Below are 72089 nucleotides of genomic sequence, written 5' to 3' on the forward strand. Positions count from 1 at the left end.
CTAAAGCTACCAGCACGACTATGTTTATTATTGCAGCATTATTTACCATAGCTAAGATATGGAACCAACCCAGATGCCTCTCAGTAGAGGAATGGATCAAGAAAATGTAGTATATATACACAATGGAATTCTATGCCTCCATCAGAAAGAATGACATTACTCCATTTGTTAGGAAAGGGAAAGGCTTGGAAAAAATTATATTCAGTGTACTTGTTAGATTGGTAGTTAAATAAATGATATTATTGTTAATATGAATTTTAATGCAATTTCAGGGAACTCTCCTGTCTCTGACCTCGTAACACTTGTATTTTGGGATCTGTCTCTGGACATCTAGGATTTAGCAGGACTCAAAATAAACCAAGATCTTGCCCATGTAGTTGTAATTCCTTTGTGTGGTATTCTCACAGTTATAAAAAAAATAAAATAAGCAGAGAGTATTTGAATTCTACTATTAAGGTTTAATGATAGATCTCTAATGATCTTTTTCTTAAGTGTGTTGGAGAAACCAAAGCAGAAATTAACTTGGACTTTTGTGGTGGATGTAAATGTCTTAACTACCATTTCTGGTAGTAGGTACCATTAAATTTCAATTAGCCATCACAGGCTCAAGCCTGTAATCCTAGTTACTCAGGAGGCTGAGATCTGAGGATCGTTATTCAAAGCCAGCTCGGATAAGAAAATCCATGGGACTTGAACTCCAGTTGACTGCCAAAAAGACTAGAAGTGGAGATGTGTCTCAAGTGGTAGAGTGCTAGCCTTGAGGGACAAAGCCCAGGTTCTGAGTTCAAGCCTAGATACACCAATTAACAAATTCAGAGGTTCCACTGTGAGTGCTATATTCTTTTAGAGACTGAAGTATTTTTTTTTTTCGCATAGTCTTTCAAACATCAGCATCTCTAATGGAGAATCATTCTAGATCCTTCTTTTCCACTTGAATAATTGTTATTCTCCAGGAGTAGAGTGGCCAAGAGGCTTGCAGATCAAGAGCTCAGACATTAAATTGGCTAAAAAGAGATCAAATTAAAATGTATTCCTTGGTTGCAAATACCACATTTTTGGTTTGTGTTTGCTAGCTCTGGCACTTGAACTGAGGACCTGGGTGCTGTTCCTGAGCTTTTGTGTCCAAGACTATTGCTCTACCACTTGAATCACAACTCTACTTCGGGCTTATTTGTGGTTAATTGGAGATAAAAGTCTCACAGACATTCTGGACCTGGGTGGGTTCAAACTAGAACACTGAGTAGACAGGATTACAGGTATATGCCACCAGCATCTGGCTCAAATACCACCTATAATGTTAAAAGTCAAGGATATCTGTTAACATCTATCTCTGACAGATGTACAATGTTTTACTCCTCACTGAATGAATGTTCCTTTGAACAGTATTGCATCAAATGGAGTGGACTCAAGTTAGGTCTTGAACACCAACAATCTGGTTTGTTGGAAGTGGCCTTGTTTATCTACACCTTTGTTTTATCATTGGAATACAAAATAGGTACTGGTAACTTACTAGCATTTGCTTATGTGCCTTAAACAACTTTGGATTTAGTAAGTACTCTGTGTGTGTGTGTATGTGTGTGTGTGTGTGTGTGTGTGTGTGTGTGTGTGTGGTATGTGCTGGGTACTGGGGCTTGAACTTATGGCTTTTGCATTCTTGCTTGGCTGATTTTTCCTACAGTAAGTAGTTTTTCTCAACAGATTTAAATTAACTTAAGTTATCAAGAAATGCTGACATGCTGCTTTAGAATATTATTCTCATTTAGTCTTGAATTCCTGACAATGTCACAAGCTTGGTAAAGAAGAAAAATATACTGTTCGAATCAAAGATGACATATATCATATTGATAAACAAAAGCAAAAACAGACAATTGTCATATTTATTAGTATTTTAGTGAAAATAGTAGGATGGGATATTGTTCATTTTAGTATTTTTAATTTTCATGTGCCAGTACTGGGGCTAGAACGCATGGCCTGAGCACTATCTCTTAACTTTTGCATTCAAGGCTGATACTCTACCACTTGTGCCATAGCTCCAATTCTGTTTTTGCTGGTTTATTGGAGATGAGTCTCACAGAGTTTTCAGGCTGGGCTGGATTTTAACCACAATCCTCAGATATCAATATTCCTAGTAGCCAGGATTACAGGTGTTTGACCATGTTATTATATTTTTTAACTCTGTACATGCTTAAAATTAGACTCAAAGACTATGGATGGAAGAACTTAAAGCCATGAATTGATGGGAAGAAATAAAGTAGGTTGTTATATGCAAGGAAGAAAAATGGAGGAAAGAGGAAACAAAATTGATAAAAATCCTGTGCTGGATAGCACAAAGACAAATTTTCCTACTTCAATATTTTATAATAAGCAGGTTCCTGAAGCCATGAATATAATTATCTTGGCTGGAATTCCTGTGCTAGAGTAAACAGAAATTTGAGCACATCAACATATTATTTAATCAAACAGAGTGGGTGGCAGTGTGAAGGCGAAATTAAAATGTTCACTAAGATAATGTGAAACTGGCACTGGTGGCTCACACCTGTCATCCTAACTACTCAGGAGGCTGAGGTATGAGGAACCTAGTTTGAAGCCAGCTCAGGCAGGAAAGGCCAAGAGACTCTATCCCTAATTAACCAGCGAAAAGCCAGACGTGTATATGTAGCTCAAGTGATGGAGCACTAGTTGGATCAAAAAAGCCAAGCAAAAGCATGAGGCCCTAAGTTCAAGCTTGAGTACTGGTAACAACAACAACAACAAAAGACAATGTGTGAAAAGCTTCAATAGGGATAGAGTAAAGAAAGACAAGCACTCATATATACATAAGTATATACATATACACACAGATATGTATATATACATATATGCAAAATTGTTTTTTTGAGCACCAACTTAATCAGAAGAAAATGAAACAAAAATAAGCTTAGGAAAATGAAATTATATTACCGAAGAAAATATACACATTTGCATCAATCTGTTGAATTTTAACAATTTTTTGTGTATGCCACTACTGGGGCTTGAACTCCAGGCCTAAGCATTCTCCCTTAGCTTAGTGCTCAAGGCTAGCACTCTGCCACTTGAGCCACAGCTCCATTTTCAGATTTTTGCTGATTAATTGGAGATAAAAGTCTCATGGACTTTCCTACCTGGTCTAGTTTTGAACCTTGATCTGCAGATCTCAGCCTGCTGAATAGCTGGGATTAGAAGTCTGAATCACTGGTGTCCAGGTGAGTCTTCTTGCTAAGTTGGAGCTTGGGGTCATTGGAAATAGCATTAAGACCTTGGCGCAGGAAGAAGCCAGGATGAGGAGTCCCTGTGTCTCTACATGCCAGAAATAAGGGCACAGCTATCTGGGGGAAATCAGGAAGGCAAGTTAGCAAGCTAAGTGCTACCAGTACAAAGTTAGGAAGTACCAAAAGAAAATAAATATACTGTACTCCAAATTCAGAGCTTCTTATTCTTGCTTGGCTTTTTCACTGAAGGCTGATGCTCTACCAATTGAACCACAGCTCTACTTCCCTTTTTCATTTTTTGCTGGTTCACTGGAGATAGGAATTTCACAGACTTTCTAGCCTTGGCTGGCTTTGAACAAGAGTCCTCAGACCTTAGCCTCCTGAGTAGTTAGTATTACAAGTATGAGAACTTGGTAGTTTTCTTTTCTTTTCCTTCCTTCCTTCCTTCCTTCTTTCTTCTTTCTCCTTCCTTCCTTCCTTCCCTCTCCTTCCTTCCTTCCTTCCCTCTCCTTCCTTCCTTCCTTCCCTCTCTCCCTCCCTTCCTCCTTCCCTTCTTTCTTTCTTTCTTCCCTCCCTCCTTCCTTCCTTCCTTCCTTCCCCTTCCTTCCTTCCCCTTCCTCCCTCCCTCCCTTCCCCTCTCTCTTGCTTGCTTGCTTGCTTTTACCTATATCTTTTTAATATATTGCTCTTTCTGTCTCTCTCTGTCTCTCTGTCTCTGTCTCTCTCTTTATCCCTGTCATGAGGCTTGAACTCAGGGCCTGGGCACAGCCCCAAGCTCATTTCCTCAAGCTAGTGCTCTACCACTTTGAGCCAGATAGCCACTTCAGTGATTAATTGAACATAAGATCTTATGGACTTTCTTGCCTGAGCTGGATTTGAACCACGATCCTCAGATCTCAACCCTCTGAGTAGCTAGGATTACAGTTGCTAGCCACTGGTGCCAGTTTTCTCTCTAATTTTTTATTTCACTTTTCAAGCTTTCATAATGAACTAAGTTGTGTCATTCTCCTTTCTTTTAAAAAATTCTAAACATTTCTGTCCCTTGCAATATCTAATGATATCATTCTTTTCCACAATAATTGAACTATATTCTTGCACAAGAATGGTTCCTTATTTTTAACTCTTACACAAATAAATTTTGTTTGTCTAACCCCTTCCTATAGCATATAGGAACACTAGTTCCTTTCCCATAGTTATGACCAGTTGTACGAATAATGTATTCTATTACATATAGAATATGTACAATGCCAGATATATATCTGGCATTGCAATTAATGGTACTTGGTATTGAATTGGGGACTTTGTTATACCCAAGCCAGTGGTGAGAAATGACACATAAACCGTGCCACAACCCAAACCTGCCAAGTCAGACAGAATAATTCCATGGAAAGTTGTTAGATAACTGAAACTTCAAACCAGAAATGACAACAAATTTCAGATGAGCAAAGTTCAGTACAAAGAGCACACAAATTATACAAATGAAAGGCAATTAGAGGCATCAAAAAGTAAGTGATATTATAACAAAGGCTCTGCATGATAGTAAGGGGATGGAACCTCACACACTGAGATCAACCAGGAGAATGATGATAAGAACATTTAATGAGAGAAAAGAAGGTATGTATAAACACTTCAGTGAAATCCAAGAGAAGATAAATAAATACCTAATTGAATCCAAAGGGAATATAAATGAATAACTAAATGAGCTGAAAAAAGGATACAAATGGGGGCTGGGAATGTGGCTTAGTGGTAGAGTGCTTGCCTAGCATGCATGAGGCCCTGGGTTCGATTCCTCAGCACTACATAAGTAGAAAAAGCTGGAAGTGGTGCTATGGCTCAAGTGGAAGAACACTAGTCTTGAGCTGAAGATCTGAGGGACAGCGCCCAGACCCAGAGTTCAAGCCCCACAACTGACAAAAAAAGGAGCAAATAAACCCATAAATAAATGCAAAGAAGATGCAAATTAAGAGCACAAGAAACAAGAAAGATATGACAAATAATTTTACTAAAGTTGGAATTATTGAAAAATCAAACTGAATTCCTGAATATGAAAACTCTACATGACAAATAAGAAAGTTGAGCTGGGCACTGAGCGTCATGCCTGTCATCCGAACTACTCAAGAGGCTGAGAACTGAGAATCACAGGACAGATGGCTGGCAGAGATTCTTATCTCCAATTAACCACCCAAAAGCTAGAAGTAGATGTGTGGTTCAAGGGGTAGAGCTCCAGCCTTTAGTGGAAAGCAAGATTTCAAGGCCCGAAGTTCAAGTTTCAGTACCATAGCAAGGGCTGGGAGAGACTGGGGGAACCCCTATTCCTGGGCTGCAAGGTCCCCACATAATCTCCTCTAGCTCTAGGTCCTAGAGTCTGAGCCTCAGGCCACAGTGGGAGTCTAAGGCCTCAGGGCACCCTCAGCACCCCCTCCCCCCAGCAGTCTCTGGCCCACTTCCTCCTGGACTATTTTTGAGCCTCAGATCCCCAGGCCAATACCCTGTTATGGAACCCCCTCATCTTCAAGCCCTCATGGTTCCAGACTGGAGTGCAAATACCCCAGGCCCCCCCTACCACCTGCTACCCACACAGCACCAGGTCCTGGGGGAGACCCAGCTGAGGCCCCCACTTCTGTACCCACCAGCTGTCTAGCCAAGGCCTGCAAAGCTTTTCCCGTGAGCTCTTCTCACAGTGACTAAAACAGAGAAATGTGAAGACCATGGATTTTGAGAAGTGAAGAACATGCCTAAGTGTTTAATGTGCAAATAATGTTTGTATGTTAATAGATGCAAACACATGTATTGGAAGACTACAATCTAAAAAACCACTGTAAGTCACAACATGGTCAGAAGTACAGAGAGTACAGAGCAGAATCAGTGCCATCCTCAGTGAACAAAGCAGGGTCTCGAGTGTCAGCAGGGGAGAGAACATCTTGGGCATGAACACTTCACAACAGACCACAAGTGTGGATAAGAGTTGCAACTCACGACTGAGACTGACTGAGTGTCATGGGTATTTGCATAAGGCCATGAGTTCACGATTGGCCTAAGGCTTTCCAGACCTCTGTGGCTGGCAGAGTCCCATCACATGACCTTTGCCACCACTGCACTTTTACCAGCCACTGAGGTATTTTACTTTAATGCATTTTTTACTGTTATTTTAAAGGTGATGTACAGGTGGGCTTACAGTCACATAAGTCCAGTAATGAGTCCATTTCTTTTTGGGCAATGTCCCCCCTTCCCTCACTCTCTCTCAGTTTTTCCTCCCATGCCCAACCACAAGCTGTAGAGTTTATTTTCCACAGTGTCCAGTGAATACCACGGCTGCGTTTGTTTCTCCTTTGTCCCTCCATTTCTATGTCCCTGCATGCCCTCCAAAAGACAGATACATGGACAAGAAAAAATAAAACAAAAACAGCAATGAGAAAAAACCTCTTGTTTCATTTTTCTGGAGTTCATTTGGATAAATATCATTTTGTATGATCAGAGGTGCATAGGCATAGTGCCTTTGTGTTCCTCTCCTAAGATATCCTCCTTTGGTCTTACTGTGTGTGATTGCCTAGAGATGTGTCTAATTTATCATGTCCTAGTGAATTGTGTTTTTTTTAAAACATCCAGTGTGTTTACTTACAGATTTATAGGCACATTCTAGCTCCCACAAATGAGGGTAACCACACAGCCTATGTTTCTTTGTACTAGTTTCTCTTCTTCATTTGATTTTTTTGTGAGAATCTTGAGGTGACTGAATAACTCTCCTTGGTGGCAGGATTTCCACTGGAATATGGCTTCCTTGTTGTGGATTGAGACAAACCAAGCATCCTCGTGCTAGGCAGGTTTCTTAAGTGCAGCTGCACAGGGTGGCAGTGACCTCAGAATCTGTCACTCTATGCGGTATCAGGTAGGGTCAGGTCATTAGGCAGTGAGACATGTCACGGATGCCTTTGACACAAATCTCTGTGCTTCAGCCATGCATCAGTTAACGTGACTTGAAACATGGCCCAGAATCTCCAAGACCTGCTTGTGTCAGAAATCCCCGTTGTTGAACTTGGGTCATTTCAGATCACACAAATGCCACGCCTTGGTCCTCCTGAACTCTGGCTACCACTGCAGGACTGTGCACAGATGGCACCTTGAATGTGTGGGTCCTATTCCTGCCACTGCAATGTATAATCGAGTTCTTTCCTCTGCTGTAGTTGCTTTCTGGACTTCCAGGACCACGCCTCTTACGTGAGCCAACACTGGCCTTTCTCCTTTGTCAGCCCATGTTCCACTGTGTGAACTCAGGCCCCAAATGGCAGCAGTAGGGTGCTGATTCTTGAGCACTGTTCTTTTGGAAGCCAGGAGGAAAAAAAAGAATTATGACACAGTAAGATTTTATCATTTTTAAGCACAGACAGAATGTTTATTTCCTGTTTAAATTAGTCTTCACTTACTATATTTTCACTTATTAGGAACAGAAAATATATCGTAACTTGTACATAGCAAAAGCAAATGGGTGCAATCATTCAAACATTAAAATTGTAATCAAATATGTACAACAGATAAATAAACGTATATCTCTAAGAGTTATCTTATACAAAAAAAGCTAGCATGAAAATGCACACATTTATTGCCCAAAGTCACAAGTTCACTTCCAATTCTACTGTGGACACCTCTTATAAGAGGTGTCCTCTTATGCTTTAAATTTAAATTCAAAATTGTATTCAGACTTATTTGCAATAACTAGTATATGTCTGAATGATGATTTTAAATATTCACATTTCTCTCCCCATTCAATGATAGATTTATCTCTTCTTTCAATCAGAATATTTTGGATGATTATTGAAGTAATTATTGGCTTGATAAGAAATGTACTCATTATCTTTCCCAAGTAATTGTAACCCCTCTATATGGTATTTTCACAATAGAAAAAGAAAAAGAAAAGTTAAGAAAAGAAAATCATTATTCATAGAATTATACAAATGCTTGAGGAAAAATTATGTCAATATCATTTTTTTGAATCTTAAATATAAGAAAGGTTCCAAATCTGGATATATCGTTAGAACATAAATATGTATCATTCTAAAAGCAATGCTGAAAGTGGTAAAATATTTTTCCCAGCATAAACACTATTTAATGAAAATAGTAAATATTTTCAAAGTAACCTAATTGCTATAGCAGTTCCAACTTCAGCTCCAACTACTTCAGTCAAAAATAAACAGATATTTAGGTGCAGAAAGCAACTGAGTTATGAGCTTTTTGGTGGGGAGTGGGGGAGTGCTGGTACTGGGGCTTGAACTTAGGGTCTCATATTCTCACTTAGCTGTTATATTCATGATGAAGCTCTGCCACTTGAGCTACACCTGGATAATCTGAGATAAGAGTCTCAAGGACTTTCCTGCCCAGGCTGGCTTTGAACCTCCCTCCTCAAATCTCAGCCTCCTGAGTAGCTGATAGTACAGGTATGAACATCAGCACCCAGCTTTTTAATTCATTCTTTAAGGATCAGATATTCCAATGATAAGAAACATTTTTAAATAAACAAGTCCTAGAATAAAGAATGAAGTGTATTTTCTAGAATATTGTACAAATATAAATTTCTTTTGCTCACTTGGCCAGTTTTTCCTCTCATCATCATTATGGGCACAAAGTCTTAGAATACAGCTAGACACAGCACCCCCCCCCCCCCAGGACAATTCAAGGGACCGCGTCTCTAAGGTGTCACGTAGTTACGAATGCTAGAAACTTGAGACAAATTTTGTGGAAGATAAATAACTAAAACATCAAGTGTTCACTTAACATGTTCCAAATGTTGTAAGGCAGAGTTTTAATCCTACCAATCTGGGTGGCAATTGCTCACCTGTCATCTCCCTTAACTATTCAGGAGGTTGACATGTGAGGATTTAGATTTGAAGCCAGCCTGAACAAGAAAGTCTGTGAAACTATCAAAATCCCAGAAGTGGAGGTGCGGCTCAACTGGTAGAGCACCAGTCTTGAGGGAAAAAGCTAAGAAGAGATAGTGGCTAGGCCCTGAGTTCAAGCCCTAGTACACAGAAACACACAGACACACATGAGTCTCAACTGGCCTCCTCCACACACACCATTTTTAATCTTTCCAAAGTTCTATGAGAAATCACAATGAGTGTCTTCATGTTGAGAATGAAGGAGTCTAGATACAGAATAATTCATGCTTCAGGCTGAGGAATTAAAAAGTAGCAGATCAAGGTTAGACTTAAGCATTACTTTGCATTGTCAACTATCTTTAAACCAACCAATAGAACCAATAACTCAGTGTGATTAATTTTATTTCAAGAAGCCAGAGAACTGTAAAATAACCTGCTCAAGGTTATTTAGAAGATTAAGTGTCAGTGCAAGGGTTTAAACCTGAGTCAGGTTGACTACAAAGCCACCTTCCTCCTGCTTTGCTGCTTTATATCAGAGTTGAGACCAAATTCCGTACCATACATTGGCATCTGGAACTTGGTAGAGTCTTGACATGTGGTCATGGGTCCTTTGAAGGTGCTGATTCAGTCACTGGAGTTGGGGAAAAGAAAAATCCACAGAAACTCACACGAAGCAGGAACTGATGGTTCACATCTGTAATCCCAGCTACTCAGGAAGCTGAGATCTGAGGTTTGTGGTTCAAAGTCAGCTCAGTTAGGAAAGTCCATGAGACTCTTATTTTCAATTAACCAGCAGAAAGCTAGAAGTAGAGCTGTGGCTCAAATGGTAGAGTACTAGCCTTAAGCTGAAGAGCTGAGGGACAGCTCCCAGGACCAGAGTTCAGGGTCCATGACCACCACCACCAACAACAAAGTCAAACTAGATATATCAATGGTAATAAAAAACGTATATAATATTAGAATCTTTAAGAACTAGTAATATAACTTATGTAACATAATAATATATAATATAAAATGTAATATTAGAGTTTCTAAGAATTACATGAATTTTAAGAAATACATTTGAATACATACATACAACTAGAATATTGTCACATAGAAACAGGCTTTTAATCAATTTACCATTATAGGATTAGCAACCAGCAGAAAAGCCAGAAGTGGAGCTGTGGCTCAAAAGGTAGAGCACCAGACATGAGGGAAAAAAATCTTAGGGACAGTGCACAGGCCCTAATACTAGCACACTCAAAAATAGCAGCAACAACAAAAACCAAAGAAAAAGCATAATGTGAATAATGTTATACATATACACTATATTAAAAGGTTATATACACTATTATTAAAATAGTTAAAAGGTTTTATATATATATGTATACTATTATTAAAATAAGGTTATGTATACTATATTATTTTAAAAAGTAGCCAAGTTTGGTAATGCATGTCTATAATCCCTGCACTCTGGACGCAGGAGGATTAAGAGATCAAGGCAGTCTGGGCTGTATTACAAGACCCTGTCACGAAAAGAAAACCCAAAAATAAAAGCACTAAAACTAAGCCAAAACCAAAACAAGATATCATTCTTCCATTATTATTATTATTATTATTATTATTATTCCTGAATGCTATTACATATAGAAGTCTGCTTCCTTTTTTTGCCAATCCTTGGGCTTGAACTCGGTCTGGACATTTTGTTTCTTTCCTTCTTTTAAATACATTTTTTGTAAAAATACTGTACAGAGGGGTTACAGTTTCAGAAGCAAGGTATTGAGTATTGTTACCTCCTCCTTTGATTTTCTTCTACCATCCCTTCCCTCCCCATCTCCCCAACTACACTCTCTCCCTCCCCCCTTCCCCGCCTAAATTGGAAACTTCATTTTTCAACATAGTGTTTTGTACATCTCATTGTTACAATGGGTCAATCTGCATACCTATTTAAGAATTTTGCTTTTTCCCTTCCCCTCCCCAAGCTAGAGAAGTGTATATATAAGATGCAGGGAACCACGTCAAGTACAGTGAAAATGGGTTATACCATGGGGGAGGAACATACAAAGAAACAAAAAAAATCACATGTTTCTTTGGGCCTGGCTTACTTCACTTAATATAATTTTTCCAAGTCTTTCCATTTCCTAACAAATGTGGCAATGTCATTCTTTCTGATGGAGGCATAGAATTCCATTGTGTATATATACCACATTTTCTTGATTCATTCATCTACTGAGGGGCATCTGGGTTGGTTCCATATCTTAGCTATGGTAAATAATGCTGCAATAATAAAAATAGTCGTGCCGGTAGCTTTAGTGTGGTCTTGTTTGTGAATATTTGTGTAAATGCCCCAAAGTGGGATGGCTGGGTCTTAGTGGAACACTATGTGGAGTCTTTTGAGGAATCTCCATATTGTTTTCCAAAGTGGTTGAACACTCCCACCAACAATGAAGTAAGGTTCCCTTCTGTCCTTATTTGCAATAACTAGTATATTTCTGAGTCAAGAGAAAAGGTCAGGTAAGTTGATGTTAGGGAAATGAACCCTAAAATATGTATTCAAATGTATTATTCTTACATGTGATTATCTCTAACACATTTACAAGATTATTTCTTTGTTGCTTTGTATGTCCCTCCCCCACAGTATAACCCCTGCTTTCACTGTATTTGATGCTGGTATAATTTGTGGAGGGGAAGGGAAAAAACAAATTGGTTAAATAGGGATACAGGTGGACCCATTGCAACAATGAGATGTATAAGTCGTTATGTCGAAAACGAGCTTTACAACTTTTGGAGGGGGAGAGGAGGATTGGGTGGGGGGGCGGGGGAAGGATGGGAAGGGATGGGGAGGGGAAACAAAGGAGGAGGCTACAATGCTTGATAAGAAAGGTACTCATTATCTCACCCATGTAATTGTAACCCCTCTGTACAGTATTTTTACAATAAAATAAAAAATGGAAAAAAAATCACATAGTACATTATAAATTCGTTAGGAACAATAGTAAGAAAGAAAGAAAAAACGTGTCCCTATCTTGCGGTTCATTTCGCTTAGACTCCACATACAGCTTCCCTATGACCTGGCAATCCCACTTTTGGGTATTTACCCAAATGATCACAAACAAGACCACTCTAATGCTACCAGCACAAATATGTTTATTGCAGCTAAGATATGGAACCAACCCGGATGCCCCTCAGTAGATGAATGGATCAAGAAAATGTGGTATAAATATATAATGAAATTCTATGCCTCAATCAGAAAGTTATGAAATGGAAACTCTTGGAAAAAACTATATTAAGTGAATTCAGCCAGGCCCAAAGAAACATAATAGGTCCCATGGTTTCCCTTATTTGCAATAACTAGTACATGTATAGGATAAGCAGAAAAGGTCAAAAGCTCTGTACATAGGACCAGATAAGATGATGTTAAGCAAAATGGACACTTTCTGAGCTTCTTTTGCTCAAGGTGATCACTCTATCACTTGAGCCACAGTGCCATTTTTGACTTTTTTGAGTAGTTAATTGGAGATAAGAGTCTCAAAGAGTTAACTGCCTAGACAGGCTGTAAATCATGATTCCCAGTTCTCAGCCTCCTGAGTAGCTAGGATTACAGGCATGAGTCATCTGCACCCAGCTGATTATTCCTTTAAAACGATACCTGAGAGAGTGTGGATACTCCATATGCACATGCAAGTTTTAGAATTGTTTAATTGGGAATGTGGAATGGGAATGGGAAGAAAAATTTTGGAATTATTAGAAATGTGTTTCTTCCAATGGATCTTTCTCCCCCCTCCTCTCCTCTTTCTCTCTTTCTCTCTCCCTCCCTCCCTCCCTTCCTTCCTCCTCCCTCTCTCTCATTCCTTCCTTCCCTCCTTCTTCCTTCCTTCCCTCCTTCCTTCATCCCTGCCTTCCTTTCTTTCTTTCTTCCTTCCTTCCTTCCTTCCTTCCTTCCTTCCTTTCTTTCTTTCTTTCTTTCTTTCTTTCTTTCTTTCTTTCTTTCTTTCTTTCTTTCTTTCTTTCTTTCTTTCTTTCTTTCTTTCTTTCTTTCTTTCTTCCTCTCTCTCTTTCTTTCTTCCTTTCTTTCTTTCGTTCTTTCTCTCTCTCTCTGTGCCTCTGCCTCTGTCTCTCTGTCCATCTCTCTCCTCTCTCTCTCTCTCTTTCTCTTTCTTTTTGCAAGTCCTGAGGCTTGAACTCAGGGTCTGAGCACTGCCCCTGAGCATCTTTTGCTCAAGGCTCTACCACGTGAGCCACAGTGTTACTTCCAGCTTTTTCTGTGTATGTGGTACTGAGCCATTGAACCGAGGGTTTCACGCATGCTAGGCAAGCACACTACCACTGAGCCACATTCCCAGCCCTCTTTGCTTTCTTTTTTTTTTGGGGGGGGGGGAGTGGACAGCCCTTTTTCACTTTTTCAAAAAGGCCACAGAGATGAAATGCTGGAAGTATTAGAGAAATTATTAGAGAAAATGCTGGGTAGAAAGAGTGCTCCAAATGGGAAGTGCTTTGATGAACCCCATGACCTTTCAGGGTTACTAAGGAAATTCTTGTAGCAGGTTTTTTTTTTGCTTCCCCGCCCCCCCCCATCAGTGAAATAGTCAGCAAATGAAGCAATGCATCTGAGCATGCTCAAGTGCTAGGAAAACAAATCTGCTGTTTAAAGGACTTCTCTAATAAGAAGCAGAAGACAGATGACAGAGCTGGGTTGTGTTCTGTTCCCTTGGGGGACATTCTTTGGTGATGAACTTTTCCAAGAGCCCAGGGCTGATAAACTTCTCACCTCAGGAGCTCCTGCCAAGCCTGTGGACATTAAAAACCAGACACAGAGCAGAGACCAGTCCCACTGGCTCAGCCAGGTCTACCCTCCTTTAGCGATGGGGAAGAGACTGCAGGGCAACAAATACAGATCCAGTGTGATTTAGGGACTTTTTAAACACCTTTAAGTCTAAAGAACTTGTGACTATTCCTGAAGAAATAACCCCAACTTCTTTCATGATATGAAATTACTATAATTTAAAAAACCGCACCATTTTCCCTACTGAGGAATCAATATTATTTCAATTAGTTTAAATATGTCTTTATTCTGGCAAAAAAAAAAAACCCTCAATGTCAATAAAATGTGACATGCTAGGTGGGAAAGTTGAAATATAGAAATAAAAATGTAAGTAAAACTACTACAGTCTGACTACAGGGTACATGAATGCAGGGCTTCCAAGATGTATTAATTTACCATTCCCTTGTAAGTCTCTACTCTACTAAAATTGCTGCCATCTGTTTTTATGGGTACAGTTAGTGCTAGAGTTTGGGTTTGGAGTCATTTAGTTTGCTTTTTTTTCTCCCACTACCCTCCTAGCTTTGCATATCAAGAAAATCCAATTAGGTTAATGTAGAGAGTTGCCTGTTTGAGAAAGTTTATGATGCTCAACCATTAAGGAGTATGTCTTATATGAGATTCATCTAACCACAGCCCAAGTTCTCTAAGCAACAAAAGAAAAGACTGATGAAATTCAAGGAAGATTCTGGAAGGATGACTCAATGGATTGTTAAAGCTACTAAGTGATTCACTATTGTAGTTAGGAAGTAACTCTTCCCTTCAAAGTTGATGGATACCATGGAACAAGTTCAGGTTTTATACAAACAAGAGGTTCTATTTGCTCTGGAATAAAAGATCTTATATCTCAAGTCCTAGAAAAGAATGGTGTGAAACATGCTCTCAGGAAAAACAACAACAAAAAAGACACCATGCTTCTGTTTAGCCATGCTGTGAATAAATTAAAGGTTTTATACCATTGGTAAAAAGAGTTTTAACCAAGTTGTTTATTTTAGAGACTGGAAATTTGATGATGCGGGAGGTGGAGAGCATGATGTGACTCATCCTGTCTGGCGTTTATTTCTTCCTCTGATTCTTTTTACTCTCTCTCCTACCCAGCATCTTATAAATTGAAAAAATTCTTATTTGTATTGCAGTGGTTCTTATTTTTTAATCTCTGTATAAAAATTTGAGCATCTTTCTTGCTTTGACCATTGAAAGAAATAAGAGTTCCATTTCTGTCTGCTTTGCTTAACTTTTCTTTTCGACTTTTGTGTAGGACTTTTGTTTGCAAGAGAGCTATAGCTTTGGGTCATTTTAACTACTTTATACCTACAAGTGATCCCTAGATACCTATGTATCTTAATGCTCAGACATTTACTTATAGTTTGATAGTTTTAAAATATTTAATTATGTTAAGGAGAGAAATATCAAGTACTAAATTTTTGTTTTTGCTTTAGTTTTTTTTAAATAGTAGCCAAAGTTAAATGTATTGAAAAGGGATGGGGGTAGAAAAGTAGTGTCATGGCTTGTTTATCTAGAAATATTATTTACATTAAACTCCCTTTCCTGTGAATAAAACAAGAAAAGAAAATGCAGGAGAGGTCAAGTTCAAAGTGAAGTTGGGTTGCTTTCATATTTGTCTTTTGTTTTTGTTATTATTTCTTAATTAGAGAAGTAACATAATTGCAGCAACACCTTGACAAGCGTTCCCTTAAGTCACACAATTCCTAAGACCCACGAACCTCTCTTCTTCCCTCTGCCCCACCAGTCCCTCCCTCTCTCCTCCTTCCTCCCTCTCTCTTTGTCTCTCCTGGTACAATGGCTTGGGTATAGACTCTTAGCTTTTTCACTCATGGCTGGCACTCTAACACTTGTATCACAGTTCTACTGCCTGTTTTTTGTGGGTAATTATCAAGAATGTCATAGACTTTGATGCCTGGGCTAACTTTGAACTTTGATTTTCACAATCTCAACCTCCTGAGTAGCTAGGATGATTGGCTTGAGTCACCAGGGTACAGCTAGATTTATATATTTATGTATTTATGTATGTATTTATTTATTGGAATTCCATACAATTTTATCTGAACCCTAGTTATGGAACTCAAATATTAGGATTGTGGTAAATTGGGTCTGAGGCAGTGCTTTCTCCCCTTATATCCACAGAATTTATGTCTGTATTATGCATTTTGAATATTTGATGTCTTGAATGCTAAGATGGTCGTTCCTATAGTTCTAAGATCTCGGTCTTCAGGCTCTGTCTCAGAATCCAGGCTACCATCTCTAGTTTAGGCTTTAGAATTTTATATAAATATAATTTTAATCAAGAATAGTTAATACTGTATCTTTTTCCATTTATTGTTTTATTTTTTGTGCTGGTGCTGTAGCACGAACTCAGAGTTTTATCACTCAAGCCTAGCACTCTATCACTTGAGGCACATCTTTACTTCCAAATATTTTGGTAGGGAATTAGAGATAAGAGTCTCATGGACTTTCCTAACAGGGATGGCTTTGAAGTGGGATCCTTGGATTTCAGTCTCTTGAGTAGCTAGGATTACAGGCATGAGTCACCGAGGCCTGGCCTTATTATTTATTTTTATTATGAGGGGACCTTTTTTTTAAAAAGTTACAAAAAAGTTTCAATTCAACATGGCTGTTCATTAGTTCAATGCATCTAGATCACCATCATCTAGTACTGTATTCTTTTGTCCTCAATTATTTAATTTGCAGAATATGACATTGCAAAGGAAAGTCTACTGAAACTGGACATGCAATTCATGGAGGCACTTCCTGTGGCTGAGATATAAATAGGAGAACATCTTTTGTGAACCACTGTGATAGCTTGCACACTTCAAAGCCACTTTCTTTGAGAAAGCTTGGTGATGAAAGTTCTAAACAAAACTGAGGCCAAACGGCCTGGGGCAAGCTGAATTAGGGAACAAGGATTTTAGGGGTTTCATTAAAAGTAAAATTGCAAGCTGGGCTCTGGTGGCTCATGCCTGTAATCCTAACTACTCAGGAGGCTGAGATCTGAAGATCACGGTTCAAAGCCAGCCTGGGCAGGAAAGACTGTAGGACTCTTATCTCCAATAAACCACCAGAAAACCAGAAGTGGCGCTGTAGCTCAAGTGGTAGAGTGCTCACCTTGAGCTGAAGAGCTGAAGGACAGCACCCAAGCCCAAAGTTCAAGCCCCACGACGGACAAAAAAAAAAAGTAAAATTGCAGTTTCAGTGCTTGCCCTAATGAAGGTGTTAAAGAAAGCTTAGCCATTATCACTATATTTTTATATTTTATTTATTGCTTCTGTTTTATATTATAGACATTTATATTTTGCTTTACATATAATCAGAGGCTTACTATTGTTCAATTTTTCATGATCGGCTCTAATGTCATATTGACAGGAATCATTTTATCTAAAGGAAAGGGAAGAGAATGCATGTCTTTTCTACCCCCACTCTGTCCTGCTGCCTGCCAGTCCTGGTGTGCGGTCCCTGAGCATTTTTCCTTCTTCTTATTTCTCTCCTCTCCTCTCCCCCTGCTCTCTCTTTCTTTTTGTTTCTTTCTTCCTTGCCAGTCCTGGGGCTTAATGCTGGACACTATCCCTGAGCTTCTTTTGCTCAAGGATAGTGCTCCACCACTTGAGCCACAGCGCCACTTCCAGCTTTTTCTGTGTATGTGGTGCTGAGGAATCAAACCCAGAGCTTCCTGCAGGCTAAGCGAGCACTCTACCACTTAAGCACCAGCTCCACTTCTGGATATTTAGTGGTTAATTGGACATAAGTTTCTCTGACTTGTCTGCCTAGGTGGACCTGTGATCCTCAGATCTCAGCCTTCTGAGTAGCAAGGATTACAAGCATGAGCCATAAGTACCCAGCTAACATAAAGAATTTAAACCATTAATTAATTATGAAGAACCAATCATAAGGTTATATCTATATGATAATAGTGCGACCGTGACACTTCCCTTCCCTTCCCTTCTTTATTTTCTCTTCATTTCCCCTCCTTTCTTTTCCCTTCTTCCTTTCCTTCCTCTCCCTGACTCTGATCTCCACAGTAAAACAACATGACCACCTAGTGCCTTCTCATACAAGCAGCATATTTACAGTGAACCACAGACTGCATCTTTCTAAAAGATTTATTTTAGCCAAGCATCCACGGTTCAACCCTGTAATCTTACTACTCAGGAAGCTGAGATCTAAGGATTAAGTTTCCAATGCCAGCCCTGGTGGGAAAAATCCATGAGACTCATATCCAACAAGCCACCAAAATGGTGAAAATAGATGTGTAACTTAAGTGATAGAGTGCCAGACTTGAGCACAAATCTAAGAACATGAAGCCCTGATTTCAAGCCCCAGTACTGGAACAAAAGTATCTTTCAGTTAAGACTGATTTATTTCTATATATATATATATATATATATATATATATATATATAATAGATTATTATATTTCTTTATAATTACAAAATATTTATAGTTTATTTTGCAGTATATTTATCATAGATTATATCTATATTATATTAAATATTATATCTGTAGTAATTATATTCTTATGTATCTATATTATATTATTAATTACATTATGGATTGTATCTATAATATCAATATTATATCTATATATGTCATAGGTTATATCTGTGATATATAATAGTATATAACATATACTATATATTATACATGATAAATAACACTATATAATCTATATCAGATTATATCTATAATATATAATTTATATCATAGCTTATATAAGGCATAAAATAATATAGATTTTATCTATGATATTTAATATATTATAGATTATCATAGATTATATCTATGATATATTATAGTATAATTGTGTATACATAGTATATACTATAATATATATAATATATAACATGAGAGAGCTTTTTTGCAAAGATAATACTTTTTGTTATTTAAAGCTTCAGTGTTTCAAAAAATCATGTGTTTCTTGGGGCTGGGAAGGTGGCTCAGTGGTAGAGTGCTTGCCTTGCTTGCCTGAGGCCCTAGGTTCGATTCTTCAGTACCACATAAGCAAAAAGAAAAAAAACCAGAAGTGGTGCTGTGGCTCAAGTGGTAGAGCGCTAGCCTTGAACTGAAGAGCTGAGGGACAGCGCCCAGGCCCAGAGTTCAGGCCCATTACCGGACCCCAAAAAAAAGAAAAATCATGTGCTTCTTTAACTACAGGCATATAGTAATAATAATAATATTTAATTTTGTAATGAAAACCTGGTGAGGTGAGAATTGGGAGTCAGGGGAATGCTTTACATTGTTCTTAGGAATGGAAGTTGCAACATCATTAAGTTCTAGAAACATGGTTCTCACTATTGGCCAAAGGGAAAATGCGTGTAAGATGTTCACTAAAAATATCTACAAGAATGTTTATAGAGCACTATTCAGAACAGCTAGGAATTAAGTACCACCCAAATATCAATTACATTACAATGGATGAGTAGAACAATTACATAAATGAATAGTACACTGCAATCAGATTATATAAACCACCAGAACACACAGCAATATAGGTGATCTCAGAAATTTAACTTTGAACAAAACAAGGGCTGATGATGTAGTGATGTTTATATATGACTAAAAAACTGACCAAGCTCTTTTATTGGGACCTTATGCCTATAATCCTACCAACTCAAGAGGCTGAGGTCTGAGGATGTGTGTGAAGCCAGTCTGGGAAGAAAAGTCCATGAAACTTTTTTTTCTGATTGTTTGCTTTTTTTCTGCGTAGTCCTGGGGCTTAAACTCTAGTCACTTCACATTTTTTTTCTGTGATTAATTGGAACTAAGGGTCTCACAGACTTTGCTGCCTGGGGCTGGTTTTGAACCATGAGCCTCAAAGCTTAGCCTCCTGAGTACCTACCATGTACTTGGCTCCGTAAAACTTATCTTAAGTACCATAAAAGTCAGAAATGGAGCTATGACATGGCAATCAATGAAAAAAACCAATAAAGAAGGAGAATTTTCTTACAATGAGAGGGTCAACTTTAGCCAGAAGCTGGTGGTTTATACCTGTAATCCTAGCTACTTAGGAGGCTGAGCTCAGGATGGCAGTTCAAAGCCTGGACAGTGTTAGGCCCTGAGTTCAAGCCACATGAATGACAAAAAGAAAGAAAGGAAGAAAGAAAGAAAGAAAGAAAAAGAAAGAAAGAAAGCGAAAGGAAGAAAGAAAGAAAGAAAGAAAGAGGTCAACTATAATAATATAATTATAATCTTTTCCAGTTGAATATGTTATGAAGGTGTTTAAATAGTTAATAACCATGTAAAGATGGGAGCACTATTCTAAGTAGAAATTGTTTACTTTTCTGTGTCTTAACCAGTTTGTGTTTTAAAGATCTACACCACTGACATAATCTACTGTGTGTCACAAGAAGTTATCTTACATGCAATTAACAAGGTTGAATGGTATAAAGGAGAGAAAATCATACTGCAATGAGAGTGGGTTCCTTAAGTATACACCACAACACTGGGCCTGGCTGGAAATGCCTTGGGTAGGAAAGTAAAGTGGTAAGTGATCACAGATGAAAGAGACCTTAGAAACTGACAAATTGGATGGATACCCTGTGCAAAACTACCTAAAGATTAAATAAGATGAAAATAAAACAATAAGAAAGGAATACCAACCATCCTTTTGGCAAGTGAGAATGCCAAGACTGAATAATATTAGGGTTATGTTTGCTAGTAAAACAATGGAGTTTCAAGTTTAGTTTCTTGTGATGCATTAATGTGAATATATTTCTGGACCTGGATTTTTTGTTTTGGCCCTATATAGAAGCACATATTTATTTAGAGAGGTATCAAATAAAACACTTAGGGTGATCAGAGCTTATTAGCAATACGCTCTCAAATGGACTCAGGAAAATTAAAACGTCTGCATCATTTCTATCAATTTTCTCAAATTGTTTAAAATAACCAATTTAAAAAAGATAATATATTGTAAGAAGCAAAATGAATATAATAAAGATCAACTGTGTGTGTGTGTGTATATATGTGTGGGGGTGTAGGGGGTGGGTGGGTGCGCACACGCGTGCGTGCATGCCTGGGGCTTGAACCTCAGAGGTCTAGGTGCTGTCCTTGAGCTTTCCACCCCATCTTAAGTCTACTGCACCATCACTTGAGCCTGAACTCCATTTCTGGCTTTTTGTTGATTAATTAGAGATGAGTCTCCTGGACTTTTCCCGCCTAAGCTATATATGAACTACAATTCTTAGATTTCAGCCTCCTAGTTAGAATTATAGGTGTGAACCACCTGCACCTAGCTAAAATCAATTATTTTAATTAAACTTGTGCTTTCCATTTGAAACTAATGTACAGCAAGTATATATATATATATATATATATATATTTCAGACAAATGAAATAAATAGCATCAGAAAATAGGAGAATGGGAGAACCAGCTGAACATTCAATAAGGGTCTAATATCCAGAAATGAAGGGTTTATGAAATTATAAGTCAAAGAATTAATAACCCAATAAATAAATGGGCAAAAGAACTAAATACAGATTTCTTAAGAAGAGAAGTAAAAAAGGTCAATAAACACATCAGGAAATGCTCAACATCTCTGGTCATGAAGTAAATGCAAATCAGAAAAAGTGAGACTCCATTTCACCCCAGTGAGAATGGTCATCATCAAAATTACAAATAACAAATGCTGGTGAGGATGCATTATTTGTGAGAATATAAACTGGTGTAGAAATTATGGAAGGCAGTTTAGGGATTTTGTTTTTTTGGGGGATCCAGTAGTGGGGCCTGAACTCTGGGCCTGGATGCTATCCCTCAGCTCTTCAGCTCAAGGCTAATGCTCTACCACTTGAGCCACAGCGCCACTTCCGGCTTTTTTCTTTTTGCTTATGTGGTGCTGAGGAATCGAACCCAGGGCCTCAGGCTTGTAAGGCAAGTGCTCTACCACTGAGCCACCTTCCCAGCCCCAGTTTAGGGATTCTTAAAATAACCAACATAGGATTATCCAGCCATACCATTCTTGGGAATCTATTCAAATGTTTACAAGTCATGATATGGTAAAGATATTTGCACACCCATGTTCATTGTTGCATTATTCACTGTAGCCAAGTTAGGAATCAGCCTAGATGCCTTCAAATGGATCAAGAAAATGTGGTATAGATCCACAATGGAATTTAACTCATCCATCAGGAAGAATATTATTGTATCATTTTAAGGAAATGGACGGACAAAATCATGTTAAGAGAAGTAGGTCTAGACCAGAGATACAAGGAACATGTTTTCTTTCACATATGGACGTTAGATTTAAAGTATACACATTTGTGAAAACACATACAGGGTCATAGGCATTTCTATACAAGCTGAATAATTACAGTATAGCATATACACGGGAGGATTGCAGTGGTGTAACTCTTTTGAGTAATTTTTACAATTTAAGAAAATAAATATCAGGAAGATGGAACATGTGTTGTTGGTGAGGAGTGGTGGCAGGATGAAGTCAAGGGAAAGGAGCAAAGGCATGGAGAAAGGAAGAGTGGATAAATACAATCATTATACTCAATGTACATATTTTAAAAGGAGCAAGGTAGATTGAGGTGATATATGAGATTGAAAGAAATGTGATCCCAGCAGTGGCAGAAGCTGGGCAATAAAAATTAAAATGCTTGCTACAGTAAATTTCAAATCTTGCCTGGTAATTAATGTCTGATAGGAAAATATAGCATATGCCTAGAGACTGAATTTACATTTCAATCTTCCATGCCTAACTAGTTAACATATGTGTGTCTGGGCATGTAAACACACGTGTGTGTGTGTGTGTGTGTGTGTGTGTGTGTGTGTGTGTGTGTGTGTGTGGTGTGCGTGCGCGCATGCTAGTACTGATGCTGAAATGGAGGCTCTGTGTACTATCCCTAAGCTCAAAGCCAGAGATCTACCAATTGCAGATTTTTCATGGTTAGTTGTACTTATGACTTTTACAGGAATTTTCTGGACAGTCTGGTTTCATACTCTGAGCCTAACATCTCAACCTCCTGAGGAGGTAGGATTATAGGTATGTGTAACCAGTGTGGAGCTTTAGTAGTCCTTGATATTGACTTATTGACCAAATTTGTTGTGCTTGTTGCTAGTTACCAAACCATAATCTAAATCCACATGGATCCAATGGATGATACTACTTTCCCCAGTTCCCTTTAGACAATTATTAACACACTATCACAGAAATCAGCTTTCACTGACATGAGCATGTGCCATAGGGAGGTCATATCTGGAAAAGATCCTCTGATTTAGAACAGAGAGAATCTGCATAGTCTAAGTGCTCATAGTGTGGACCAGCCCAGATGCCACAAGAGAGTATACATTGACCTTCTGCGTTGTCAGGCGTGGATGCTGAGGAGAGTACATTGGTGAAGCTGGTGGAGTGAGGGGTGAGTCTAAGGCCTAGCTTCCACTTAGATATGATAAGCCATTGCTACCATGTCTAGAGGACATAAAGGTCCACTCAATGGCCCAAAGATGTTAGATACTCCCAGGTATGGCTCTGCCACCAGCATAGGGTACATCTTGACTTTGCACTTGCTAGCTATAGTCCCAACAAGTCCTCATACATTCATATATGCAAGGAGAGCCTTTAGGCTGGATCTTCCCTTTCTTAGACAAAATGAATCCTTTGTTTTCTTCATCTTGGCTCCAAAGATTTCTTCCATTTCTCCCTCCCCTGTTGGTCTTCCTTCCAGCCCAAGGATGTCATTCCAGTCCCAGTGCTTCCACTTCAGCATGTATAGGTGTGTAGGGTTGCACAGTTAGAGCCTGGTAGTCCAGCCTCTAGTCTAGTCCTGGGGGTATGGGATCATATCCAGGCATCCACAGATTCCAGTAGGACTACCTGCTAAGTGGAAAGTGACAGTTTTCTATGGTGGCCAAGGGGGTACCCACCTAGCAACCAGCACAGGGCTGCGTAGCAGGTAATCATTCACAAGCAGCTTGAATTAGAGGACAATCTGGTTCAGGATGTCACAATATCAACACAGGAAGGTGAGGTATTGGTTCCTTTTTCTGGACACAACTTTTCCCTTTATGCTGTAAGAAAAACAATTCATCTTATAACTCTCTAGTATAAAAAAAAAAAAAGAAGAAGTACTTTCTTCCATATTATTCTCCATGCTTCCCAGGTAACCCTGGGGACTATAAGGTGATTGCCACCATGTAAGAACAGTGTTTAAGGGCTGCAAACTTAGACTTCTTCCATCATCGAGCTAGCCTCTCCTCTTCCCACATTCAGAAAGGATTCTACCCATGTCCGCTCTCATTGCTGAAGTTAGGCACACTTCATTTATAGGCAAAGTAAGAGTCGCTATCAAAACACAGTCTCCAAGGGTAGTTTGGAACATCCACATCCTAAATTGTCCTGAAATCTCCATAGTAGACATGTTTTTGCTGCTAACATTTTTGTGCCTGAGCTAGGGATTAAACTCAGGCCCTGAATGCTCCTGAGCTTTTTTTTTTTGTTCAGGGATTACAGCCTATCTCTTAAGTCACAGCTCCACATCCAGAATTCTGGTGGTTAATTTGAGATAGGAGTGTGGTGGACATTACTGCATAGGCTGGTTTCCAACTGTAGTCCGTATAGCCTAAGTAGCTAGGATTAGAGGCATAAGCTACCAGTGCCTGGCTGTTGCTACTGTTTTTATGTTACCCATAGTGAGGTCTCAAATAACAATTAACAACTGAGTCCACCATCACTTTTCTTGGTTTCCAAACCCTTGAGAGAGATGACCTCTAATGGAACTTCTTCCTCCATCCCATTTAAGTTTGAAGCTAACCTATTAAGGCCACAATTCTGACATAAGACCATTTCTCTCATGTGTTCCTAGCCTGCTGTCAGAATGGCTTCTCCCAGAACAAACCTATCCAGACTAGAGAAGCCTCCTGTGATATTGTTTGGGGACATTTATTCATACAATTCTAAGGATTCATGATTCCAGTCACAGAAAAAGTAAAAAAAAATCCAAAAGAAGGTGACATTATAATGAATCTTGATAAATAAATACCACCAGGGTATTGAGTACTGCCTCAAAAGATGGCATGAGAATTTCATCCTTTTGGTATGAGAACAGGGTTTGAAGTCTTTGGAGTTGCAAATTTCTAACACCTTTTGGTTCATGTGTTATGTATTACATAACTCTGATAATAGAAAGGGTGTTAGAGTGGAGTGTTTGTCATTATCTATTATATTGCACACACACACACACACACACACACACACACACACACACACACACACACACATCTTTCAGTTCCTTTGGTTATCAAAAGATATTCATTCTATTCCTTTATGTTCTTTGTATTTTCTCAGAAATTTCAGGTAAGTGTTCTTTAGAGCTGAGACTCTACATGATTTATATTGTTCTTGGCATCCTGAATAGCTTCCGGGTTTCAGAAAGGACCAAGTGGGCTCAGAAAGACCAGGGGTTGGAAGATGAGAGATGACAGGAGCTGTTATATGTTCATGTGTGCTGATATTTTCAGAGAAGGCGAATGAAGAACCAGCCCATTGCTGATAGGAAGTGCTGCCATCAGAGTTTTTTTTTTTTCTTTTACTCAATGGAAAAGTTGAGAAATCATCTCTCAAATGAGGGAAGTGTCTCATGAGTCAGCTAAATGTGGACAGGTGGTGGCCAGATTCAGAGGGTTTGTGATCTGGTGAGGTAATAAGACCTCTCTCTACACAGCATCTGAAATCACTACCTGTGAATTTAAATCCACTACAAAAGTCACGAGAGCCTCAGTCTCCAGCTCACCTGCTCAGCAAGCTGCAGTGAATGGAAACCCTTCAACTGTGAGAACAGTGCTCTGCCCCTAATAGCCCCACCTAGCCAACTCCTGCTACTTTCCTTAGCCCTGTCCCTCTCTGACTTGCCTAGCCAACAGGAGCCACTTTAATGAGGCTCTGTTCCCTTCCTTCCAGAATGCTTCATTTTTACCAGGGCTTCACTCCTCTCAATGTCCACCCCCTGTGTGACTTTAGCAAGGCTTCACTCTTTTTCCTATCTTGTAAAATTCAAGATGTACTCATATCATGCTACTCAACTGTTTTGTGGTTAATGTTAATTTCTTTCTTTTTCCCTTCTTTTTTTAAAATAAATATAATGTCATAACTCGTAGACACATTTGTTTACACCAAAATTGATGAGCTTCTCTGTGGTTTGAATTTAAAACCATTTCCTTTTTTTAACTTTGGCCTGTAGAGCCAGTTATCTCAGAGCTGCCTCAAAACAATTTACTTTGGACCTTCCTAGTCAGGCAGTAGGGTCATATCAGTTTGGTAGATTTTAGGCTCACATCACCACTACTGTTGATAAAAGTTTTTCCTTTTAACAAACAGCAAAATTAATAATTATGTCCTTTAACACAGGTTTACATTAGTTACATTAAATGAAAAAGCAAATAATTTTAGACCATGATAACAATTTTTATCCATTACAATGAAAGTACTTTAAACATGTTTACATACACACACACACTTTTGCACAAAAATTTTAAGGCATGATTTGTTTTTAAAAAATGAAAATCGGGCATAAGTTCTTCAGAATTCTAGTGGCAAAATACATTTTGCCCATTTTATGATCAAACCATGGGCTCAATGCTAGAAAAACAGGCAACACCAAACAAAGTAAAAGTCAAACCTTTAAAACAATTTTAATAATAAGACACACTATCATATTAATTGACCTTTAAGTACTTGTTAAAAGTGTGGGGTTGTATAAAAACCAACCACATGGCCAAGATGGCAAAAAACATGTCAGGATGGTAAGAAAACTTGGTGGAACATTAAGTAAGTAAGCAAAGAGGAAGCAGGCAAACAGGAAGCAGACAAATAGGAATCAGACAAATATATAAACAAAAAGGCAGACAGATCACACAGTAACACAATGTGGATGTACTTGAGGAGAGAGAGAAAGTTATAGATAACTGGAGTGAGGTGATATCTCAATGTTGTTTTGATTTGCATTTCTTTTATGGCTAGGGATGTTGAACATTTCTTCATGTGTCTATTGGCCATCCTTCTTTCTTCTTCAGAGAAGTTTCTCTTTAAGTCTTTCGCCCACTTATTTATTGGGCAGTTGTTTCTTTGAGGATTTGTTGTTGGGTGGTTTAATTTTTTGAGTTCCAAGTATATTTTAAATATGAGACCCTTGTCCGTTGTATGGCTAGTAAAGATCTTCTCCCAATCCGTGGGCTTTCTATTGATCTTGCTAGCTATGTCATTTGCCCTGAAGAAGCTCTGCAACTTTATGCAATCCCATTTGTCCAACCTTTCTTTGATTTGTTGTGTTTCCGGGTCTCTATTCAGAAAATTTCGGCCTGAGCCAAGGAGACCTAGGGTTTCTCCTATTCCATCCTGTAATGTTTTCAGAGTGTCTGCTTTGAGTTCAAGGTCTTTGATCCATTTGGAGTTGATTCTGGTGCAGGGTGATATATAAGGATCTAGCTTAAGTTTTCTACATGTAGTTAACCAATTTTGCCAGCACCATACTGAAGAGGTTGTCTTTCTTCCATTCTATTGTTTTAGCTCCCTTATCGAAGATTAGATGGCTATAGGTCTGTAGGTTCATTTCTGGGTTTTCAATTCTATTCCATTGTGGACACTGTTGATTGCATCCTTTGTTGCCTCCCGATTTGTGTTTTCCCACAATGAATGACCCTACTCTGATGTCATTTTCCAGTATGTCTTCTGGTCTTGTATCTACAAACCATCATATTGATTTGTACTCCTGTTATTGTAACAGTGAACTAAAGATACAAAATTATGCTCTGGTCACCTATCTACTTCCACTTTTGGATCTCTCTCCCTCAGCTTTTAGTAATGGTCTTGGGGCATATCCAAAACTTACTAGGTCCATAAAACCTGTACAACCTTAAAGCCCCTATATTTAGTTAGTTCTAAAGGAAATATGTGACATCCAATTTCCCTTTTTTCCTTTTTGTACTTTTTGGATTGTAAAAATACTGTACAGGTGTTACAGTTACATGAGTAAGGTGATGAGTACATTACCTATCGAGCACTCTTGCCTCTTCCAGGCAAATAAGATGAAAATTGAGAGCTTTGTAATATAAAAGCACACCAAAACTCTAGATATATATTTTTCTTCATATGAGTATTTAGAATTGTGTGAAGCTAGAGATATAACCTACTTGCAAGTTAATAATGAACTTGTCACATTTTCGTGTATGCTAGAAGATTTATGATACTCTTGGGTTAGAGGCAAAAAGGAGTTAATTTGTACAAAAATAGTGAAAGCCAGTGAGATATGTGTGGGTATGTGTGTGTATTTATATATTTGAAGTGAATCTCCCAGCCCTCAGTGCCACGGAGTGAAGTAAAGATAGCCATGTGAAACCTATACAAACAATAGGTTCTGACTTTGAGCAACCACAATCTATATAATGAGACCTAGGCATACCTGAACTTTACTCTGGAGGATGACAATAGCTTAGAAATAGCTTATGAAACTATTCTTGCAAATATACTATAGAATATAGAGCAGCTAGTGTTCACTTGAAGGTATATGAAAATACTTGAGACTGCCATGAAATTATTCTTTTTCTTTTGTTTCTTGAAGGTTCCTAGCTACCAAGACAGATACATATTTCTCCTAATAAGTACATAGCTCTCCTTAAAAATGAGGCTTGACACTTTGTTGAGAATACTTATTCTTTGTCTAGCTCTAAGCCTTAAGATGAAATAAGGATTTCAATCCTATCTAGAGTACAATTCAACAAAAGAATTAGATGGAGTTCAAATTTTACACATCTAGAAGTTTTTCTTTTAGAGACATTTCTTAATGCAGGTGTGGAAGAAATTAAGGAAAAAATAGGTCCACGAATATATTTTAAGAAGAAAGTCTAAGTATTTTAACAGTATTAAAGGATTACATTTCTGTTTTTTAGTGTGTAAATATCTATAGTATGTGCAAAGAACCAAAGTTCATTCCAGGGCCTATCATGGAATAGAATGTAGCAAATTTTGTATTGTTTGTATATTTATAGAATTCACCTGTCTCACTTCTCTCCCATTTTCATAAACAGAGCACCACTTTGACATAATGAAAAACAAACATTATATTTCTACCTCCTACAGGATTCTACACACTTTGCTGTCTGCTAAATATAGAAAAGATTCATGCACAATCCTCATCTTCAAGGAACAATTTTCAGTAACCCAAGTAGCTTCTGTATATCTCCTACCCCTTTCTTCCCAGCTGTCAGACTAGGTGAGTGATGACTGAATTCTATAAGACATAAAAGCTCAGATAATTCAGAGGCATGCAGTTAGTATCCAATAGAATCTTCTTCACTTGGATATATATTATCACCATCTTTGTGAGAACTTCAGCTGCCTTATTTGAAAACTGCACTGTCCAGTTAACAGAGTAGATGAATCTCATTATTTAAAACTTCATTTAACTGAAATTGGAAGGATTAATTTCTCAGACACTATTAATGTTTGAGATTCTGTAGCCACATATAGCCAGTGGCTAGTCTGTTAGACAACGCATATATAGAATATTTCCATTATCAAAGATGTTTCTGTTAAAACTGTTTTAGAGTGTGTTTCTGTTTGTTAAGAAACAGTCCATCTTCCTAAACTACATATGCTCCATAGCTGGTACTCAGATTGAAGATCAGACCAGAAATTCTAGAAACCCATCAAGTTAAGATATAGATATAAATTGTTCTACATAGGCACATTTATTTGTGAGGAGGAAGAGGATCAAACAGTCAACGTCAGCAGAATCAACTCTGTCAACTCTAGGAATGAATAGATGAAAAATTTAGCAATTCTTTGCAGCATTGCTTCTGATTGGAATTGGCTATGGTATTCTCAATGGTGATTTTGTTGGAAAGTATAAATGTGTAATTATCACAGTAGCTCACAGAAGAATTAGGATCTGTGCTTGTAAATGTCATTTGGTATTTACACATGACATTTTAATTTTGCCTGGTATCAGTACACCACAAATATCTTTATATGGTTTCTGAGGGTTTTTTTTTTTACATTTTTTATTGTGAAAATACCGTACAGAGGTTTTACAATTACATGAGCGAGGTAATGACTTCATTTCTTATCAAGCACTGTTGCCTCCTCCTTCGTTTCCCCTTATGATCCCTTCTCATCTCCCCCTTCCCCACCCCCATGCCTCCCCTTGCACCAAAGTTGTAAAGGTCGTTTTTCGACATAACGTCTTGTACTCATTGTTGCAATGAGTCCACTTGTAACCCTAATAAACAATTTTTCCCTTCCCCTCCACATACTATACCAACATCAAATACAGTGAAAACAGGTATTGTACCAGGGGAAGGGACATACAAATCAACAAAGGAATCATCTTAATTATGTTAGAAACAATAACAAGAAAGAAAAAGCATTTGAGTACTTATCTTGGGTTCATTTCACCTAACATCAACTTATCTGACCGTTTCTGCTTATCTGAGACATGTACTAGTTATTGCAAATAAGGGAAACCATGGGACCTATGTTTCTTTGGGCCTGGCTTACTTCACTTAATATAATTTTTTCCAAGTCTTTCCATTTTCTAACAAATGGGATAATGTCATTCAACCAACTCCAAATTTATCGAAGACCACGGAGTCAAAGCAGAAACCCTGAAAACATTACAGGACGGAATAGGAGATACCGTTGGTCTGAGTTGTTTTTTTTTCATTCATTTTGATTCTTCTTACAGAAGGCATTTTAAAAATTAGTGGGAAACTTAAGACTTTCTTGTGTTTTATAGTCCCATTATTACTCAGTAAGCTTAATAAAGAAAGAGAATCCATGAACTATGTGAACAAATTGTATCTCCAACCACCCTTTTGTTAATTACTGGAGCTAAGAGAACTGGCTCCCCAGAATCTGACCTTCAGAATTAAAGAATGAGGTGGGAATAAGACAAGGAAAGAGAGACATAGTAATTCACACTGGAGTTACTTTGCTGTCACAATGAACACCTGTTCTCAGACAATCTTTTTGATTCCCACAGTTAGCTTTTATTTGTGCCTTTTTATTAGTATGACAAAGATAACTGACTTTCCCAGATTTAGATTTGGAAATTTGTGGGACATATTCCTTTATTATGTAATCTTTCTTAAAATTGTGTATCATTACTTTGGCTCTTGGTCCCTTTTCCATCCTTGTTGCAAGTATGTATTTCTACAAATGGAGACTTTGGTTCATCATCATGATTAAATTATGAGGATTTGGGAGATTGTGTGATTTGCTATAGAAGTAAGGTATTATGATTAGGACCCTTTGGTCCATGTTTACATTTCTTTGTGGAATTTTTATTGGGGTCCTTATTCATGGACTCATGTGTAAGTAATTCTTCCAATATTCCAGTATAATCCCATAGAGTGGGACAATGCATTAGAAATTTAAAACATGCATATAATTCTTTTAAAATATACTTTTAAATATAATATCATAAATAAAATCTTTGTTTTGTTTTTTGTAATTTTAATATTATTGTCAAGGTTATGTACAGATGGATTACACTTACATAAGTAAAGCAGTTATAACATTTCTTGTGTAACTTGTTACACCCTCCCTCATTTCCTTCCTCTTTCGCTGGCTCTCTCAATCCCACAGCCCAAGTTGTACAGATCATTTCCAACGTATTGTCACTTTTGATTTCCATTAAGTAAATTTTTGTGCTGTTCCCATTCTGGATCTCCACAATGTGAACACTGGAACATCATGGTTATACTCCTCTGCCTTACAGATATATATATATATATATATATATATATATATATATATATATATATATATGCCTACAATTTGGGTTCATATATGTTTGCTTATTCATTTGTTTATTACAAAAACTGCAGTTTGAATTCAGGGCCTGCACATTGTTCTCTGCGTTTTTTCCACCTCAGTGCTAGCCCCAGTTCCACTTCTGGCATTTTGGTTGTTGAATGGACTTTCTCCAGGAGCTGGCTTTGAACCATGATCCTCAAATCTCACCCTTGTGAGTAGGTAGGATTACAGGTGTGAACCTACTTTATACTTTGACTTTTCATCTCATTGTATCATGCGTATATTTCCTACCCAATAACATCCTTAGAAATTTCATACTGTTCTAAGAGCATCACTTATAATGATTACATGGGAGTCCAGTGTTTATAAATTCCATAATTAATTGAACTGTTTTTATTAATGAAAATCTTTGTTGTCTCCAAAATATTATATGTATCATCAAAGTTCTTTTGGATTTTTCACTCTAGTATTCATTTTTTATAGACAAGTATCTGCTAGTTAGAAAGAACCAAATACAAACTTTCTTCTTACATAATGATCCATCTTAACTTGGCTCATCTAAGACAGTAAGTTACTCCTCCCTGTGAAGTTACTCTTTTTCCCAACATATGGTTCCAATTTTGTAACTTTTACCCACCTTACCCACTATAAACTTTGTCTGAAATGACTCTTGCTATCATCCAGTTTTTGTAAAAACCTTTTCCATGGTATTTCACTAATAGGAAGGCGTATTTAAATAATAGCAACTTAATGTCATCATTTCCACGGGTATCTGCATTTCAGCCTGGAACAGGATTTTATTTTAATGGAAGAATCAGAGCATCATTTGGAAGGCAGAGATTACCCTTATGAACAAATTTGATCTTTCATTGCTTATTTTTGTTTTGGAATTTGAAGGCTAAAGGCTACCAACTCATATATCCTCTGTTGTCACTGTATTTGATTCCCGTTCCCTGCATCTTGTATATACATTTTTCTAATTTGGGGAGGGGAAGGATAACAAAATGCTGAAACAAGGATAGTGGTTGACCAATTCTAACAATGAGATGTACAATACACTATGTTGAAAATGAACTTTACAACTTCAGGATAAGGAGAAGGAAGAGTTAGGGAAGTAAGGACAGAGAGGAATGTAGGAGGAAAACAAAGGATGGAGTAACAATGCTCAACGGGAAATGTACTCATTACCTTACTCATGTAACTGTAACCCCTCTATACAATATTTTACAATAAAAATATTTTAAAAAATTACCAGCTCATACTCCCACATTTTACGTGCTGTACACCTTAAATGCTTCATATGGCTGAAAAGGGGGAAACCAAAAAGACAGCAACTTTCAATATAGATTGTCTATTTTTGTAATACCAAGATGCCAAATGCAGTGCCAAGTGCACAGGTACCCAGAGTACAGTCATTAAGCTCTAGAATTCTGAGTTGTTTGCTTTGGCTAGAAATCTCTTAATTTTATTATAAACAATATGCAGAAATGTCCTGAAAATTATTCATGCAGAAAAACCTTTCCTACAAATGCAGGAAAATTTGACCTAGTCAAAAAGAGTAAAATAACACAAGAAGAATTCTATTCCTGTTTATATATAAGCAAGGATTCAACATGGATCTACTAATAGTCTGAAGAAGACAAACAATTATTTAAGTGAGTTGTTATTATAAATGTAATGATATATGAAATCTGCCTGGGGAGTTGAAAAAAATCCTTCCTGCACAGTGTCTTGATACATAGGAAGGGAGAAAACAAATATTCTGTAAAATGATGAAAAACTTAGGAAGTTCAGTATTCTCCAAATATTATGACCAAGGAATGTAAGGTACCAGGAGCAAGGTGAGTTGGAGAGTGAAATTGGAGAGATGGAAATGGCCATATAGCTTGGTGTTATGGCACTTTCTTAATATGCACAGGGCCCTGGGTTCAATCCCCAACAATAAAAATGAAGGAAGGAAGAGACTAAGAAAGATTTGTGAGGTAGGCCTAGCATCATCATAGAAGTTTTATTCTCTTCCTCTTTTTTTTTTTTTTTTTTTTGGTTGGTCACGGGGTTGAACTCTGGGCTTGGGGGCTATCCCTGTGCTCTTCAGCTCAAGGCGAGGGCTCTACGACTTCAGCCACAATGCCACTTCCGTTTTCTAGTGGTTTATTGGAGATAAGAATCTCATGAACTTTCCTGCTTGGGCTGGCTTTGAACGATGATCCTCAGATCTCAGCTTCCTGACGAGCTAGGATTACATGCTTGAGCCTCTGGTGCCTGTCTACAAGTTTTATTCTCTAGCTCAGGATTTCATACTGTTAATTACACATTATTACTGCATGAGAGATTTTAAAAGTACCGTTGCCCAATTCTCAGCTGTTTTATCTGAGTGGGAACAGATGTATCAACTTCAGCTGATATGACATGGGGGCACCAGTAAAGCACCCAGGATAAAGATACCATGGTAGCATATAAGAGTGTAGAACTTGAAAAAATTTCTGTGAGTAGAAAAATAAGTGCACATAGTATGTTAGCCTAAGTAGGATTATAGATCAATCTGAGTTTAAATGAACCAATATACCAGTTTTGCAACCTCTCTTTAAACCTCAGTTTCCTATTTTGGACGTGGAATCCCATGAGACTACAGTGCAAGAGTGTTCATAAAGTGTTTTCTGGCTATGCATTTTAAAATTTATTACAACTACCATTAGTTGATTTGTTTATATAGTGTAAATTTGCACTAGGTGCTGATGAGCAAAGTGGAAGACGATGAAGTGTCCTGTCTTAGGTCTCTCGGGTACTTGATGTCATTCCTTACACTCCAAAATTTGTGAAGTCAGAATTGGACAAAAGGGCACTTTTAAAACGTTTCTCTATGGAGCTTTAGCATTTTTCAATATCAGAAGGACTCTGGAAAGATGGAAAAATAAAATAGAGAAACTGGCGCTGGGAAGGTGGCTCAGAGGTAGAGTGCTTGCCTTGCAAGCATGAGGCCCTGGGTTCAATTCCTCAGCACCACATATTCAGAAAAAGCCGGATTTGGGGCCTAGGCTGAAGTGATAGAGCGTTGGTCTACAGCTGAAGAACTGGGGGACAGTGCCCTGGGCCAGATTTGAGGCCCCACAACCAAAAGAAAGAAAGGAAGAAAGAAAGGAAGAAAGAAAACAGAAAGAAAAGGACAACAGTCCTTTTCAGCTGGCTTACTGTCAGTCCTTTTGACGTATGATGACAAATTACCAGACACTGAATTGCTTATAAACAACAAATTTATTTCTCCATTCTGGAGCCTGTAGGTCCAAGATTACAATGCCAGCATAGTCAGGATTTTTTTATTTCTGAGTGAGGCCCTGTTTTAAAGTTCAGGAGTGAAATCTATTTGGTTTTGTTTATTTAAATCCAATTCATGAAGTTTTGCTTGCATGACTTAATTACCATCCATGTACACACAAAGGCCCACTTCTATAACATTACATTTGAGATAGAATTTCGATATGTGAAACTGGTTGAAGGGAGTATATAAATGTATTGTACATATACATTCTTTTCTTTTCCTATAAGATTGTGGATCTAAGAACAGTAAGATCCAGACATTGAATGATCTCAAAGCTGAATCTTTGCCATTCTATGATTCTGGAGTTTTATATTGATCTGGATTATTTAATTCTCTGCCTTCATTACAAGTTTATTTGGAGAATACATATGATAATTACACTAAGTGAGAAGTTCAGAGAATTAATTCATATTGTTTACTTTTAATTTTTTTGGTAAATACTTGGATTCAAATTCAAAGCCTGGCATTTGCCAAGCAGGCACCATACCACTTGATTCATGCCACATCCAGCAATTTTTGCTTCAATTATTTTTGAGATAGAACCTTGCATTTGTTTATTCCTAGGATACTTGGGTAGTGAACTTCCTAGTTGTATGTCCAACATAGGTAGGATGACAGCCACACATTGACACAACCAGCTTTTATTGTTTGAGAAGAAGGTCTCTTGTATGTCTTCCAGCTTGACCTTGAACAGTGACTATCCATATTTCCATTTTCAGAGTAGGTAGAATTATAGGTATAAACCACCTCATTTGGTTTGTCTTATTTATGTTTATGAAAGGTCTGAAAGTATGAGAAAATTCTCAAAAATTTACTAACCAGATTCTAGGTGATCCACTTATATTTATTCTGTCACAAACACAGTTTGTGATATTGCACATCAAGAATACAAATATGTATTGCTAATGCCAATTTAAAGAGTTGTGATGATCTAATTTCTATGTGTGGATTTGTTTCCTGGCAAAACATCCTGAGTACATAGGCCAAAAATTTAATAGTCCTATAAGCAAAAATTACTTCTAGTATGATCAACAGTTTGCAAATAAGGATTCCATGCCTGTAGAGGAGACAGGTCACAGGGCAATTCCCTGCTGTGACCCTAAAATAAATCTGCACTTTTCAAAATACCAGAATGGTGCATTTTGTCAAAATTATTATATGGGAACTTTCTTGACCTGATAAAGAGTACTGCATTAGAATGAAAATATTCCCAGTTGTTCTGAAGTCAGGCAATGATGTCTTCCATTTGTATTCAAACACCTAGCAGGCATTTTTGGTAATATAATGAAGAAAAATATAAAGTTCTTCACAAATAGCTTTTATTTTTATATATATAAAGGACTCTTAAACACACGAATAAGACAATAAATAACCCAAATAAGAAGATACAGAGAGAAGGCAAATAAGCACATCCAAATCCCATATATTACAAAAATGTTATAGAAATTCTTCTGAAATGTGTTCAGATAATGTTTTATGGAATGTAAGGAATGTAAATAATTTCACTATCTTGATTCTTCCAATAATAATTTTCAAAAATGCATAAAGAACTTCAGATTTCATGGAATTTTTATTTCATGTTCTGTGAATAACCCTTTACAAAAGTGAAAACACCAATATTTTTACCTGTTTACAGGAATAAAACAACACATGACAACTCTAAGAAACATGTCCAATGTCACCCACCTAGAACAAAAATTTTAAGTTTTAGTATAGACACGGGGTTTGCAAATCATGAATTGAATTTGAGCCATGGATTGTGGTTTCTGCTCAGTCTCAGTTGTCATTTACACATCAGCCTTCAGATACACACTAAGTCTCCTCTTGCCTCCATTTCTGTATTTTGAAAATGAAGACAACTTCCTCCTAACCCTAGATGATTAGATATGTAACACCATCAGATGAAACAGAACACACATTTGCATTGTTGAAATTTATCCAACAATTGTTGAATAGCTTCTATAAAAATCTATGAAACAATGGTCTTACAGCTTTCATCAAAATATCAACCATAATTTTACTGTCTAAAAATCTTGCTTAAAAGTGTATCTCAAATTCCACCCTCATTCTTCAAGGAAATAGAAGAGGCAATCCAAAAATTCATATGGAACAATAAAAGACCCCGAATAGCAAAAACGCTCCTCAACGGAAAGAACACTGCTGGAGGAATATCAATACCAAATTTCAAACTCTACTATAAAGCCATAGTAATCAAAACAGCTTGGTATTGGCATAAGAACAGACCTCAGGACCAATGGAATAGAATTGAAAACCCAGAAATGAACCTACAGACCTATAGCCATCTAATCTTCGATAAGGGAGCTAAAACAATAGAATGGAAGACAGACAGCCTCTTCAGTAAATGGTGCTGGCAAAACTGGTTAACTACATGTAGAAAACTAAAGCTAGATCATTATATATCACCCTGCACCAGAATCAACTCCAAATGGATCAAAGACCTTGAACTCAAAGCAGACACTCTGAAAACATTACAGGATGGAATAGGAGAAACCCTGGGTCTCCTTGGCTCAGGCCGAAATTTTCTGAATAGAGACCCGGAAACACAACAAATCAAAGAAAGGTTGGACAAATGGGATTGTATAAGGTTGCAGAGCTTCTGCAGGGCAAATGACATAGCTAGCAAGATCAATAGAAAGCCCACGGACTGGGAGAAGATCTTTACTAGCCATACAACGGACAAGGGTCTCATATCTAAAATATACTTGGAACTCAAAAAATTAAACCACCCAACAACAAATCCTCAAAGAAACAACAGCCCAATAAGTAAGTGGGAGAAAGACTTAAAGAGAAGCTTCTCTGAAGAAGAAAGAAGGATGGCCAATAGACACATGAAGAAATGTTCAACATCCCTAGCCATAAAAGAAATGCAAATCAAAACAACATTGAGATATCACCTCACTCCAGTTAGAACAGCAAAAATCAAGAACTCTAACAACAACAGATGCTGGAGGGGATGTGGACAGAAAGGAACCTTACTTCATTGTTGGTGGGAATGTAAACTTGTTCAACCACTTTGGAAAGCAGTATGGAGGTTCCTCAAAAGACTCCACATAGAGCTCCCCTATGACCCAGCAATCCCACTTTTGGGCATTTACCCTAATGTTTACAAAAAAGACCACACTAAAGCTACCAGCACAACTATGTTTATTGCAGCATTATTTACCATAGCTAAGATATGGAACCAACCCAGATGCCCCTCAGTAGATGAATGGATCAAGAAAATGTGGTATATATACACAATGGAATTCTATGCCTCCATCAGAAAGAATGACATTGCCCCATTTGTTAGGAAATGGAAAGGCTTGGAAAAAATTATATTAAGTGAAGTAAGCCAGGCCCAAAGAAACATAGGTCCCATGGTTTCCCTTATTTGCAATATCTAGTATAGGTATGAGTCAAGCGGAAAAAGTGAGAGAATGTGATGTTAGGAAAACGAACCCTCAAATATGTATTTTAATGTTTTTGTTTCTTTCATGCATGTGTTTCTAACGCATTTATAAGATTATTTCTTGGTTGCTTTGTATGTCCCTCCCCGACAGTGTAACCCCTGCTTTCACTATATTTGATATCAGTATAACATGTGGAGGAGATGGGGACAAACAAGTCGTTTAAGGATTCAGGTGGACCTGTTGCAACAATGAGAAGTACAAAATGTCATGTCAAAACCAGCTTTACAATGTCGGAGGGGGGGAAGGGGGGGTATGATTGGGTGGGAGGGAGGGGGGAGGCTTGGAAGGGAGGTGAAGGGTAAACAAAGGAGGAGGCTGCAATGCTTGGTAAGAAATGTATGCATTATCCTGCCCATGTAATTGTAACCCCTCTGTACAGTATGTTCTCAAATAAAATAAAATTAAATTAAAAAAAAAAAAAGAGAATTTAAGCCAGGATGGCTTGCTTTGAGAAGGAATCTAGAGGAGGTTCCCTGAGACCCCGTCTGCACTTCACCTCTCAAGGGCACAAGGAGAGAGGCAAGCAGAAAGAGAGAGAGAGAGAGAGAGAGAGAGAGAGAGAGGGAGGGAGGGAGGGAGGGAGAGGGAGAGGGAGAGGGAGAGGGAGAGGGAGAGGGAGAGGGAGAGGGAGAGGGAGAGGGAGAGGGAGAGGGAGAGGGAGAAGAAGAGAACACATAGTGGATTTCCTTCCATTTTCTCATGCACTCATGGAAATTACATACAGAGAGAGAAACACAAAATCCCGAACATTAAATATACAGGATGGAACTCTGTAATTCCCAATTACATATTGTACTGAAAGGGAAATTACAATTAAATCGAAAATTAGATCATTTTGCAAGGATTCCAAAAAAATTAGTTCTTACACATTCCTTGTTTGTTATCTTGATGTGTTTGTGACTAGTTGGGTCATCTGGTTTGCATTAGGATGAAAACACTATATTATTCTTAAAATCCAAGGGAAAATTACAAGTGTGCAAATGAAAGAGGTATATGTATATTTAGATCAACCTTTATTTTCTTAGTTTTCAAACAATGTCATGGTCCCAAATAATAATGGATTTTGCACATATAAAAAATTGTGTTGATATATTTCTTTTTTAAAATGTATTTCTTATGAACAGATAAGACGTGTTAAGTGAAATGAACCCCAAGATAGGGACACAGGTTATTTTCCCTCTTACTATTGTTTCTAACATATTTATAATGTACCATGTGATTTTTTTGTTTCTTTGTATGTTCCTTTCCTATGGTATTACCCCTATTTTCACTGTATTTGATGTCAGTGCCCTGTATCTTGTATATACACTTCTCTAATTTGGGGAGGGGAAGGGAAAAAGCAAAATGCTTAAATAGTGATTCAGGCTGACCCATTGTAACAATGAGATGTACAAGACACTATGTAGAAAAACGAACTTAACAATTTAGGGGGGGAGGGAGGAGGAGTGTAGTTGTAGAGGTGGGAGGGAATGCATGGTAGGGGAAAAACAAAGGAGAAGGCAACAATGCTTGATAAGAAATGTACTCATTACTTTGCTTATGTATCTGTAACACCTATATACAGTATTTTTACAGTAGAAATGTATTAAAATGTATTTCTTAAAAATAGAAATATTTTTAAGTTCTTATGCACATTTCCAATTAGGCAGTTCAGATGATGTAGATATGAAATTTTGTTAGTTAGAATTTTGTGTATATGTGTGGTGGTCATTGGGTTTGAAGTTTGGCCCTGGGTGGTGTCCTCTGTCCCCATCCCCAATTTTTGCTTTTCAAGGTTAGCACCTTCCCACTTGAGTTACATCTTCCAGCTTTTTGGTTTTCAGTTGGAGATAAGAGTCTCTCTCTTTCCTGACTGAGCTGGTTTTAAACCATGATCCTCAGATCTCAGCCACTTGAGTAAGTTACCACTTAAATTTATTGTTTTCCTTTTATTAACATATATTTTTATTGTAAAGATACAGTACAGAGGGATTACAGATACATGAGTAAGGTAATGACTGCATTTCCTATGGAGCATTTTTACCCCTTCCATTGTTTTTCCCCTATCATCCCTTCCCTCAGACCTTCCTAACTCTTCCATCCCCTCCCCCACCTCCAAAGATGTAAAGTTCGTTTTCAACATAGTGTCTTGTACATCTCATTGTTACAATGGGTTAACCTGTATCCTTATTTAAGCATTTTGTTTTTTTCCCTTCCCCTACCCAAATTAGAAAAATGTATATATAAGATGCAGGACACCAGAATCAATAGAGTGAAAACAGGGGTTATACCATGAGGGAAGAACATACAAAAGAAATAAAAAAAATCATAAAGTACATTATAAATATGTTTAAAACCATGGCAAGAAAGAAAACACCACGTGTGTACTCTCGGGGTTCATTTTGCTTAACATCATCTTATATGGTCATATGTACATAGCTTCGGACTTCTTCTGCTTGTCCTAGATATATACCAGCTATTGCAAATAACAGAAAACATAGGACCTATGTTCCTTAGCGCCTGGCTTACTTCACTTAATATATTTTTTCCAAGTCTTTCTATTTCCTAACAAATGGGGCAATATCAGTATTTCTGATGGAGGCATAGAATTCCATTATATGTAGATTTATATATGCATGTATATCACATTGTCTTAATCGATTCATCTACTGAGGGGAAACTGGGTTGGTTCCATATCTTAGCTATGGTGAATAATGCTGCAATAAGCATAGTTGTGCTGGTAGCTTTAGCCACTTACATTTAAATCAGGTGATCTACTGAGTGTTTCCCTGTTCTCTTTTGTGAAAATACACCTACCCAACAGCAAAGGTAAAAGAACAAGTTAAAAGTTGTTCTGATACCCCCAACCCAAAGAAGATACATGATATAATTATTTAAATGCTAAGATAAAAAATTTGGAGTTGTTGAAAGACTGAGTTTCTTTAGTCACATTTTGGGAAAAGTGAATCAAATATTCAAAGTATTCCTAAAGAGAATAAAGTAGACCTGTTTTTTTAAATAAGGAGTAATGAGAAGGAGAATAGTTTTTGTGTCATTACTGTAGCCTATTTGAAAGAGTTGGAAGGTACAGATGATCAGGTATATTTTCTGCGTAGCAATCACTTAATTCTAAAATTCTTAGTTTTCCTCTGCATTTTCAGTTTGTTCTCAACAGGTGGTTTATTTGAAACATACACCTTGGTACTAGGTGTTTCTGTAGTTATTTTACTTTTATGAAAGTAATTTTAGGTTTTCTAAAGCCAGAAAAGCTAATAATGATGTCATTCTCTGAGATCCTTCACCAAGATCTCTACATTTCATTATATTTGTTTAATATGCTATCAGTATATTTATATGCTATAAAGTTTGGTTTTGCTTTTGGTTTTTGTGCTGGTATTGGGGTTTGAAGTCAATACATTGGTCTGTCACAAATGCCAGTCATTAATGGATCATGCCTGTAATTCTGGCTACTGGGAGGCTGAGATCTAAGGATCAAGGTTCAAAGCCAGCCTGGGTAGGAAACATTATGATACTCTTGTCTTCATGACTAAAAGGTGAAGTGTTGTTCAAGTGTCAGAGCACTGGCCTTGAGCAAAGAAGCTAAAGGGTAGCACCTAAAGGATAGTTCCCAAGTCCTGGGTTTAAGTACCTCTACCAACACACAAACCACACACACACACACACACACACACACACACACACAAAATTTTCTTTCTCCCCAAAGCATGTGGTTCTTTGTGTGTGGGGGGGGTTCTTTTTTATGTGACCCTGAAATACACTTTGTTTTCTTTTTCATTTAGTTGGTGATTTTTGCACAGGGAGAGCAGATTATTGGTGCTACCTAAGTCCTGGGTGCCAGTGATTCCGCTGGATGACTGAGGTCTGACTTAGTGAGCAATGGGGCACCAGGAAAACTCTACGAAGCAAATGGATGGGAAGATATGCATTCAGGTAATTCTTAAGTCTATCTTCTTCCTCCCAATTGTCTTTCTCTCTCTGTGGGGTGAGTTCTTTTTCTTACCAGGTAAACCTGAACATTGTATGGCTTTGTGTGTATACCCATATGCGAATAAGGGTTTTGTAAAATGTCAGCCATCACAACCTTGCTCTTTTTTCTTCTCTTACTATTAGTGAGTTTGTTGGCAGCTTTCATTGTTCTGAGAAAAATGGAATGTTCTAGATATTTTCATGGGATATTTATAGAATTAGGTCGGAATTTATTGTGTTTTTGCTCTAGTGAATTGAGAAACATCTATATGAATTTATAGGTAGCCTATAGTTAACTTATTTCTACAGTATGGATGAATTTTTGGATACGATATCTTTATGGAAAACCAAAGACATCTTTAAGTACTTTATCTAAATGAGGCAGAAATTGAGAGCACTTCAAATTTTTCAGTTTTAATCAGAATCTTGTACTAATTTGGCATAAAATATTTTTAAGTGCTGCAATCAATTAATTTCATTTGTAGGAAAAATGACAAAAAGGAATGTCCCTTAGATATAGTGTAAGTTTTTCCTTTTGATTAATTAAGAACATTATGTTTAATTTCAACTAAGGTATTGTGAGAAATACCAAGATATGAGATTCACTTTCTGCCAATAATTAGATTAAATTAGTAGGAAAACTCCTCTGTTTGCAGTAAAAATTGCAATATGATATATAAAAAGTGTGTGGTCAACACATTTGTGTCATTGTGTAGTTATAGAATTTTAATAAATTTCTTCAAGCACAAGGAAAAGTTTAAGACATGTTAGAGTTTTACACACAGCAAAGAAAATACCAGGTTGTTTTCAACAAATGTTTTCATTTTTCAATTTGTGTGTGTGTGTGTGTGTGTGTGTGTGTGTGTGTGTGTGTGTGTGTGTGTTGGTACTTGGTCTTCAACTTAGGGTATTGTGCCATACCAATATCCAGGGTTTTTTTCTATATGAGTATCATAGACATTGCTGCTTGAAATCCCTTTGAATCTAGAGCCTCAGATCTCAGACTCCTATGTAGCTGGGATTACAAGTGTGAGCCACCAGCATTCTGAGTGATGTTTTTGTCATGTTGTGTGGCAAGTTACCAGAAATTTAATGTTTGCTCACTGAATACCAACTATTGTAGGCTACAAGTTTGAGCTAGTAGTTTGGATGTGGCTTTTTTGTAGCAGTTGCTCAGTTTCTAGCAGGAGGCCACCAGGCTATAATCTCTCATGAAATGTTTGGACCTCTTCCAAACTTAAAGGATGCCTGGTAGGTTTTAGATCCTCTAGCTGTAAGATTATGGTTTCTGCTGTCTGGACACCTATCATACAGCCACTGTTGTCAGCTGCCAGGTACCCCCATACTTCCTTGACAAACATACCCTCATTACTGTTTCATTCACTCTGTGTTACTGACTTCTAGAAAGGCCTTAATTTGCACTCACTCCTTGGAAGTAACTCATAAGCACCTCTTGTGGGAACTAATTACATCTGTAGACTTTAAATTTGTTATCTACCAGAGCATATTGTGGGGTTAGCAGAAAATAAAAGACTTCCCAAGCATCTGGGTTTTTGTGCATTGACTTCGGTAGATTATTAGCTATTCATTATTAACTATTTATTAATCTAAGTGTCCTCAATTTCAAACACTGGAAATATTGAGTTGTTGTTTGATTTTAGCTTATCAAGTGTGCAGTTTAAGAAAATGAAAGATAATTCTTTCGATGGAGTAGAAAATAATTTGCGCTACAGTGAATGAAAGGCAGTTAGGAGTGAAACAAATAGATTCAAGAGCTTTGGCAGTGGCTTCAGAGATGGGACAGAAATAAACAGGTTAGACATATTTTTTAAAGAGAACATGTGGGAATGTAGCTTAGTGGTACAGTGCTTGCCTAGCATGCATGAAGCCCAGGGTTCGATTACTCAGTACCATATAAAGAGAAAAAGCCGGAAGTGGTGTTGTGGCTTAAATGGGAGGGTGCTAGCCTTGAGAAAAAAGAAGCTCAGTGATAGTGCCCAGGCCCTTAGTTTATGCCCCAGGACTGCCAAAAAATAAAAAGAGAGAACATGTCAATAATAGATGAGGGAGGGATCCAGAGGCCAAATTCATCACTGAATTTTTCTCCTCTATTTCAAAATCAAGACATCATTCTCAGAGAAACAATGGGGCAAAAAGATGATCCAGAAAGAAAATACCTTATGAAGTAATACTAGAATTTTTTAGTGCAACTGTCCTGTAGAGATAATTCATTAAGTATAATTGTGTCATTTTTTCTTTTTTTTATTGTGAAAATACTGTACAGAGGGGTTACAATTACATGGTAAAGATAATGAGTACATTTCTTATCAAGCATTGTAGCCTCCTCCTTTCCCTTTCTATCCCTTCCCATCCTCCCCTCTGCCCCCTCCACCGGTTCCTCCACCCCCCTCTTCCCCACCAAAGTTGTAAAATTCATTTTTCTACATAACGACTTATACATCTCATTGTGTCTTGCAATAGCACAAGAGCTCATTGTAATAGCCCATTGTTATCTAGAGATTTTGTTTGGGTACTGGTCCTAAAACTTGATCAGAACTCAGTTGTTATTCCTATTTTTCTTCCTCAAGGCTACTACTCTATTACTTAAGCCAAGGTTCCACTTGTGACTTTTTGGTGTTTAAATGAAGATAAGAGTGTCATGGACTTTTCCTGGTTCACCTGGCTTCAAAATATGATCCTCAAATATCAGCATTCTGAGGAGCTAGGATTACAACTGTGACTCACTAGACCCAGAGAAGCAATTTTTTTGAGTGAACGGAATTAAGAATACAGATCATCCAGGAAGATTCACTCTCAGTACTAAATAAATCATCATGACCAATTTCCATGAATACACACACATACACCACACACACACGCACACACACACACACACTCACACACACACACACACACACACACACACACACACACACACACACACACACACGGAACTCAGTGGTCTGTATCATCTTTCCCCAAAAGAAAGTGCCTTCTTAAGTGGCAAAGTATGGTGTCACAGGCCCATAATCCCAGCTACTGAGAGGCAGAGGTATAGGAGGATTGGGTTCTGAGGCTGGCTTGAGTGAAACTAGCACAAGACTCTATATGAAAAGCAAACTGTAAAAGAAAAAAAGGTTGGAGCCTTAGAGGGCTCCAGTGGTAAAATATCGGCTTAGTAAGTGAACGGCCCTCAGTTTTATCCTCAGTTCTATGGAAAAGACAATAAAGTATAGCATCTCAGTCCATTTTGTCATGATTTAACAAAATCCCGAAGCTGTATACTTCATACGGAAAAAGAGGTCTATTTCACTCACAATAGTGGTGGCTGGAAATTCTAAATAGCATAGTAGTGCATGGGACAAGGCCTCTAGGTGCATCACATCATATACGATTTTGGAATCATGGCATGTTCTAGAATGAGAGTGAGTAAGGGCTTAGGGTGTTTTTTTTTTTTTAATTTTAATTTAATTTTATTTTATTTGTGAACATACTGTACAGAGGGGTTACAATTACATGGGCAGGATAATGCATACATTTCTTACCAAGCATTGCAGCCTCCTCCTTTGTTTACCCTTCACATCCCTTCCCAGCCTCCCCCTCACCTAATCCTACCCCCCCACCCCCCACCCCCACACCGACCTTGTAAAGCTCGTTTTCAACATGACAACTTGTACTTCTCATTGTTGCAACAGGTCCACCTGTATCCTTAAAAGACTTGTTTTTCCCCATCTCCTCCACAAGTTATAGTGACATCAAATATAGTGAAAGCAGGGGTTATACTGTGGGGGAGGGACATACAAAGCAACAAAGAAATAATCTTATAAATGCATTAGAAACACATGCATTAAAGAAAAAAACATTAAAATATATATCTAAGGGTTCATTTTCCTAACATCACATTGTCTGACCTTTTCCGCTTGACTCATACACATACTAGATATTGCAAATAAGGGAAACCAAGGGACCTATGTTTCTTTGGGCTTGGCTTACTTCACTTAATATAATTTTTTCCAAGTTTTTCCATTTCTTAGGGTGTTTTTTTACAACTGCTAACAGTGATCATGTTAGTCCCTTGAGAGTTAATGAGATGGCATTAATCCATTTATGACAGAATCCTCTATTAAAGGTTCCACCTCCTGACACTGCTACATTGAGAAGTTAAACTTCAGTGTGAGCTTTGATGGTGACAGGCCATTAACAGGCTTCTGGTAGAGACAGGTGAGACCATTGGAAGCCGAGGGCATTCATACAACTAGGAACCCTGGACTGCTGCTTGGATCTCATTGATTCTGGTATTTGCTATATTTGGGACCATATCACAGCCAGGATCCATCGAGTCCATGTCTGTTCCATGTGCCAGCTTCAGTTATGCTGACTGACACAAACTGCTGGACAATAGGGAGGACAAGGATGGAGGTGGGCACGAAAATGGAGGTTTGGCGTTCTTCGTGACACTTAATTAACATTATTGATTTATGTAGAAAAAAATCATTAGAAAGCTGAATGTCTCCATAGAGCCATGTAATAACTACTGTATAACCCAGAAAGATACCTTGTAGAGCAGTCTGTTTACACATAATGCAGACATTCCTCTGAACACAAAAGATAAAAAAAAAAAAACAAGTTCTGGCCTACAAAATTAATTTTCATTAAATATATGGTTATGGACCAGTACTAGGTCTTGAACTTATGGGCCTTCTTCTTACTTCCACACTTCCAACTGGGATCTATACCTGTCTTTAATATTTTATTAATTTTTTCAAGGATAGATCTAAACACTGACCCTAATTTTTGTCTAAAATAAATTTTGAAAGTTTTCCAGTGAGTGAAGTGTTCTATTTCACTTCGTCATTCTATTATCTTCAAGTTTCTAGTGTTTCTTGGAAATTAAAGACAGGCTCTCGGTAGCATTTAAAAGGAAATCTTTTTTGCCTAGTCCCGGTCTATAATCTTAGATTGTTAGGAAGCTGAGATGAGAAGAATGTTGCCTTAAAGCAAAGGCAGAGAATTCCATGACATATCATCTCCAAAATTGTGTATTTTTTACATATATAATATTATATGATATATTTAATATGTAATATATTTGTGAAATATATACATACTATGTATGTATATATATACTGTGTGTGTGTGTGTGTGTGTGTGTGTGTAGAGCACGTGGGCAGCAAAGATGGCGCTGAGAGGGAGGAGAGTGGGCAGAGCCCGATTTACTGTAGAGCACATGGGCAGCAAAGATGGTGCTGAGAGGGAGGTGAATAGGCAGAGCCCAATTTGCTTTATGTTCAGTGTGTAAACAGACCATGGAAGCTTAGGTGCATGATAAGGTGTGGCCTTGACAATGACTGGTTTCTCTTCCTTTCCTGCCATGCCACCCACTCTTTTTTGCTTTAAAAATGGCTTGCTCTGTGTTAATAAACGAGTTTTCCGGCTTGACGACTCCCCGCTGCGTCTGATTGTCTCCCGGGCTGAGGGAGGCTGGGGAATGGGTCTGTGGCCGGCCGCACTTACCTTTCCTCGGACCCTGTCCATCTTTCGTGGGATAGATGGACGAAGACCTGACATCTGGTGCCCAACGTGGGGCACGAAAGGAAAAGATACCGGCCAAGGCTAAGTGGTCTCTCAGGGTAAGTGAAACCCTTAGTATGGGTAATACTATCTCACAGAAGAAGGAGGAGGAGGCAACATTAGGCTTAGAAGGAGTAAAGGAGGATTAGGACTTGGGAAGTGAGAAAGAAAAGGAATGGGTCAAATTCGACGGAGAACGCACTGAAACATACACAGTGGAAGTCAAAACAAGGGTGAAGGTTACCCCCTCTGATTCAGGTGCCCCTGATGGTCCTAGGCCCCCTCCCTATTCCCCTGATTGGAGAGGAGGTACGTGACCTGCGAGAGGGACCTGCAAGACTCGGACCCCTACCGACCTTCCATGGAGGGGCCGAGGGCTGGGGAAGTAACCTACTCGGAGGCCGACCCTGGAAGTAAAGGGCCACCGGAAAGCCTGGACCCTAGGCCACAGAATTCACTTCTCTAAGCGTATCCGGTCACTCTGGCACCAGGAGCTTATAGGTCCTTGGAATGGTATCCATGGGAAGCTAAGGATCTTAAAGAGCTCTGTAAGGCGGTGGCTGAGTACTGCCCAAATTCTCCTTGGGCTCAAACCCTATTACAGGACATTGCTTTTCACCCATGTGTCCCTAGGCTGGATGTGGCCAAAGCTGTCCTTACTAGTTCTCAGTTTATTAAACGGTGTGCTTTCTTTAAGGGGGAATGCAGAGTGAAAGCAGAGAATAACCCGTGATACCTATTATTTATGCCATGTTAACAGAGACGGGGGAAGGGTACTACACTGGTTCTCCAACAGGCCACAATACCTGGCCCATACTCTGACCAGGTGAGGCAGGTAGGACTTGCTGCTTGGTACAAACTGGATGATTGGACTACTGAGTCCCCCATAGCAGGAGTGAGACAAAAACCGGGTAAGCCTCTAGCTGAGTTTGTAGACCAACTCTAAAAGAGTATTAACCACAAGCTGCCAGCAGGAAACCTCCGAGATCAGTTTATAAAGCTGCTAGTCTGGGAAGGGATGAATGCAGACCACCACATGGCCTGCAAGGGATTGAGAGAGAGTTCCCCGAGCAGGTGGGTGGTGGCCTCACAGGATGTGGTAATGCAACAGGACCAGTCCCAATCATTAGCTTTAGCTTTACAGGTTCAGACATCTGCTATGACTGAGGCTATTACCCAGGCACTGGAAGCCCAGGGCCGAGGAACTCCAGGACCAATGGGGAGAGGGACTTGTTTTAAATGTGGCAGGAGAGGCACTTTAAGAGGGACTATTCACAACAATCCCTCCGACAACAGGCCTGGGTGGTCCAAACCGCTCCCTACACCCTCCCCCAGGTGCAGGAAGGGGTACCATTGGAAAAAGGATTATCAATACAAATTTTTTGTAAATGGGAAGCATTTAAACTAGGGGAGGGGCATCCTCCAGCCCCGTTAACTCAAGGAGGAACCCCCTCTGCTGTGAGGCCCAGGCAGCCTCGTGGCTGGGTGACCGAGGTCCATTGGACCGTCCCCCTGGTAGAAGGAATCCACCCTAAAATGAGTATTCTCATAGGCAGAAAGAGGTTTCACTGTTTAATTGACACGGGGGCAGATCAAACCATACTCAGGGAGGAGGAAGTACCCTTGGACTTTAAGCTTGCACATGGGCCCCCGATATTGGGGGGTAGGGGGCAACTCCTAGTCCAAAGAGACAGTCGCCCTTATGAAATGGACTAGCCCAGATGGAGAACAGGGAAAGATATGCCCTTTAGTGGCAAAAAACCTCACTGCCAATTTACTAGGGCAAGACACGCTAAGACAAATGGAAGTCGTGGTCACTACAGACCATTGAGCAGCCTATGATGATATCCTGGATGGAGAAGAAGCACAAAGGCTTAAACAGGATCTAGAGGGAGTTAAGGAAAAGGATTTTTTTAACTTTCATAATTACAGAGAAGAACATAGGGGACCCGCTCGGTGCACCCCCAATCCTAAAGGCCACTGTCCCCAGAAGCCCAGAAGCCCTATCTGGGTGGAGCAGTGGCCATTGACCAAACCTAAACTTGTAGCCCTCCATGTTTTTACTGATGGAGGTAAAGCAGGCTCTGCATATGCAGCATTTGAGGAGCAACAAAAGACCCCGAGCCAACAAAGATTTCAACCTTGTCAAGGGTCAGCACAATATAAAGAAATGCAGGCCGTAATTATGGCTCTTCAGGACATTCAAAAACCCTTTAATTTGTATTTTGATAGCCTATATATGATTAACTTGCTTCCTCATATTCCCCAGGCACATAGTAAGCTGGATGAAAACAATATTTCCCCTCTTATGGTTATCCTTAAAGGCCTATTAGAAGGGCGGGAGCCCCTATTCATATTCAGCACTTGAGAGGGCATTCAAAACTTCCTGGGTTTTTATCCCTAGGCAATAATTGGGCAGACCAGTTAGCGACTTGCATGCAAGTATTAATGTTACAAGAGGCTACCTGTTTGCATGATTTAACCCACATTAATTGGAGAGGTGTTCAGCATAGATCTCCTCAGATTCCTGTAAAGGACCTCAAAAGGATATTACATACCTGTAAAACATGCCAGCCCTTCTTAAAAGTACCCCCATTACAACCACCAGGGGTAAATCCCAGAGGCCTTAAACCTAACATCCTCTGGCAAATGGATGTTACTCATCTCCAAGCTTTAGGCAAGTTTAAATATATCTTTGTCTCTATAGATTCTACTCAGGAGCATGGTGGGCCACATCATATACAGGAGAAAGAACTAAACATTCATAAGCACATTTTCTTCAATGCTTTGCCACCTTGGGTCTACCAGCACAAGTTAAAACCCATAATGGACCCTGTTTTGTTAGTAAAGCAATGTCAGAGTTTTTTGACAAATGGCACATTAAATATTACAGGAATTCCTTATAATCCCCAAGGCCAAGAAATTATAGAAAGAAATCACCAATGTCTTAAGGAGCAATTATTAAAACAAAAAGGGGGAGTTAGCCCCCATATACAGTTACAGATAGTTTTGCTTACCGTTAACATTTTAAATTTTTCAAAAGGGGCAACTGAATCCAGATTACGGAAGCAATGGGGGCAACTAAACTCTAAGCCCCAAGTGAAAGTCAGGTGGAAGGACCCCCTGACACAAAAATGGAGAAGACCTGACCCCCTAGTTACTATGGGCAGGGGATTTGGATTCTTTTCTCCCATAGGGGAGACAGCCCCCATTTGGATCCCTGCCAGGAACCTTAAGTTTTTACCAATTTCCTCTATACAGTAGGATGCCTAAGGATAAGCTAACCAACAAGGAAAGAAAAATGGTTATGGTGGCCGAGGCTTGTGTTTAAAAGAGAAAAGCCAGAAAGATAACTACTAACCATCCCCAAGGGCAACCAGCCCTTGAGAAGCTCTTGTGTTCTCTAACAATTGCAGTTGTTGATACTCCAGCTGTTGGCTGTCCTGGCCCTCCCAGTCTTGGCAGTGGCCCTATGGAATCTGCATCAACCTCAATGGGTGACCTGGGCAATGATCAGCACTGGCAATGCAGAAATCATCAATAGCACCACAAGAGAAGCTGTCCCTTCGACCTGGTGGCCTGACCTTCATTTTGATACATAATGACATATGTCATTATGTATCGACTGTTTAATATTTCTGTAGGAGCCAATTATTTTAATGTTACCTGCTGTAATTATTCTTTTACTAATTGCTCGTATAGCAGCATTATTGAATCCATACTTATTGCTAAACAACCACTTTTTGTTATGCTTCCAGTTTAGGTCTTTTTCAACCCCACAGGCAAATAGCTGGATTAGAACAAGCCCCCCCTCTGGACTCTGAAGTGGCAAAGACTGCTATCCCATCCTTGACTAATGTAAAAGGACTGCTAATGACATTTTTTGGCCTGGTAATGCTTTTGCTGATGGTTTTTCTATGACTTCCTTGCAAAACTCTTATGAGCTTAGCCAGCCAGTTACATAAGATCAAGCTCCAAGTGAATAAAATTCCCCAAGAGGAATCGCAGCCAGAGATGGATAAGAGGGGGTGTCAGTCTGACCAACCTAAGACAGGGCCTTCAGCTTCGCTTTGAAGAAGTTCCCAATGATGGGTAAGGCAGACAAGGTGGTCCACCCAACCTAAGACAGGTGGGTTCGCTTCTTTAAACAAAGACTGGGGAGATGTTGGGAGCCTTTGGGAGCTGACAGTAAAGCTCAAAGGTCATTTTGACCCCTGTGCTTGCTTAAAGGTACGTACAAGGAACTGTCTTACTTAAAAGACACCAGTTGCCCAGGATTCCTTTGCTATGTCTGCAGAATTTGTTTTAAATTTTCCTTGTTTTTCTGGACTATAGTAGAATGGCCTGAGTGTGGGGTCCCACGAGGATGCACCATGCCGCATGTGTGGAACTCCCAATACCCAAGCTGCTCCCATATTCTGAAGAGGATGACCTTACGAGATACTGACTTTTATATATGCCCAGGAATTAATTGAACTGCTTCAGACATTTCTGTGGTGGGACTGTTTATTACTGTGCTAGGTGGGGATGTGAGGTAACTGGGATGGGCCCTTAGATCATGCACAAGGGCCCTCCCTATCCTTATCTGGCAAATCTCGCCCCCCAGACTTGGCTTGAACCCCCTGCATAGCCAATGCTATCCTTACCAATGTAATCCTGTTAAAATAACCTTTACAGTGGAGGGGAAAGGATAACTAACTGGGAGGTGGGTCTGCATTAAAACAAAAAAGGGGGAATCTGTAGAGCACATGGGCAGCAAAGATGGCGCTGAGAGGGAGTTGAGTGGGCAGAGTCCAATTTGCTTTATGTTCAGTGTGTAAACAGCCCGTGGAAGCTTAGGTGCATGATAGGGTGTGACCTTGACAGTGACTTGTTCCTCTTCCTCCCCTGCCATGCCACCCACTCTTTTTCTGCTTTAAAATGGCTTGCTCTGTGTTAATAAATGAGTTTTCCTGCTTGACAACTCCCTGCTGCATCTGATTGTCTCCAGGGCTGAGGGAGAATGAGGAACGGGTGAGAGGCCGCACTTACCTTTCCTCGGACTCCGTCCCTCTTTCGCGGGACAGATGAAGACCCGACATATATATATGTGCATGTGTGTGTGTTTGTGTGTATGTGTGTGTATACCTCACAAATTAAGCCAGGTTCAGTAACTGAAAGATTCAATAAGTAAACTTAAAAAAAACGAAGAACTGAAAGATTTCCTCCCATATCCATCCTTTCTTTAAATATTATGTGGGTTGTAGTCTAAAAAGGTAAATCTTCCACCAAAAAGGAAAACCTTATTTTTGATACATCCTAGGCCTTTTTTCTCCAATATTTAAAGTACTAAAACACCTACCTGGACAATGGGTATTGTCCATGTCATCCAAAATGATGAATGATTGTTAGATGAACTGTCCAAGTCTGTAGATAAGGATTCAAGCTGGAATTCCCCAGTGTGAAATTGAATTGAAGACCTGGGTACTGTTGTTTTATTATGGAAGGGCTCTGAACCCTTTCTCTTGAAAAAACTTTCTTTGTAATCTGTGAATGTTATTTTTAGGCCTGCACACAGCATCATATTCTGCAAATAGTGGTAGGTATACTGCTAGCAACTCTCCTCCAATCCTGTCTCTTATTTGAGATAGAATTTGTGATCTTATTATCCAAAGGGAAGGACTTTGTCCTCTTACCAGCATCTCCCATTGTTCCTCAGGAAGAAAGAGGAACTAAACTAAACCATAGATTCATGGTGTGTGATCATACTGGAACAGGAGTTCTTCTGCAGGAAGCAGAGGAGAATGGAAGGAAGAGTGGCACTTCTCTTCAGTATTGTTGGTTTGTCATCATAGGACAATTGAAATTCCAATGACAGGCAGGAAGTCAGGTTTTCCATTGTAGAGGAACAGGAAAGGTGTAAATTTCTACATGAGATGGGCGTACTGGAACAATTGTAGGCATTGACTTAATTTTGCTGCTGGCATTCTAGTTTAAGTCATTTTTAATAAAAAAAAAAATAGATGGCCATGATTTCATTGAATGTCCTGTCCAATATTGATTTGTGGGTATCAAGCAGGCTGTAACTCATGTCACACATGAGTGCAAGAATAATAGGGTTCAGCTCATTACATAGTGGTTCATCAGGATATAAGAAATATTCCTCGACTTGGTTGAGCTAGACTCCATTATTTGTTCTATACTCTGCCTATGCTTTGAGTCTGCAGTTTACAGTTTCAAGATGATATTTTGTCCTTTTGGAGACAGGTGAATGGAGCAATATACGTGACCTCCAAGACAATTATCTGTATCTGGCTAAAATTCATATATTCAAATGGGAAATTTGCCATCTCCATAAAATACAAAAGATGACTCCCAAGCACCAGATGTCTACTTTGCAGCCATTGTGGTTTTCATGCAGGAATATTTTGGGGGGGGTCCAATCGTGGGGTCTGAACTCTGGACCTGGGCTCTGTTCCTCAGCTCTTCAGCTAAAGGCTAGCACTCTACCACTTGAGTCACAGTGCCACTTCCGGCTTTTTTTTCTGCTTATGTGGTGATGAGGAATTGAACCCAGGGCCTCATGCATGCAAAGCAAGCGCTCTACCACTGAGCCACCTTCCCAGCCCTGCAGGAATATTTTATAGGGACAAAATCAAGGTACCAAATATGTCCTTAAGCAACCACCCTTGGGTAATCCTTGTGCTTATGCCAAAGTCATTGACCTTCACATTGCATTTGTCATCCAACAGGATGCTATTGGGTTTAAGGTCTCAGTGTGCATTTCTATTTTTGTTAAAGTAATGCACAGTACACACAGTCTGTTTGAACAACCTAATTATTGAATAGGCGGTATGATTTTCACATTTATCTCAGGAGGTCTCTGGGTGGCCAGTTCCATTACCAAGTATTGGTGCTCATCCTTCTCCCTCACCTGGTACGACCTGATCATGTGTCTGTGATGGAAAGTCTTAATAATATCCATCTCAATTTTGATCTGACAATTGTTGAACTCTCCCTTCACTACCATCTTGAGGTTTATGAGGTGGTGCTAGGTCAAATTTACATTTGGATAGCTACCATAGCAAATGATCTCCTTCATACTGTATTGTTCAGTGAAAACCTCTTCCGTCCATAGCCAATGATTGCATTCACACTGTATTATTCAATGAAAATCTCATCCTGCCATAGCCAATGATCTTCTTCATAATGTATTGCTCAATTAAGGTCTCCTCCTCTAAAGAGTTTGAGGATAATTCACTGTGTTCTCCCATCTTTCTGCTAGAATGACAAAGAGTAAATCTACCTAAACTTGGCTAAGAAAATAAAAACCCCAGAGCAATAACCAAAAGGAAATACCCAAACCCAAACAACACAAAGTTCCCACTGCCCCCAAAAAGCACGCGCGCGCGCGCGCGCGCGCACACACACACACACACACACACACACAAACACACACAATTGTCAACGTAGCACTGAGTCAAGCAGGTCACCAGGAACTTCCAGCACTGTAATAGATTGCAGAGACTGTTCACAATGGCTGCAATAGATCAATCACAGCTTGGCATGAGCCAACTGGCTCTTTTGGTCTTGAGCCTGGAGGACTACTGCCAAGGTTTCCACAGGGATGCGAGGGTAGAATAGGATGCCACTGCTGCTGCCATGGCAGTGTTGCAAGAAGTACAAGGGAATCAGCCAATGCCTTCTGTCCTTGGTGGCTGCCAGGTCCTAGTGTTTGCTCCCAGGGGGACATCAGCCAGTAGACTTTGTCCTTGAGTACAACCCATTTCCTTAGGCCTGATCCTGCTAGATCCCTGGCCATATGCAAGAACCAAACATATACCCACCAGTGGCTTCCATTCACCACATGTGTAGGTTTTGGAGCTTGCTCCAACACTCAAATAACAAAGTAGATTCCTATGTATTTCTAGGAGAAAGGGGTGCATGACAGTGTCCAACTGGGAAACTCTCACTAAAGTGGATCCAGATATTTTTGAAGGTAAGTAGTATTAGTCTCCTATAAAATGACTATTGCCAAGATGAATCCTCTGTAGAAATAAGTTTTTCCTTTTCAGTATTTACTAATACAATACATCCATGTATTAATGACAACACATTACAACTTTAATATAAATTAAGCATGTTTTCTATTCAACTCAGTGAATTTTGACAACTATTTAAATATGTAATGCTAAGAGTCCTCTTATACATCAATAAACTGGCACTTTTTTCATTTACATTAAAATGCAAAGAAACTAAGACCAAGAACGTTTTTGGCTTAGGTGGGTCATGGAAGCTGCTGTTTTCTTACTTATAAATTAAATCCAGTAGGATGCTACATGGCATTCATAATCTGAAAAGCTGCTCTAACTTTTGGCTTTTAAAAACCTCTTCAATTTACTCAAGATATTCAAGGACTTTTTTTTATACCTGGAGTGCCTGATATAAAAAAAAATAGTGGTATCGTTTCAGAATCTTCTGATAATGTAGCAAAATTCCCTATTCCATACAGCACCATGGAGTGGGTTACTAACATCTATAGGAGTGAGAGAAAAGAGAGCATCATCATACCCCATGATAGTTTCTTATCAGATAGTTTACAGCAGAAACCTTGAAATCCATAAGTTATTGTGTTGATATGTTCAAAGTGAAGGACAAGGGATGGAGTAGGGGCTTATGTGGTTGAACCCCTTCCTAGCAAATTGGAGGTCCTCAGCTTGAATTCTCCGACTGCCAAATCCATCAGTCTTTCCTACAGCTAGAGAAAGAGTACATCCTTTAGAGAAAGAGATATATCTGGGTGTTTCAATGCCATTGTGATGCTATAACAAAACTCCAGGTCCCAATAGCTTAGAGCAAGGTATTTGTAGTAAACAGACATTCTGAAGGACAAGATCTAGAACCTAGAAAGTTCAAGATACAGAGAGGTCAGCTTCACCAGGTTTAATGTGCTCACTTTTTGCTGCGTCCTCATATGGTAGAAAGGCTAGAAACTTATTTTAAAGAAAACAATATAGTTGACAGACTTCTTTCCACCATCCAGATGAAGTTTAATTTGTTTCAGATCTCTATTTTTTTCTTCTCTCATGGTCCTCCTCCTCCTCCTGTTTATTTGTTGTGCTTTTTTTAGCTGACTGGTCTTGAACATTTGAACCACCAAAGAAATGGAAGTTTGGATTCCAAGTACGTACCACCAAAATCATCTGCTGCTACTTCTATTTTGGAAGTAAACCACTTACTTGCCCCAAACCCTGTGCTTTATTGTCCTTCGTGTATTATGTTTTTAAATTTTTGGTCTGTTTCCAATTTTGCAGGAGATTTATCAAGGACCCTTCACAGATAATAGGCAAATATTCTACCACTCAGCTACAAATTCCTTGCATAGATTTTATTTCTTCATTGGTTGACTTCATGTTAAACCAACTTACTGAATAGTTCTTGGTGTATACCTGTAAACATGTTTGAATTTTTATGTAGACTACCATGTCATCTTGCTCACAAATTACAGTGTTTTCTTTCCATTGTGATCTTCTTCTTCTTCTTCTTCTTCTTCTTCTTCTTCTTCTTCTTCTTCTTCTTCTTCTTCTTCTTCTTCTTCTTCTTCTTCTTCTTCTTCTTCTTCTTCTTCTTCTTCTTCTTCTTCTTCTTCTTCTTCTTCTTCTTCTTCTTCGTTAAAACATCAAATGTGTCATCGAATTCCATCACTGAAAACAAATTTATCTCTTGATTGCATCAGAAATACCTCAGCTAATTTTTAAAAAACAGTGTGTGTGTTTGATAGATATTCTACATAAGCTAAAGCTATTTTCCTTCAGTTTCAGAGTTTTCAGAAATATTAAAATATTAAATACTTTTGTGTCATCATCTGTTCAGATGAATATATGGGATTTCTTTGTTACTCAGTATGATAAATTGCATTAGGTTTTCTAAATTTTAACTATGTAAGTAGGGTTGCAGCTTGTTGTTAGAATAACTTGATTACCATGTGTAAATCCAGTGTTAAATCTTCAGGAAAACACACGCATAGGAAAGAGGGAAAAAGGATAAATATAAACGGTCCTTCATTTCTGATACATATTTTCTTCTGTTTAGGATTTTTTGCCTTTCTCTTCATGAATAAAATTACTATAAATACATTCTCATTTTGTCATGGGGATTATAAAGTTAATTAGGAGGTGTTTCTTCTTTTTAAAAATTTCTGCAGTAGTCAAATAAGAGATATATAGTATATGTATGAGTCAAGCGGAAAAGGTCAGATAATGTGATGTTAGGAAAACGAAGCCTTAAATATGTATTTTAATGTTTTTTTTCTCTCATGCATGTGTTTCTAATGCATTTATAAGATTATTTCTTTGTTGCTTGTATGTCCCTCCCCCACAGTATAACCCCCGCTTTCACTATATTTGATGTCAGCATAACTTGTGGAGGAGATGGGGACAAACAAGTCGTTTAAGGATTCAGGTGGACCTGTTGCAACAATGAGAAGTACAAAATGTCATGTCAAAAATGAGCTTTACAATGTCGGTGTGGGGGGGGGAAAGGGGGGAAGGATTGGGTAGGGGGGAGGGGGGAGGCTGGGAAGGGAGGTGAAGGGTAAACAAAGGAGTAGGCTGCAATGCTTGGTAAGAAATGTATACATTATCCTGCCCATGTAATTGTTTTGTTGTTGTTGTTGTTGTTGTTTTTTTAATTCAATTTAATTTTATTTGTGAACATACTGTACAGAGGAGTTACAGTTACATGGGCAGGATAATGCGTACATTTCTTACCAAGTATTGCAGCCTCCTCCTTTGTTTATCCTTCACATCCCTTCCGAGCCCCCCCCCCTCCCCCCCTAATCCCAATCCTTCTCCTTCCCCCCCCCACCCCCCCCGCACCAACGTTGTAAAGCTCGTTTTGGACATGACAACTTGTACTTCTCATTGTTGCAACAGGTCCACCTGTATCCTTAAACAACTGGTTTTTCCCCATCTCCTCCACAAGTTATACTGACATCAAATATAGTGAAAGCAGGGGTTATACTGTGGAAGAGGGACATACAAAGCAACAAAGAGATAATCTTATAAATGTGTTAGAAACACATGCATGAAAGAAAAAAAACATTAAAATACACATCTAAGGGTTCAATTTCCTGACATCACATTATCTGAACTTTTCCGCTTGACTCATACATATACTAGATATTACAAATAAGGGAAACCTTGGGACCTACGTTTCTTTGGGCCTGGCTTACTTCACTTAATATAATTTTTCCAAGTTTTTCCATTTCCTAACAAATGGGGCAATGTCATTCTTTCTGATGGAGGCATAGAATTCCATTGTGTATATATACCACATTTTCTTGATCCATTCATCTACTGAGGGGCATCTGGGTTGGTTCCATATCTTAGCTATGGTAAATAATGCTGCAATAAACATAGTTGTGCTGGTAGCTTTACTGTGGTCTTGTTTGTAAACATTAGGGTAAATGCCCAAAAGTGGGATTGCTAGGTCATAGGGGAGCTCTATGTGGAGTCTTTTGAGGAACCTCCATACTGCTTTCCAAAGTGGTTGAACAAGTTTACATTCCCACCAACAATGAAGTAAGGTTCCTTTCTGTCCACATCCCCTCCAGCATCTGTTGTTGTTAGAGTTCTTGATTTTTGCTGTTCTAACTGGAGTGAGGTGATATCTCAATGTTGTTTTGATTTGCATTTCTTTTATGGCTAGGGATGTTGAACATTTCTTCATGTGACTATTGGCCATCCTTCTTTCTTCTTCAGAGAAGCTTCTCTTTAAGTCTTTCGCCCACTTACTTATTGGGCAGTTGTTTCTTTGAGGATTTGTTGTTGGGTGGTTTAAATAGGGAAAGAAGAAATAAAACTCTCCCTCTTTGCAGATGACATGATCTTGTATTTAAAGAATCCCATAGACTCCACTCCCAAATTACTCAAGCTGATTCAAAACTTTGGCAAAGTAGCAGGTTATAAAATTAACCCCCAAAAATCAATGGCTTTTCTGTATGCCAACAATGAGAAAAGTGTGGCTGAAATTAGGAAAGCAACTCCATTTGTAATAGCCCCACAAAAAATAAAATACCTCGGAATTAACTTAACTAAAGAAGTGAAGGACCTCTATGATGAAAACTTTAAAATCTTGAAAAAGGAATTCAACACAGAACTTAAAAAATGGCAAAACCTCCCACGCTCCTGGATTGGAAAGATTAACATCGTGAAAATGGCAATACTTCCCAAGGCTATCTACAAATTCAACGCAATACCTATCAAAATTCCACCCTCATTCTTCAAGGAAATAGAAGAGGCAATCCAAAAATTCATATGGAACAATAAAAGACCCCGAATAGCAAAAACGCTCCTCAACGGAAAGAACACTGCTGGAGGAATATCAATACCAAATTTCAAACTCTACTATAAAGCCATAGTAATCAAAACAGCTTGGTATTGGCATAAGAACAGACCTCAGGACCAATGGAATAGAATTGAAAACCCAGAAATGAACCTACAGACCTATAGCCATCTAATCTTCGATAAGGGAGCTAAAACAATAGAATGGAAGACAGACAGCCTCTTCAGTAAATGGTGCTGGCAAAACTGGTTAACTACATGTAGAAAACTAAAGCTAGATCCTTATATATCACCCTGCACCAGAATCAACTCCAAATGGATCAAAGACCTTGAACTCAAAGCAGACACTCTGAAAACATTACAGGATGGAATAGGAGAAACCCTGGGTCTCCTAGGCTCAGGCCGAAATTTTCTGAATAGAGACCCGGAAACACAACAAATCAAAGAAAGGCTGGACAAATGGGATTGTATAAGGTTGCAGAGCTTCTGCAGGGCAAATGACATAGCTAGCAAGATCAATAGAAAGCCCACAGACTGGGAGAAGATCTTAACTAGCCATACAACGGACAAGGGTCTCATATCTAAAATATACTTGGAACTCAAAAAATTAAACCACCCAACAACAAATCCTCAAAGAAACAACTGCCCAATAAGTAAGTGGGCGAAAGACTTAAAGAGAAGCTTCTCTGAAGAAGAAAGAAGGATGGCCAATAGACACATGAAGAAATGTTCAACATCCCTAGCCATAAAAGAAATGCAAATCAAAACAACATTGAGATATCACCTCACTCCAGTTAGAACAGCAAAAATCAAGAACTCTAACAACAACAGATGCTGGAGGGGATGTGGACAGAAAGGAACCTTACTTCATTGTTGGTGGGAATGTAAACTTGTTCAACCACTTTGGAAAGCAGTATGGAGGTTCCTCAAAAGACTCCACATAGAGCTCCCCAATGACCCAGCAATCCCACTTTTGGGCATTTACCCAAATGATCACAAACAAGGCCACACTAAAGCTACCCGCACAACTATGTTTATTGCAGCATTATTTACCATAGCTAAGACATGGAACCAACCCAGATGCCCCTCAGTAGATGAATGGATCAAGAAGATGTGGTATATATACACAATGGAATTCTATGCCTCCATCAGAAAGAATGACATTTCCCCATTTGTTAGGAAATGGAAAGGCTTGGAAAAATTATATTAAGTGAAGTAAGCCAGGCCCAAAGAAACATAGGTCCCATGGTGTCCCTTATTTGCAATATCTAGTATAGGTATGAGTCAAGCGGAAAAAGTCAGATAATGTGATGTTAGGAAAACGAACCCTCAAATATGTATTTTAATGTTTTTGTTTCTTTCATGCATGTGTTTCTAACGCATTTATAAGATTATTTCTTTGTTGCTTTGTATGTCCCTCCCCCACAGTGTGACTCCCGCTTTCACTATATTTGATGTCAGTATAACATGTGGAGGAGATGGGGACAAACAAGTCGTTTAAGGATTCAGGTGGACCTGTTGCAACAATGAGAAGTACAAAATGTCATGTCAAAACCAGCTTTACAATGTCGGTGGGGGGGTGGGGGTTGGGGGGTATGATTGGGTGGGAGGGAGGGGGGAGGCTGGGAAGGGAGGTGAAGGGTAAACAAAGGAGGAGGCTGCAATGCTTGGTAAGAAATGTATGCATTATCCTGCCCATGTAATTGTAACCCCTCTGTACAGTATGTTCTCAAATAAAATAAAATAAAATTTAAAAAAAAAAATCCCCAACAATTAATGTCTTTGGATCTATATGGGATTTGAGGGAAAGTAGTGTTTCTTGGATAAATTTGGGTGCTCCATTGTTTGGCGAATAGATATTTAGAATTGTAATATCCTCCTGAAGGAGAGATCCTTTAATTAGTATGTAGTGACCTTCTTTATCTCTTCTCACGAATTTTATTTTGAAGTCTATTTTATCTGATATTAGGATTGCAACTCCCGCCTGTTTATGGGGGCCGTTTGCTTGGTAGATTTTTTTCCAGCCTTTAACATTGAAAATGTGTTTGTTTTTACGCTGCCCATGTAATTGTAACCCCTCTGTACAGTATGTTCTCAAATAAAATAAAATAAAATTTAAAAAAATAAAAAATAAAAATTTCTGCAGTAGTCAAATAAGAGATATATTGGGAGAGGTGGCATATACCAATTATTCCAGCTATTCAGGAGGTAAAAACAGGAGGATCACAAGTAGAAGACTAACCTGAGCTAAGCATGGCCTATCCTCACAAAAAATAAATAAAAAGAAAAAAAAAACAAAAAAGAAATGAAAACTACCACCCAAACAAATTAAAAAACACCATATGAATAAAAAGGCTCGAGGCATACTCAAGTAGTAAAAAACTTGTTTACAATGGGCCATTTTTCGGGTTTGACACCTAACAATAAGGAAAATAGAAGGTATTTTCTTTGACACAGTTGCCCATGAAATATTTGGTTGGAGTTGTTTATTCTCCCTTTCATCTTTTTCCTTTCCCTTTCTTTTATCTTTGAGACGTACTTTTCGTATAACCTATATAACAACTTTCAGTCCTCTAATTTAGCCTCCTAAGAGTTGAGATTACATGCATATGTTATCACACCTGGCCTTTTTGGCATTTTTTACAATAAATTGTGTTGGCATAAGTTTAGTATACAGAAAAGTTCAAATGTAGTAAACATTTTGTATGTCCCCTCATTCTCCTAATGTTAATGGAATGTACCAGCAGTATGTAACCACTGGATGTTTGTAAAATAAAAAAGCAACATTGGTCTTCTATTGTTAAATAAATTGCAACCTTTACTTCATTTTGCCAATTTTTGTAACACTTTTTTGTCCTTTTCTAGTATCCACTACTTTGCTTTTGCCTCTGGCTTTCTCCTTTCTTCATGTTACCTAATCAGCTCTTCCATTAATGAGGAAAATTAAAAGTAGGTTAAAAATCACCACTTGCCAGGCACCAGTGGCTCATTGTTTGTAATCATAGGTATTTAGGAAGCTGAGATCTGAGGATCACTGTACAAAGCCAGAATGAGCAAGACAGTGGAAAACTCATGATAAAAAATGGCATTTAAAAGATAACCCAAGGGCTTGGAATGTGGCTTAGAGGTAGTGTGCTTGCCTAACATTTATGAAGGCTTGAGTTTGATTCCACAGTGCCACTTAAACAGAAAAAGCTGGAAGTAATGCCGTGGCTTAAGTGTTTGTCACAGATGTGCAGGCAAAGGAACATAAAACAGGGCTGGTGGGAATGTGAACTTGTTGAACCACACTAAAAATCAAACAAACAAACTAGGACTACCCTGTGGTCCAGAATACCAGTTTGGGGCATTTACCCAAAGGACTACAAATCAGGATAAAGGAAGGCCACCCATATAACAGTTTATTGTCAAGGTATAGATATAGCACAAATGCCTTCAATAAATGAATGGATCAAGAAAATATGGTATATATACACAGAGGATTTTTACTCTTAGATTAGATTTTTACATCATTTGTAAAGTAGTGGATAGACCTGGAAAAATTTTTGTGAAGTCAGGATGCATGTTTTCTCTCACATGTGGAAGATAGGTCCACTTTTTAAATATACAAGTAAACACATAAAGGTTTTGTGCACATATACATAAACATATTGCACAAAGTACAGTAAATGTAAGAAAGACTTTAAATGTTGTAATTAATTGGAAAAACTAACAGTACAATAAAATGAGTATGAAGAAACTGAAAATTCAAAAGTGGGGAGCAGGTGAATGAAGTCATATTTTTCAATGCATATCCAATGAAACTAGGAAAATTGAAGAGAAGGAATTGAGTTTCAGGGATGGGGGAGATGATGAGAAAAGTGTCATTGATCGGGATTCAATGTACTTATAAATAAATATGTAATTACTATAATAATGCCTGAGCTTCCCACTTATGATTTCCATATTCACACTTCTGGGAAGCCATCCTCCTTCCAAACCACCAGGAACCACCTCATCTTACTTAGAAAGGGTACCACTTTACAGTCTCTGTGAACCAAGGAATTGTAAGAAGATCAAATTAATGCTGTCCATATATCCCAAGCCATCAATATAAGGCCAGACACCATGAAACAATTACAAGAAGTGGCAGGGGAAACACCATGGCTCCTAGAACACAGGTCCAAACTTTCTAAGTAAAGATCCAGAATTACAACAAATCAAAGAAAGACTACATAAATAGTATTGGATGAAACTTAAACGTTTCTGCCTGGTAAAGGACATAACAAGCTAAATAGAAAACCCACTGAATGGGAGAAGAATTTTATGAGCTTTGCATCAGACAAAGGCCTAATAGAAAAAATATACATAGAGCACAAAAAATTAGCCCCCAAGAAACCCTCAAATAACACCCCAATTACACCCCATTACTAAGTGAAGTAATGCCCTAAAGAGAGACTTCTCAGAAGAAGTAAGAATGGCCAATTGATACATGAAGAAATGTTCAACAAATCTGAACATATAAGTAATGTAAACCAAAACAACACTGTAATTCCACCTCACCCCAGGAAGGAAGGCCAATAAAAATGTTTTTTAAAGTGATTAGCAACAAATGATGTCATGGATGTGGCCAAAGGGAGCTCTATCACCGTTAGTGAGAATATAAATTTTTCAACCAGTCTGGAGGCTGAGATGTGAGTATTGTGGTTTGAAGCCAACTTGGGCAGAAAAGTCAGTGTGTTTCTTATATCCAATTGGCCATCAAAAAGCCAAAGTAGAGCTGTGATTCAAATGGGTAAAGTGGCAGCTTTCATTACAAAATCTCAGGGACATTACACATATCCTGTGTTCAAGCTCCAGTGTGTGTGTGTGGGGGGGGTATGTGTGTGTATGAGAGAGTGTGTGCTCGCGCGTGCACACAGGTGTACACCCACCCTAGTGATTTCCTACCTGAATCACATATTTTTGTCTATTGAAATTATTAAGAGAACAAGGTTTATATGTCCTGTGGGGTATTTTTGTGTCTCTGTGTATGTATGTGACTATCTGCTGTAGGTGTGTGTGTCGGTGTATGCATCTGTTTGTGCATTTACTTTTTATCTTGCTTATTCTCCAGCTGGGTTAACAATATTGGCAGACTTGAAAGGTGGACACTACTGTTTAACGTTAAGACAATTTTCCAAGATTCTTTTTCAACAAGTTACATTTGAATTGTCCACTGAAGGACAGAGAGTGTGGGGAAAGAGAGAGGGATAGAAAGTGGACTTGTAAATCTAGGACTGCAACAGTCATGTTCCAGAACAAGTCTGTAGAAAGAGGTATAAACTAGATCCAGTGTTGTATCTTCTGTCAGCTATCTGTAAGAAAGCCCCCAGTTGGCCACAGTTGTGGATTGTAGGAAAAAAGACAATTCTGTAAAAAAAAAAAAAAATTCAAATGTTCTGAGACATTTACACAAGTTCTGGACATCACTTCCACTTGAGCTGCTGCTGTTGTGCAGGCCCAGTATTTGATCTGAAGCAAAACTTGCCATTACAAAAGTTAAGCCCCAATGTCTAGTAATCTCTGAAAATCCTGTGTAACTCCTTAGTCCTCATAGCTGATACTGTGACCTATTGGGAAAGGCAGAGAGCGGACTTCCAGCTATTGAAGATTTCTTCCTTGGTGAATTAAGAGCTATCACCTTCAGTCATGTGGTTCCAGCACAGACTTGGCTCAGGGCTATGAACCTGAGTGTAGAAGTTTCAATCTCTATAGTGTGAAAGGAAATTTGGCCTTGTTTTAAGCTAGCAGTTTGGTGGACCTCTGGTAGCTGTGGACAATAAGTCTCCTTTTGTGAACATTTACTTTAGATGTAGGAATTCCTAACTAACTAGTAGCAGTGGTCACCCCAGGTTGGAACAAGAGAGCCACAGTAGAGGGACAGGGGTAAAGCTCACACTATCTGCCATTTTGTGCTTCTTGAATTGACAGGTTCTGCATGCATTTTAGTAATTCAAGAATAAAAATTAACATTACATATAGATTTTTTAAATTGCCTCTTTGTTTTCCAATCTACAAGATTATTTTTCTAAGGGAGCATTGTGAGAATCAAGGAGTCAAAAACCCCCACTATTAACCAAATGTGAGACCTACAGTAAGTCTTTGCCCTTTTGACCTCAGTTAATGTATCTTCTAAATATCTTCCTGCTGTCCTCTGGAAATTCTATGGAGCCAACCTTATGTGTCAGATGAACGTATGGCCAAAAGGACAAAACTGTCCTTCCTGTGCCAAAGATTAGGTGGGGTTGGGGTGAGGCCAGGCCAGGCCAGGCCATGGGGGACAGTGCTAGGATAGCAAAACCTGCATCCCTCCAGATCAGGCCAGTAGCCAACAATGGCATGTGATCCACATCATCTTTTCTCCAACTTGTTGGTCAAACTCCTGTGAGTCCCTGCTCCAAAGTGCTGACTGTAGGATCTGGTCCCTGAGAGGCATTCATTGAACTTCTCTACAGTTCGTGGTCCACTTTACATAATGAAGACTGCTGCCAAGTATGTGTGTTTGTATGTTTACAGAATGTTATACTTAACACTATGTCCTGATATTCTTATGAGAATTTTTTGCTTAATCCATGCAAAAAAAACTAGTGCCAAAATACACAAAAAGTGTCAGCTAATATTCCCAGGCATGGGTTAGTATTAACACTAGCATTAGTATAAATCAGAGCACATAGAAGGACCCATCTGATCTACCAGTTGAGAATTCGGGTATCATTTCCTCCTCTGCTGCATTTCAGGCAGTGAAAGACAAATCTTTTCAGTAGACTTGGGGAAGAAGGAGTAAACACCTGTGAGACCAAAAGAAGCCCCATGCTGGCATATGAGTACTGTCACACACACACACACACACACACACACACACACACACACTTGTGGGTCCATCAGTATTCTCAAGCATCTCCCCTGATCTGTGAACTCTATACAGCAAAGGCTAGAATTGGGTGGAAACAGGATTAGAGCAGCTTGTCCACACTTCACCAGCTGTTTGAATGATCTTCCACTGCTAGATGTTATCTTAGATGCTCTGCTCTGAGCTGGAGGGACAGTATCTTCCCTTGGGAAGACAGTGAAGGGATTAGACAATCTACATAGGTAATATGAGCAGTCCTGCATCACAAAAATACTTCCTTTAAATGCTAGTTTATTAGAAAGCTTTGAGCACACTTGTCCAGTACTGACATATATTCATGTCGTCTCCCTATTTTGTTTAAATAAAAATCTGTATTTATGAACTCTCATTTCTCCTTGCCCCCTCTGGTATATTCGTGTAGTATCTAATGCCTCACTTTAAAGCTTCATTCCCCCCTCTCTCTGGTGAACTTTGGTGAGAGTTATCAAGTAATTTTCTTACTTAATGCAACCAAGACAAAGCTGATGAAGAAAACAATGTTACCTTCAGGTTAGCATAGATATCTGCTCTGATAAAGGAAGATGATGGTCTTACAACCATCATACCAAAGGTCCCTCTGGAGATAGGAGATTGAATTTCCTCTGCCTTCCTAGCTTCCAGGGTGACCTCTGGCCTCCCAGTAAAGGAATTCCTTTCTAAGAAAAAAAGCATGCCACCAAATTGCACAAGGTCAGCACATCCACATTATTTCTGCTTAAGAACACTTCTCCTACCATATACTGCTGATTCACACCTATAACCCTAGCCATTCAGGAGTTTGAGAGCAGAGGATCTCCGTTCAAAGCTTGCCGGGGCAAGAACAGTCCACAAAACTTTTTATCACCTTCACCACAAAAAGCCAGTAGGAGAGTTGTGGGCCAAGTGGTACAGTACTACCCTTGAACAAAAGCGCTCAAGGACAGTGCCCAGTCCTGGAGTTCAAGCCTAATACTGGCACACACACACACAGACACACACACACACACACACACACACACACACACACACACACACACGAAAAGCTAGAAGTGGAGCTGTGGCTCAATGGTATAAGATTAGTCTCTTTTTGTACATTTTTATTGTAAAAATGCTGGACAGAGGGGTTACATTTACATGAGCAAGGTACTGAGTACATTTCCTATTGATCATTGTTACCTCCTCCTTTGTTTTCTCCCTACCCTACCTTCCCTCCCACCTCCACAAAATACCCTTCCCATCCCACCCCCACCAAAGTTGTAAAGTTCATTTTCAACTTAGTGTTTTGTACATCTTATTGTTACACTGGGTCAACTGTATCCCAAAAAAACAAAGTTCAGACTTATGTGAAAATTTTCACTAAGGTAAAATGTCAATGCCCAGAGTTCAAACCCAATATCAAAATACATTTTTTTAAAAAGACTACTTTTAATAAGCTTTCCAAACATAACTGGTTGTCTTCCTTTTATGGTACTGAGGTTTGAACTCAGGGCCTCATGTTTTCCAGATACACACTGTAGTATTGAGCCACACTTGTATAATTTTTGCTGTTTTTGAGACAGGGTCTCATTACCTGCTCAGGTGTGCAACTGGATTTCAGTCCTCCCACTTTCCTCTCCCATCACTGCTGGAATGAGAGGTGCACACCCCCTGTACACAGCTTCTTCTGTTCAGATGAGGTCTCAAAGAATTCTGCCTGGGTTGATCTGAAAACACAATTTTTGCAGTCTCAGCCTCCCCAAAAGCTAAGCTTTTAGGTTCACATCACTATGCTTGGCTTAGTGAAGCCCTAAATTCAATCACCAATACAAAAATTGAAAATGAAAATAAATTTAAATGGAAAAGCAGTATGGTAAGAGCAGGGAAAAAGGATGGAGCAATGATCTTGGGCAGCTCCTGAAGTCCAATCTGATGGCTTTATTTACCAACATTGGAGAATAAAATGAAACTATGTAACAAGACAGCCCTGTCTGTTTTTCCTTAGCAACAAGACAGCCCTGCCTGTCTTTTCTCATTTATGCCAGAGCCAAAGGGCTCAGTAGACCACGACTAAAGGAGGAAGTTAGAGCTGTGTAAGATGAAAAAGAACAAGCCCGGGACATGTCTGGAAATCAAGAAAGCTTCTGGAGCCTTAGAACTCTTAAGCATTTCAGAGACTACTATTCCAAAAAAAAAACAAAACAAATGTTCAGAGAGAAAGTCAAGATGTGCTCTGAGGTGTGTAGATTCCCTTACTCAAAGAACATACAGACCTCCCAATGGCACAATCCTCCCTGCCAACTATAGTTCTTCACAGTGAGTGTCAGGGGGTAAACACACTGCCCTTTTCTACCCGCCAGACACCAGCCCACATCCTGAGAGCACCAGGAGAGCAGGGAGGGAGGGCTCAGCCCTATAACAGCCCAAAGATGAAGCTCAGAGGACCACACCTAATCACATAATGTTCTCAGACCTCATAAAGTTCTAACCGCTGCCAGAAGGAGTCCTCAGCCTTTCAAAAAGAACAAGCTGTAATACCCAGTTTTACAGCCTATCCCCACCCGCAGGACTTCAAGGAGGGCAATGAACCTAAGCAAGAAGGAATGAAGGGACAAGAGACACGAAGAATGACAGCAAGACAAGGATTCTGATCAAGATGCAAATTTTTATTTTTCACACAGGGGTATTTATATGCTTAGAATAAGAAAGCTTTTTCATTGGCGGTAGCAGCTGCAGGATGTTTGCTTAGGGCAGTGTGAAAAGGTGGTCGTTAGCAGCTACCTGGTGTTTGGGGCAGGATGAAAAGACCAGATTCTGTAAACAGCCTCGAGATGTTCCAGTGAGATAGTCAAGCCTATCATGCAGAAAGACTCCCTTTAGGGCTCCCGACAACAGCCCAAACTCCCCACCCAGTATTAGTCCTGCTGTGACATGCAAGCTAAGTAGGGCTCTCTGATAATTTTCCTAAAATTATCAGGCTCCATGCCAGTGTCCACTCATTTGTCCTCTGGTGACAAAGCCTCAGGGTCCTTCAAGACAGAAGCAGCATGACCTCAACTCCACCTTCTGTGGGCAGTTCAGCAATCCTTACTCTTTTGCTCCCTCAGGGGTTTGTTTCATTTGGGGATAATCTCACAAACACTGTCTCCTAATATCACTGTCCCCTAGGGGCGACTCCCTACCCAAGCAAACAGCCAAACAAGCTGGAGGTGCTCTCTTTGGGAAAGACACACCAGCCTTCCCATGAGCCCATTTTGAGGAGCTCCCCTTTCCCCAGAAGCCTTGGAAGGGGCATCTGCTCCATCCAGCAGCAGGCCTGCCATTCCTCCCAGACCCAAACTGACCAAGCATCCTCTAGTGAGCTGAACACTCATTTCCAAGTTGGGAAAGCTGCTGTCCCCAAGTTCTTTGTCTGAGTAGATGCTAGGCAGCTTCTTGTGCCTTCAGGTGCCTCAAGTTGCAGACTCTGCAAAGCTATCCAGCAAGGTTTCACCTTCCAGCCTGTCTAGTGTACAGCTAGCCAATCCTGGTGTCTGCTTGAGCTCTGGCTTCCCTGGACATGCAGTGTTAGGGAACCCGCAGCTCCTCCTGCCAGTGCCAGCGTTCAATTGCCCACCAAGAGCACCATGTACTCCTGGTCTGTCTACTTTGGTCTTTGGGATTTTGCCCCTCACCAGCATGGGACTCTCTGGTGCATCCAGTTTTAGGGGGATATTTCTGGGTAGCAAGAAAGTCTAACTTTTCATTAGGAAGCCGGCAGTCTACTAATACAGGCTCATCACCTGTCCCCCTGCCAAACTGGATAGCCCTGTTCCTCCAAGGTCCATTGCCCACCCTGTGTTTAGGGGCCCCTTGAGTCAGCTTCTGCTTCCTGAACATGCCCATGTATTCTGAAAAGAGCCCAGAGAAGCCTTTGACATATGTTGTTCCCCAGAAGTCAGGCCACAATGAGGCTTCTGCAGTGCACAGCCTTGCTCCTAGCACAGTCACTAACAGGGCAATGCCCCCAGGATCCAACGCAGACCTCTGACTTGGGTAAAAAAGGCTGTGCTTGAGTCGCCCACAGTCAGCAGTCAGCAGTCCTGGCACATTGGCATCTACTATGTCCACCCCAGTAGCTATGGGGGCTTTGACATAAAGAAAGAGGCAGGCACACCTGTGTAGGCTGACTTTGGAACAGCTCCTCTTCCAGGTGCAGGCATGGTGGCCTTTGAAGCACAACATGACAGTGGACACACTAGAAGATCACAGCACACACTAGAAGAACTTGGTAAGCCATGGTCCTGTGCTCAGAGACCTGACAGGCAGGAAATCAGAGAGAGAGAGAAAGAGAGAGAGAGGCTAGCTCTGATTTGTACCAGTTTAAATATCCTTGCTGAGAAAATTTTCACCAAGAAATAAAATGGAAAACTTCTAACTCTAACTCTGATGGAGTAGCTGGGGTCAATCTAGACTTCCTCCATAAACAATCACAAAAGAGGATGTCATGTGAAAAAAAAATGTATATAAATGTATATATAATATAAATATGTAGGCATATACATGTGTATTCACATACGCAATGTGAATATGTATTGTATGTATAATGTGTGTGTGTGTGTGTGTGTGTGTGTGTGTGTGTGTGTGTGTGTATATATAACATACAGGGAGAAAAAAATACATAGTATTTGAAGGAATAATTACCAAAACCATCCCAAATTTGATTGAAAGCATGAACCCTTCTATGCAGGAATCTAGCAGCTTAAAGAAGTCAATTAACATAATTACACAGGTCCACACTAAGACCCATTCTAATTAAACAGTCAAAGACAGAATATCTCCCAAAGCACAGAGACACAACTCATCACACACAAGTGATCTTCAATGATATTATGACAAATTTCTCATCCAACACTAGATTAACTATTAGACAGCA

Source organism: Dipodomys spectabilis, unplaced genomic scaffold (genome assembly GCF_019054845.1).
Source record: "Dipodomys spectabilis isolate Male_0828 unplaced genomic scaffold, ASM1905484v1 ptg000362l, whole genome shotgun sequence".
Classification (NCBI taxonomy): Eukaryota; Metazoa; Chordata; class Mammalia; order Rodentia; family Heteromyidae; genus Dipodomys; species Dipodomys spectabilis.